Source organism: Quercus lobata, chromosome 2 (assembly GCF_001633185.2).
Source record: "Quercus lobata isolate SW786 chromosome 2, ValleyOak3.0 Primary Assembly, whole genome shotgun sequence".
Lineage (NCBI taxonomy): Eukaryota > Viridiplantae > Streptophyta > Magnoliopsida > Fagales > Fagaceae > Quercus > Quercus lobata.
The window spans coordinates 3788584-3860672 of record NC_044905.1 but is presented as its reverse complement, the minus strand read 5'-3'; the positions used below and the strand labels follow the sequence as shown (position 1 = coordinate 3860672).

General features: G+C 35.0%; 6 protein-coding genes and 1 long non-coding RNA gene across 7 annotated transcripts; 1 reads left to right on the top strand and 6 right to left on the bottom strand.

Annotated features, from left to right (window-relative positions):
- Nucleotides 1-7458: 7458 nt before the first annotated feature.
- Nucleotides 7459-8152, bottom strand: LOC115978299. The gene is made up of 2 exons (XR_004088679.1): nt 7943-8152; nt 7459-7816 (listed from the first exon to the last, which is right to left on the bottom strand). It is a non-coding gene; the product is annotated as an uncharacterized LOC115978299 (long non-coding RNA).
- A 3774-nt stretch (nt 8153-11926) lies between these two features.
- On the bottom strand, nt 11927-15718 carry LOC115974127 (D-3-phosphoglycerate dehydrogenase 3, chloroplastic-like). The gene is made up of 6 exons (XM_031094344.1): nt 15249-15718; nt 14932-15109; nt 13825-14201; nt 13495-13605; nt 13302-13397; nt 11927-12807 (listed from the first exon to the last, which is right to left on the bottom strand). Exons 1-6 carry the CDS (start codon nt 15624-15626, stop codon nt 12136-12138), a joined length of 1812 nt encoding a protein of 603 aa, XP_030950204.1. The 5' UTR covers nt 15627-15718; the 3' UTR covers nt 11927-12135.
- Nucleotides 15719-18238: 2520 nt separating this feature from the next.
- On the bottom strand, nt 18239-19839 carry LOC115957656 (probable carbohydrate esterase At4g34215). Its single transcript, XM_031075956.1, has 2 exons — nt 19237-19839; nt 18239-18436 (listed from the first exon to the last, which is right to left on the bottom strand). The coding sequence occupies exons 1-2, from the start codon at nt 19816-19818 to the stop codon at nt 18239-18241; spliced, it is 780 nt and encodes a 259-aa protein (XP_030931816.1). The 5' UTR covers nt 19819-19839.
- A 20167-nt stretch (nt 19840-40006) lies between these two features.
- Nucleotides 40007-41074, top strand: LOC115974126 (transcription factor MYB73-like). The gene has a single exon (XM_031094343.1). The coding sequence runs from the start codon at nt 40128-40130 to the stop codon at nt 41010-41012; it is 885 nt and encodes a 294-aa protein (XP_030950203.1). The 5' UTR covers nt 40007-40127; the 3' UTR covers nt 41013-41074.
- Nucleotides 41075-44091: 3017 nt separating this feature from the next.
- On the bottom strand, nt 44092-46420 carry LOC115978120 (putative receptor protein kinase ZmPK1). Its single transcript, XM_031100142.1, has one exon. It carries the CDS (start codon nt 46306-46308, stop codon nt 44131-44133), a length of 2178 nt encoding a protein of 725 aa, XP_030956002.1. The 5' UTR covers nt 46309-46420; the 3' UTR covers nt 44092-44130.
- Nucleotides 46421-51319: 4899 nt separating this feature from the next.
- On the bottom strand, nt 51320-51691 carry LOC115957645 (serine/threonine-protein kinase PCRK1-like). Its single transcript, XM_031075945.1, has one exon. It carries the CDS (start codon nt 51689-51691, stop codon nt 51320-51322), a length of 372 nt encoding a protein of 123 aa, XP_030931805.1.
- A 3416-nt stretch (nt 51692-55107) lies between these two features.
- Nucleotides 55108-57773, bottom strand: LOC115974286 (putative receptor protein kinase ZmPK1). Its single transcript, XM_031094559.1, has one exon. It carries the CDS (start codon nt 57594-57596, stop codon nt 55194-55196), a length of 2403 nt encoding a protein of 800 aa, XP_030950419.1. The 5' UTR covers nt 57597-57773; the 3' UTR covers nt 55108-55193.
- Between the last annotated feature and the right edge of the window lie 14316 nt (nt 57774-72089).

Here is a 72089-nt window from a genome sequence, read left to right as displayed (position 1 = left end):
TTATTTTTTGTTTTTTTTTTTTAATTTGCACAAAAGATGGGAGTTTTTTTTTTTTGGGTAGAATTATTAAAAAAAAAAAGTGGATGGATGGGGATTTAAAAAAAAAATTTATAGTTAAACCTATTTAATTGATGGGATAATTCATAATCTTTTTTCCTTTTTTTTTTTTTATAGGAATCTATTTTTCTATTTAAAAAAAAAAAAAAAAAACAATGAACGTATAGTTGATTTGAAGAAGTATAGTTGCTTTGAAGAAGTAGGTTAGTGGGAGAGTGTTCCTATTTTGTAGGTAATGTTTTAATGCAAGTTTGACATGTATTTTTACCAGATTATCATTTAGTTTTGTTTCTACTGTTGATTAAAGCCTCTGGTTCTCTCTTTTCCACTACTTTGGGATGTCTATGTATGATTAATTTTTTTTATCATGTTGATTAAACCTTTGATTTTCCCTTTTCCAGTACAATGGGATGTCCAATATATCATTATCTTGTTGATTTTGATTAAACATCAAATCTCATCTTTACAATAAATCCAATTCCAATTAAAAGTAAATATTGTAAAAACGGACTCTCAAATACTCTTCTATTTTTTGGGAAAAATTTAATAATTTGCATCCATTATAATTTGAGATTACTATGTTTTCCAATCACAAAAAAAATCTACGGGTGTGATGAAAAATTATTTTACCTGCTAATGCATAATACTCATTACACCCCTAGGTTTTTTTGTGATTGGAAAATATAGCAATCCCAAATTATAATGGATGCAAATTATTAACTTTTTCCCAAAAAAATAGAAGAGCCTCTGACCATGCGCATAAGTGCGTGCTCAGAGGCTCTATCAGTTTTTGTTTTTGTTTTTTTAATTTGCACAAAAGATGGGAAGTTTTTTTTTTTTTTGGTAGAATTAAAAAAAAAAAAAAAAAAAAACGGACGGATGGGGATTTTTTTTTATAGTTAAACCTATTTAATTGATGGGATAATTCATAATCTAATTTTCTTTTCTTTTTTCTTTTTTTGATAGGAATCTATTTTTCTATTTAAAAAAAACAATAAACGTATAGTTGTTTTGAAGAAGTAGGTTAGTTGAAGAAGTATAATTGCTTTGAAGAAGTAGGTTAGTGGGAGAGTATTCTTATTTTGTAGGCAATGTTTTAATGCAAGTTAGACATGTATTTTTATCGGATTATCCTTTAGTTTTATTTTTACTTGAAACGAGGGATGTAAGGGTGTTTTGAAATAAATAAAAAAAATCCGGCCCAAACATGGAAAGTCGCTTAAATAATAATATAGATAAATAATAGTTAAAAGTTAAGAATCAAAGTTGGATTGGTTGCTCGCTTCTGTGTGACTTTTCTCTCTAGGAAAGCCTCCCCAGAGTGTAGCACTGTCGTCCCTTCCCCAGAAGGTGAGTGTGTCCCTGGTGGTAACACGGTTACTATCAGGCTAGTGGTTTTGTTCTTTTAGGGACTTGGGAAACACCTTGTTAGTTCTTAGGACCCTGCTCTGGGCATGGACGACCTGACGAAACACTGGAGCTCGCTTTCTCTTTCGGAGCTAGAGGGTCAGGGTCTACATCTTAGGAGTGACCAAGCCATCACGGAGCATGGTATAGTTGCTAGATTTCTAACCAAACGCCCGTTTAATATAGAAGCCATCGCCAATACCTTCACCCCGTTATGGAGGACAAAGTCAGGCTTCAAGATCAAAATTATCGGCGACCATCTCATCCTATTCTCTTTTGATAGTAAGCACGATGTTGAAAGAATACTTTCCGCGGAGCCGTGGAGTTTTGACAAGCACATTATGGTGCTTACCCGATACGATAAGGACACCACGCTCAAAGCTTCTGAACTAAAAATGGTCCCGTTTTGGATCCAAATATATGACATCCCACTTCGTTTCAGGCACAAGGCGATTGCAGAACAAATCTGCCAGCCTCTAGGGGCGATCCTCACCGCCAATGATGCTGGACATCTCACAGCCCCTTTGCAGAGGAAGACTCATTACTCTGGAAAATGGTAAGAAACAATGGGTCTCTTTCAAATATGAGAGGCTCCCCAACCTATGCTACTGGTGTGGCTGCCTCACGCACGGCGACAGAGACTGTGCAACATGGCTTGAGAGCGAGGGAACTCTTAACTCCGACGAGCAACAATTCGGTGCTTGGCTCAGAGCTCCCCCCTTTAACTCAGTAAGGAAGAAAGTGGTCTCTGTCCCGGGTTTCTTTGCGAAGAAGAAGGTGTCCAACCCTGCCTCCCCGGGCACTGAACCACCCCCCTTCATTCAAGCGACGGTGCACACGGCCACAGTGGAACCCTTCTCTCCTCCCCCGAGAGCATTAAATGGAAATCCCGTGATTCAAGGAGTAGACTCTGACAGAGTATCAACCCCCACTCACCATGTGGGTTTTCAAAATTCTGAGGAGATCTTAGCGTCGGTTCCCCCGAAATTGGCTGACTTTGAGAAGACACTTCGTGAACTGGACAGAGACATCCACGGATTTGAAAAGGACACTGTTGGGGAGAGTGCTTCAAATGTTATTCTTCCCGCCACGGCCCATGTCCATTCGGCCCAGTCATCCTTATCTCCTAGCCCAAATGCACGAAACCCTTCAGTGCAACGGGCCGAGCCCATCCCACTAAATGATCGAACGAATATGGCTGTGGATCAAAGTGAACGCATAGCCCAGCCCGAAGGGAAATGGTTAAGGATCCAACGGCCCAGGAACTCAAGTGATACTTCGGTCTCTGATGTGGTCTTAGGTAAGCAATCCCCACTCAGGTCATTTGATTCTCCTATCCCTTCCAAACGCAGAGCCCTCAACGGCGCTGCCCTAGAAGAAAATGTTCCACCATCGACGGAGGCTGCTCTTCAGCCCCGCCGGGGACGATGAGTTGGCTGTGCTGGAACGTGCGTGGGCTTGGGAACCTGCGCACACTCCGAGAGCTCGAGGTGGTGACTCGGGCACAAGATCCCGCTGCCATGTTCCTTGCCGAAACGTGGGCAGAAGATGCTAGGCTCCGTCGATTGTGTGTTGATCTGAAGTTTGATCACTGCTGGGTTGGTCCAAGCGCAGGGAAAACAGGGTGTCTGGTTTTGCTTTGGAAGAGCTCTGTTTCGATTGATGTGATAGCGTCTTCTCCGAACCACATCGACGCTATTGTTGGAGTGAATTCGGGTGAGCAATGGAGGTTCACGGGGATCTATGGCTTCGCCGAGTCTGCTAGGAAACAGGAAACTTGGTCGCTGCTGAGAGGCCTTCATCGCCGTTCCTCTCTGCCTTGGATGTGCGCCGGTGACTTCAACGAGCTTCTCTGGTCCCATGAAAAGCTCGGTCTAGCTCCCAGACAGGAATGTAAGATGAAAGAATTTCGTGATGTTTTAGACGAGTGTGGGCTCATGGACCTTGGCTATGTTGGGGAGAAATTCACTTGGTGCGGTAAAAGAGCTGGTGGATTAGTTTTGGAAAGGCTGGACAGGGCGGTTGCATCCAACAGATGGTTCTCTCGCTTCCCGGGTTCCAAGGTCCAGCACCTCCGCACTCATTCCTCCGACCACAAAGCTATTCTTGTCAAACCGGATGGTATTCTCCCTAAACCAAACCGTCCCTTCAAGTTTGAGCAAATGTGGCTAAAGGAGGGTGGCTGTGGTGACACGGTGGTGCGGTCGTGGGGCACTACCTCCAATAGTGCAAATATGCTCCAGATTGCTGGGAAAATTCATTTATGTGGGGAGAAGCTCACTGCTTGGAGTCAGCAGTCTTTTGGCAGTGTTAAACACCAAGTGGAAAAGAAAAGCAAGCTCCTCTCCAAAGCAGAATGCGATGCGGCGTGTGGGAAAATTGGCTATGAACAAGTCAAGCTGCTTAGAACCGAGCTTAATGATCTCCTGGACAAGGAAAGTCAGATGTGGCAGCAAAGGTCCAGAGCTCTCTTCCTCAAATGTGGAGACCGGAACACAAATTATTTTCACAGTAAGGCCTCTCACAGATTCCGTAGAAATAGAATTTCTGGTTTGAGAGACTCATCCAATTTGTGGTGCACTGAGGATAGTATGATTAAAAAGATTGCTTGTGACTACTACCAATCCCTATTCACATCATCTCAGTCTTTGGATTTTTCAGGGGTCTTGGATACTGTTAAACCTTCGGTTTCTGTGGAGATGAATGCCCTGCTTCTTAGGCCTTTCCTCAGAGTAGAGGTGGAGGTGGCTATCAAGCAAATGAAACCTATCTCTGCCCCGGGTCCTGACGGTATGCCTCTCCTGTTCTATCAAACTTTCTGGTCTTTAATTGATGAGGATATTTGCTCTGCTGTGTTAGATTGCCTTAATAACTGTAAAATTCCTTTAGAGATTAACAGTACCAATATCACCCTGATCCCTAAGGTTAAATCCCCTGAGTTTATCACTGACTTTAGGCCGATTAGCCTTTGTAATGTGGTATACAAAATAGTCTCTAAGGTCCTTGCCAATAGATTTCGTGATGTACTCCCCTTGATAATTTCTGAAAACCAGAGCGCCTTTCAGGCGGGTAGGGTCATCACTGACAACATCCTAATGGCCTTTGAAACCCTTCATTTCATGAAACATCATCAGTATGGTAAATCCGGCTTCATGGCCCTTAAACTGGACATGAGTAAGGCCTATGACCGGGTTGAATGGGCTTACTTAGAAGCGATTATGAAGAAAATGGGGTTTGACGTAAAATGGGTTAACCTTATAATGGAGTGCATCACAACTGTTAGTTATTCCATCCTCATCAATGGTGAACCCTCCCCAATCATCCAGCCGTCTCGGGGCATTAGGCAGGGTGACCCACTGTCGCCCTATTTATTCCTCATATGCTCTGAGGGTCTTCACAGCCTTCTGCAGCAGGCAGCCGAGTCCAAACAGATCCGGGGTGTGTCTATTTGTAGGAAGGGCCCCCGTTTGACCCACTTATTTTTTGCCGATGATAGTGTGATCTTTTGTAGAGCCTCCCTTGTGGAATGCCATAGACTTCAAGGACTGTTGGAGTGCTATGAAAAGGCTTCGAGGCAGCAACTGAATCGTAGTAATACGGGCCTTTTTTTCAGCAAATCCACCCCCCTCCTCATAGCAGATCAAATCAAAGATGCGTTGGGTGTTCAGGAAATCAAGCAATTCGAAAAATACCTTGGGCTTCCTTCCCTAGTTGGTAGGAACAAGAAAGCGAGTTTACTTTACATTAAAGAAAGAGTCGAGGCTAAGCTCCAAGGCTGGAAAGAACAGCTTCTATCCCAAGCGGGCCGTGAAATTCTCCTCAAAGCTGTGATCCAGGCAATCCCCACTTTTGCCATGAGCTGCTTCAAGCTCCCAGCCAATCTTTGCAATGACATTGAGATGCTAATTAGGAAATTTTGGTGGGGCCAAAGAGGTAATCAAAGGAAGATTCATTGGACCAAATGGAGCTCCTTGTGCCTTCCAAAAAGCCGGGGGGGTATGGGTTTTAAAGAGCTTCAACGGTTCAACATTGCCATGCTAGCAAAGCAAGTTTGGCGGCTGCTTGATAATAAAACATCTCTCTTCCATAGATTTTTTTAAGGCGAAATTCTTCCCTAACGGGTCCATTCTTGATGCAAAAGAAGGCAATGGCTCTTTCGCATGGAAGAGTATTTTGAAGGGTAGAGATGTGAACATGAAAGGGGTTCAATGGAGAGTGGGTTCGGGGTCCTTGATTCGGATTTACCATGATAATTGGCTGCCTGACCCCTATAGCAAAAGGGTGGTGTCTCCTAGGGACTTCCTTGGCGGCGATGCAACGGTATCGGTACTAATTGATAGTGACCTCCGCTGTTGGATGGAGGAAACAATTCGTAACATTTTCTTGCCCCATGAAGCTGCTCTAATCCTATCTATTCCTCTCAGCCTTAGACCGAGTGTGGATAGGTTGTTTTGGCCGCATAACCCAGATGGTTCTTACTCTGTCAGATCTGGTTACAGGTGGCTCATGGAGGAAGCCCTAAATGGTGAGCCTTCCTCATCGGATTTGTCAAGTACCAGAAGCATTTGGAAGGGTGTGTGGAGCCTACACGTCCCCAATAGGGTCAAAACGCTGCTTTGGAGGGCTGGTTCCGATGCGCTGCCTTCCAAGTCTAATCTTTTGAGAAGGAAAGTTATCACAGATGATCTTTGCTCGGGCTGCAAGCTTAAGAGTGAGAATATTTTTCACGCTCTTTGGTCCTGCTCTGCTCTGGCCCCTGTTTGGTCTTCCAAGTTCACCTGGCTCATGAATTTAACCAAAGGCTTTTCTTCATTGCTGGAAGTATTCCAATGCTGCCAGTCCCATTGTGACTACTTTGATCTTTTTGCCATGGTCCTGTCCCAGCTCTGGATGCATAGAAACAAGATGCGGGCTGGTGAGTGCGTGGCTCCCTTGGCAAAAATTATAGGCTTGGCTACAGACTGCTTATTGGAGTTCCAATCTGCCCAACCTTCCTCTCATCCTCCACCAAAACCGGCTTCAGGTTCCAGGTGGTCTCCTCCGGAGTCGGGTTGGGTGAAAATCAACTTCGATGGAGCTACTTTTAGTGATAGGAACTTGGCTGGTTTGGCTGGTGTCATTCGCGACGACAGAGGTCTTGTCATGGCTGCTTGTACACAAACTATTCCATTGCCTACATCAGTAGAGATGGTGGAAGTGTTAGCAGCTCGTACTGCACTGGTCTTGGCTCAAGATCTAAATCTGAATCGGGTGCAACTTGAAGGCGATTCGGAAATAATTATCAACGCTCTTTCCTCAGGTGGCAGGGACTCTTCAAGCTTCGGTCACATTTTGGAAGACATTAAGGTTCTTTCCTTGGCTTTCCAGTCCCTCACATTTAGTCATACTCGTAGGATAGGGAACAAGCTGGCCCACTGTTTAGCCAGATCAGCATGTAACTTCTCCCCATTCCAAGTTTGGATGGAGGAAATCCCAATTGGGTGTGAATCGGTGTACTATTCTGAATTTCCTTAATGTTATTGACTCTTCCCCCTCTTCATGGGGTGGTTTCTCAAAAAAAAAAAAAAAAAAAAGTTAAGAATCAAAGCAACACAAAGCAAAGAGGGAGTACTAGGAATATTAGACCGTGTGATGTATTAAGCACATGAAAATGCTTATTAATTACTAATTTTATGGGATGATGAATGTGATTGGTACACATATTATATTATAAGTATTATATAAGACTTATGTAGTACTATTTATATTGTAAAATTTGTATTTTCTGTAGCATCACACTCAACTAATTAAATAAGCTATATATTACTTTGCTTTGAGGTGTGGATATTTTAATGTGTGAATTTGGGATTATGGTTAATTGCTCTCAGTCAGTCTTCTTAGGTGTTGATGTATAAGGTGTGGTTTCTTTTCTTTAATCAAAACCATTCAGGAAAAAAAGAAAAATGATAAAAAGAAGGCTTCCCAAACTAAAATTGTGTGACCTGCAACTGAGAATAACATAAATTGCTTTATTTTCAATTTCTTCTTCTTGATCTTTATCATTATTCTCGAGCTACATAGCTAGCTATCATATTTATCTATCTTCTGCAAGTCTCACTCATTTTTTGGCGTTGTCTTTTCCAGTGCCCAAAATGGCATCCATAGCGGACCTTATAGTACTTGCCACTGAAGCAACTGCACTAGCCAATTTGCCACCTCCGACACTGGAATCACGCTTATTATCACGAGTCAAATGAACCACTTGCACCGCCTCTTTAGCAGGTTCTCTGTCTTCTCCAGGATGTGACTGATAATCTACTGTCTCCACCACCTTGGTTTCTCTTGCACCTTGTTCGTTAACCTCTTCATTTCCCTACCCAAAAAAAAAAAATACAAATAGAACACAAAAATGAAAGATTCTTAAACAATCATCCATGTAATACACAGTCACTAAAAGGGTATTGAATTATTGAAGATAAAGATAGTTTGAATTCTATACTTTTGACATGTTCATCTTGGAGGACCTCAAAGAATATCCAATGGATATTCAATTTAACCCCGGAATCTTTTTGCAAATTAAACCCCAGTAGAGAATTTGTGTTAGATCCGTGGCCCAAAAAGGTATGGACTTTTATCATTTTATGTGGCTCACATAGCTAGGATTAATGGACACGTTTTGTACAAGGTGGCAACCCGTAGTTGCATCATGGCAAAGAGTGCACAGAGGGTGTGACACGCAGTAGTAAACAACCGCACATATTTATGGTGTCTTTTATGGGTTAGAGACAGCTCTACTTTATGTCTTTACCGTGGTTACTGTGTTGGTCATGGTCCAAGAGGTTTTTCATTTGGGACCATAGCTTTTAAGATAAAAAAAGGTTTCTATGGCTGGCCCATAACAAGGAATAGTTTCAATAGGATACCATGGAAGAAAAGTAAAGACAATCTCACTTTCGTTCACCCAGTCCACATTTTGACAGAAAGGGATGTTAGTGGATTGGCCGGGTTTTGTGAATTTTTCCAACCCGAATTGACGCTAATTAATAATGAGGGCTAGTGGGATCAACTAGAGCTTTAGTGCGTTTGTATTAGTGCGTTTGTATAAGCCACAGAACGAGGTTTTGAGTTTAAGCGTTTGTAGAAAAGTTATAAAGAGTGACAGTTGCAAAACAGAATTTTGAATTATTTATTTATTTATTATTTTTTTTACAAAATAGAATTTCTACTCTAATCTAATCTAAGTGTATATGTGAGTGAAACTTTCTCCTAGAGACTTGAATCCCGACTTTTGCCCCCCACACCCCACAAGTATTTATACTTGTGAAGTGACCACCACACCAAGGATGCGCAGTGGTAGAATTTTGAATTTTAAAAACACTCTTTTTAAGCTTTGAAAATCCTTAACTAAATGGACCTTTTTAATTTTTATACATTTTTGTTTTTTAAAATACTAAGTATTTTAACATACATACAAGAGAAGAGAGAAGAAAGTCTTAAAACCCAACCCTATTATATATTTAAATTACTGAAATTCATCTATTATTATTTTTCTTTACTCAAAATCTAAGATTTCTATAGTAAAAATAGGTGTATTTCTCTCTCTTTTAAAATAACTAGTAAGTTTTCCGTGTGATACATGGATAATGTTGTAATATTTTACGTAAGATAGTTTGAAATATGTTGTATATATATTATAACATAATTGTTATAGAACTTTATTAATAATAAGTTCATTATAAAAAGCAATAATTATAAATTGTATACACATATCCATTATAATTATTCAATTGAAAAAAAAAAAAAAAAAAAACTTTGGAGGAATATTATAGAATAAAAGTTGATATAGAATGTGTCTTTCTCACTCTCCTTAATTCTAAAACAAAAATACACATCCCAAACACCCACAGTCAATCACATCATTTACAAAATCTACAAATCCACAACGTCCAACATTAACATAAAAATCGTAATTGTTGTTGCCACTCAATATAAAATGCAAGCTCCCCTTCCTTGGTTCTAGCCAACTTATACGGGTTAAGATTAGATGAAATAATAATATTAGAGCTAGGTAGGTGTCGATGAAAGATTGAAGGTAAATGGCATTGTTTTTGGTCTGTGTGTATTTGATATTGGATGACATTAAGGGCTATGTGTAGGTATATATATATATATATATATATATATATATAAAGGGATAGGAGTGCAAGAGGTGAAAATAGTGAATTAAAATGTAAAGAGTTTTGTGTGTATGTGTGAGGGATAAAAGTCTTGAAACATTGAACCAAAGGATAAAAAGAATATTTATTTATTTTAATTAAAAAAGTCTTGAAACATTGAACCAAATGAAGTAAAAAATCAATATTTAATTTTTTCTTATCTCTGATGTGACACTTGACAATATTTCAATTATCTTTGTATAGAATATGCCACTTGGCAGAACCTAATGCACTCCCATATGATGTTTCTGCTTTTATATATATATATTGATTGATTGATGATAGGAGTATTTAATTTAGTGCAAAAATGTGCATAAATACTTCAAGTTTTTTTTAAAATAATATCATAAATGTTTAATTTTAGGTTAGTCCAAAATGACTCCTGATAAGTGATAAGATAAACATATGAGTTTGAGACAAATTTAAATATTTAAAATATAAGTTGGATATTTTTGGGATAAAGTTGTTAGTATTTAATAGGGTTTGGTGAGAGTAAATATTAGGTAAAATTCATCATGTGTAGTACATTAAATTTTCAATTAAATTCAAACACATAGTTGCATTGAATCTAATTGTTCTTAAAAAAAAAAAAAATACTATTTATGTTCTATTGGTCAATGTAACCATGTGTTTCAATTCAGTGGCATAGCCAAAAAAAATTATCATGGGGGCCAAGGTAAATGTATCATTGTTTTCAAGTATTCTTAACTCTCTCAAAAAGCATATGACTTTATTTTTAGAAAGAAAAAAAAAATATATATTTTGCTAAAGAGATTTAAGTATATATTTTTTATAAACCTATGCTTTAAATGCTTCTATAATTAATGACTTATAAATGACAAAAAAGTCAGTATTAAAAAGAAAATAAAGGAGACAGTCATATAACAATAAATTAAAAAGTATTTATACTTTTCTTTTTAAAGGAAGGAATGCTATTACCTAAAATTTATTCAAATTTTAAGGCCTTGTTTGGTACATGTGTTTGAACATATGTTTTTAGTTTTCAAATAACATTACACGTATTTTTACACACTTTTTCACACATATATATTTCTAAAAAAATTAAAAATTATTTTTTAAATACACATACCAAACGGGCCCTAAAATTTTTCACACCGAAAAATCCAATGCACTGCACTTAAAAGAACTGTTAGAACGTGGAAAATCCAACGCTCTATTGGGTCCCATTGCCATAGGCCCATAGCAATTGACAGAATTATCTGAAAGTTTGTAGCCGACCAAAGCTAGGCTCAACTAGGCCCACGATCACGAGTTTGAACTATGTTTTAACTCGTGCGGTATAGGATCACGGGGCCACAACTTAATAATAGCATAATGGAATTCCATTGAAGAACCTTGGCAGACTCGACTAGAACTCACATGGATTGTCTTGATGAGGAACACCTCGACAGTACTAGATGTCAGTTGGAGTATCAAGAATTATGGGATTAGGTAAACACTGCCAATTCTACACAGGCATTTTTTTTTTTTTTTTACCCTCTCATTTTAACACTTGTTTAATCATGTTCCCAGTTGATTAACTCGAAGAAGAATGTGGAATGAAGCTAAGGTTTAGGAAAGGGAATGAATTTTTATAGGGAAATTGTAGGGGGGGTTTAGTTGATTTGAAGAATGAGAATTTAGAAGAGCCTAGAGAGAGAGAGAGAGAGAATTAGAAAATTTGCATAAACTTTCACAGTGAGGCACGAGTCACAACCTCACTCTTAACTTATAAGGGGAGGAGGTGTGATGTCAATTGATTAATTAGAATTCATTGGTTACTATTTGTACTATAATTTTTCAAAGCTAACATTAAAAAAAAAGAAAAAAAAAAGAAAAAAAAAAAGAAGAAGAAGTGAAAAATGAAAAAAGAAGCAGCTAAATATGGGCTCTTTAACCAACTAAGAAATAAACATTTCTTGGTTAAACTTGCTCTAGTTTCATGATCCTAGCCTCCATGGTATGATGTTGGGCTGGTCTCAATGAGTCTTGGGCTGGGTTGCAACATTGGGCTTGTTAGTTATTAAAGAATGTGGAGCAAAAAAGGAGAGAAAGAAAACCATGTCTACTACTAGAATACATTGAAATCCTCCTTCAAATTCTAGTCATCCAGTAGTAAGTTCATAGGGAAGGTAAAGGCAAATAAATCATCTAGTACTTAGGTAGACTACAGACAAATAATGCTGTTCCAGCACTACTTACTCTTGTGTAGGCACACAACTCCTACAAAAGTAGTTATAAGACTCATAACACCAATGTGGTAGATGGAACTAACTAAACTGAAGGCTTTACTTATATATTAACATTTCTTATATTCATTGAGCTTTACAACAACACCAGAGGCACGCATGAGACTAAACTATAAATAAATAAAAAATGGTACAAAACCCAATTTATCTTAAAGAGAACCTGTCCATCTGTCTTCATAATTGGGCATCAGACTTAACTCCCAAGACTATGGTGATATTGGCTTACATTACAATTTCAGGAGAACAATCTCTTCAATGGCTGGAATACCCCCAATTTTCTTTAGAGCTACCCCGCTGGGCTCTTCATCCACACCAATAGTCATGACTGCTTGTTTTCCTGGGGCAGTCCTTCCAACACTCATGAAGCTCACATTTACATTCTCCTCAGCCAAGATTCTCCCCACCTTTCCAATTATACCTGGTTGATCAACCTGCCTGCACAGAATAAGACTGCCTTCCAGGCTCACATCCACCGGAAATGATCCAACCTTTGTCAAATGGGGTTTCCCGTCCTTCACTCTTCCGTCAATTTTAATATCACCAGAATCTGCAATTGCACTTGCGAATTTTGATTCTACATTGGCAATATGAACCTGGATGAACTCGAGTGGATTCTCAGGTGAGCCATCCAGCAGAATTAATTCTTCTGTTATCTTCAGTCCTCTTTGTTTGGCAATGAAGTCAGCATTGACTAAGTTCACAAAAACACTTGAAATAGGCTCAATTAGACCCTTGGTAACAGTAGCACGGAGCAACCGAGTGTCTAGATCATCTGGAACTCTGGCAGAAGCATATGTAACCTTCACTGATTTCACACCACTACCGCCTGCAACCAGTTGCACGGCTAGCCTTCCAAGTTTTTCTGTCAGCGCAACATATGGTGCAAGGGCTGATAAAACCTGATCAGAAAAGAGAAGTGTTTTTTTGTTCACCAAATGCAGAAAAACATGTGAGAGCATGTCTTCATGTATTATATAAGCACAACAGAGAGCTCACAGCCCATCAAATAATTGAGTCTACCTAGAATTTCATTGTTGAATTATGGGGAAAAGAAAAACCAAGTAATTGGAGGAATATTAATTCATGACTATCAAATGGGTAAAAAGTATGATTTCCAATTATATTGTTCTAAATTTTAAATGTGAAAGCCCCTAGAACAAATGTCTTCACCATATATACAGAATACATCCAATGTATCTCTCAACAAGGTCAGAAATTTTGTCTTAGAATGACATGTACATAATAATTTCATGAGAACTCTCCAGTTGGAGACAAGTCTTTTGTGATGGGATTAATAGAAGACACTAACAGTCTACCAAGAAAAAATTCATAGTCAATTATCAACCATAATTTAAGAAAATGAAATCTAGTGAAAGAAATTCAGTTTTAATACCTCAGCAGGAACCATGGGAGCATTCACAGCAGTTGCAGCAAGTTCCCCTTTCAATGCTCCAACAACAGCTTCAGCTATTTCAATGGCCACACCTTCCTGATTACAAGAACCCAGCATGGTAGAACTAGATAATTATGAAGGAAAAGAAGTTTATAAAGTAAAAGGAGTGTTCAGAGTAGATGATCAATTACACCTGAGCCTCTGTAGTGCTGGCACCAAGATGAGGAGTTAAAGTTAAACTTTCATGCTGGACCAACTTACTGTCATTTGGTGGAGGCTCTTCTATGAAAACATCTAGTGCTGCCTGCAGAAACAGATACAACAATTGATTAACTCATCTACGTGTGGTTGTGTAACGGATACAACAACAACAACAACAACAACAGCGGCCGCAACCAAGCCTTAGTCCCAAAATTTTACATACTCAATAGAAAAATCAAAGTCGGCCACATATATTCCTCTCTATGTGGTTGTATAAATAGATATAAAACAAAAAAAATACATTTGACAGCAAAATAAATACCTGAGCAACAATACCAGAATCCAGGGCTCTGAGAAGAGCCTCCTCATCAATTACACCACCACGAGCAACATTGACAATTCGAACTCCCCTTTTCATCTTAGAGAAAGTATCATCATTGAACATCTGTGAGGTCGCAGAAGTAAGAGGCATGTGCATGGAGATAAAATCTGCACTTGATAAGGCTTCATCAAAGGTCACCAACTCTACACCAATTGCCTGGGCACGGTCTGCTAAGGCGTATGGATCATGTGCAATCACATGCATTCCAAGTCCCTTGGCACGCCGAGCAACTTCTGATCCTACCTTTCCGAACCCCATTACAGCCAGAGTTTTCCCCACCAGTGACACCCCAACATATTTATTTCTCTGCCACTTCCCTAGACACACCAAATCACATTACCAAATAAGAATTCCAGCATTTTATAAACAACATGAAGTGATTAAACCAAGGATAAGAGACTTAGTTGAGTTCAGAACACGTTATTGTTAGATTTATAGTCTAGATTACATACATATTCTGAACCATACTGTCTTCAACTAAATATTTTTTTTATTTAACTATGATCACAAGATTGGTCATAACCACCAATTCTACATATTTTATAATTTCATCTATACAGCTTGTTCAAGTAATTATGAAGAAAAAAGACTTTGTAATGCAGATTTCTGCTAAAAATAATCATATCCTCACACAATTCTCTTTAAACTAATCAATATTTATTTTTATCCCTTTTTAAACATTCAAAATTTAATGGGTGGGAATAGGTTCTAACTTCTAATTAGCTCATTCTAAGTGTCGCCTATACCAAAAAGGAACCTTTTGTTACCATGGGGTAATGGTAAAGAGCATCTATCATAAATGGACATGATAGGTTCAAGTCATATATGGATATATAAAACTAATATCTCCTAGTGAATTGACTCTATATCTTAACAGCAATACTAGCTTCAACTAAACAACAAAAACCGTTTTCAAAATTTCAATACAGTCCACCGAAAAGCCAAATTAAATTAGTTAACACAAAGCACACAAACCGCTCGAGGAAATGACTAAATGAGAATTTTTTTTTGCAAGAACTCCAAATAAAGAATCAACACAGCACAAACCGGCTTTGAGTGAAGCACTGGCTTGAGCAATATTACGAGACATGGCAGTAAGCAAAGCAATCCCATGCTCAGCAGCCGCAATGGTATTAGCCGTGGGAGCATTAATAACAAGACAACCATGTTCAGTAGCAGCCGAGACATCAACATTATCGATTCCAACACCCGCACGACCCACTACCTGTTGAGATGTTCATATGAAAGTAGTGTGGTTAGTTATGTGACGAAGTCATATATTGGATAGTAATAACAAGAGTTAATGGTTAATATAACATTATCAGAGCGAAACCCCTTAAATACTCAATTGGAGTTTGTACAACCTTGAGTCGCCCTCCAGAGAACTCAAACACCTCGCGTGTGACCTTTGTGCCACTGCGAACAATCAAGGCGTCACAAAGAGAGATCTTGGTGCATAGCTCTTCGGGGCTGAGGTTGTAAGAGCAGTCAACGTTGGCAAAACTCTTTAAAAGATCAATACCCGCCTCGCCTAGCTTCTCGGCGACGAGGATAGTGGGCTTGGAGTTCAGGAGGGACACTGTAATGAAGGATTTGGGCTTTCTGGGAGGAGAGGAAAAGGTGAAGGAAGAGGGAAGAGAGATTTTCCATGAGAGAAAGGAAGATGATAGTGGTGTTGTTGTGGTAGTGATGTTGTTTTGAGGTTTTGTGAAATTGAGGTGGAACGAGGTTGTAACTGCCATTTTAGTTAGCTGTATCTGTGTTCTGTACTTCCGTTTCTATTTTCGTTTCTGACTGGATATTTTGGGATTTAGATTACGAGTTGTTTGGAGACACGTTGACTCTTGTTTTCAAACCTGGCAGCTCGTGTGGGATTTAAAAAAAAAAAAAAAAAAAAGAAGAAGAAGAAGAAGAAGAAGAAGAAGAAGAAGAAGAAGAGTTTCAATCTATGACATCTACTTCTTATGATAATTCTTTAATATTAAATTAAGACATTAATCAGTTTTTGGTGTACACGGAGATTGAATTCCAAATATCTTATTCAACTATTAGAGATTTTCTTAGTCGAGTTAACTGGAACCCACAACTCGTGAGACCTATATGGTGGTTTCAACCCAATAATTTTGTGAAAAATTAAAAATAAAGGAAAAACTAGTTAATGGATATCCTAAAAATATTGATTTAGAAAATATTTTAAATTTTTTTAGATAAAAAAAAGTAATTAATTTTTTAACGTTTTTTATACGGAAAATGTTAGAGGTATAAATTTTTTTACAAAATTTTTTGCAAAAGGCTGATATTGTAAATAATTATTGGTAAATAAAAAAAGTGATTTTATTGGTGGGCCTAGATGAGAACCAGTAAGAAGTTGGCTACAACAACAGTTTATAAAAATGTTATAAAATAGTTTATAACTGTAATATTACTCTTTTTATATTTCCCATGAAAATAGTGTCAAAATTTGCCTAAAATGATTTAGAAGTATTAACAATTGTCCAAAAAGTATCTGTTCACAAGACCCTCAATCAAAATATATAAATATATTTTTTAATTAAGAAAAAAAAATTGAGACGAAAACTAATTGTTTATAGAACAAAATTTAGTTACAAAATTGATTGTGGTTTAAGGCTACAACTTTACTCAATATCATTAAAATTACTACAACCCCGTTTGGATACCGTTTTGCTCCTCACGTCTGGCATTTTTGCCTTTTTTTCTTCTTTTTTTTTTTACCAGCGTCTCTTGTACTATTCATGGAACATGAATAGTGCATTAAGGCAAATATACAGTAATTCAGCCGTGAATAGTAACGAGGAAGTTATTATTTTTTATTATTTTTAGAAATAAGTTTTCAGTAAAATAAGCAGTATCCAAACACACACCACATATCTTGAAAATCTAATCATTGGATTGCATGTTATTTACACTCTTAATACACATGTCAAATTTTGTGCTAATTGAATATTATTTACTCTATAATAATCTATAAGATTATATTTTATGAATAATTTTAAATTATAAAAATTTGCAATTTGAACAATTTATTGATGACATAGTTACTAATCTTTAATTTTCTAAAAAATTTACAACCATGGAAGATATAAAAAGAAAATGTAATCCAATGGTGGATTTATCAAAATTTACATCCAATAAAAAGATATTGAGTAAGATTGTAGTCTCAACTTACAATTAATTTTGTAACTAAACTTTGTTCTTACTTATATTAAGAAAATTATCCAATCAACTTGAAATACACGGATGAATTGTGGTGGGACATCCTAGGAGAATATTATCCTAATAGCAACATGATAAATAACTTACTTTTATTTATTTTTGTTATGAGATTAAAGTTCACATATTAATTTGTAAAATTTATATAATAAAACATGTAACATTCTAAATAGAGGTTCTAAAAAATTCGTTTGCTTTTCATTAATGCTATGCTTATGCCAATAGCGGAAATAAAAATACAAGTAAAGGAATATTTCTTCTTCTTCTTCTTCTTCTTCCATTTTTTTTTTTTTTTTGGTAATAGCTTTTTTTCTCAACCTTTGCTCATGGGTTTAGACCTACATTGCTGGAACATTTGCACCTTGTTTTTGCTTTGTGTTGGACACAATTCCACACGCACAAGCACAATATCTAACACAAGAGAACTATGTGATAAAATTAGGACGAGTTGTAATATAGATAAGGCCCAAGTTCAAATTAAGTCTCATATATTAAGAAGTTTACAATGGTTTATAAAGAGCTCGTTCCAATCCAATGTAGGGTTGTACATAAGAATCAAAGTGCTTAACACATCCACACCAACACAAAAAACTTGCATTTGTTCGAAAACAAGGCACATATCAGGGAACTAGAATTTCTTCTTGAAAGGGCCAAAGTTAACTAAGTTATATTTAAAAACGAGATGCGAAACAAACACTCAATTTGTCCCGGGCCACGATTGCTTATTTGTCTGGTGCCAATTAGAATAGAAAAAAGAAAAAAAGAAAAAAAATACTGATGGCAGGTGATAGATCGAGGCATTAATACTTTGTTTTCGTTTACTGAATTCTTTTCAATGAAGAGTTGTAAAATAAACATAAATTCAAAGCTAAGCATGTAAACTGAACAGATATAAAGGTTTCTGGGAAAGCCCCTATTTTGTTTGGATGGCATTATGGCCACTCTTTAGCAACGAAGAACCAGCATGTTTAGAGGGTATCTGAATTACTTATAATCAAACCAAAGCAAGCATTCATGGACATCATAAAAATAGAAGATTTGTTAATTATATTAATAATAATAGAAGAATACATCCATGTTGTTCATTGTGAGATACATTTTGGTCATTTGGTCATATATACGACTAATGACTAAAAGAAGATAGGAAGGTATCAGCCAACTTCTGACCCAATAGAACCTGAGACGCAGTATCCAAGTGCAGATTGTCTTTGTTAAGGTGGGATCCCTTAGCATCAATGCACTTGACATTGTTCAGATTTATGCTCAGCTGAGCTTCTCTTACAGTTTCCATTAAGGGGCCTTCTGCTGATGCAATCGCAACCTGCACACAGAAATACCAGGCACAAACAGACACTTTTCTTAAGAATTTTTCTAAACATTATTTAGTACTATTAAAGTAGCCATAAAAGAAAATTAACTAACAATGAGTATAAAGGAAACAAAAAAAATTTAAACTTGTTTCACAATTGCTAATATATCTTGTGAATGGGACATTATAGTAATGAATTTATATAAAAGTGATGTTACTCTATTAATAATTTATCATCTTTACTAGTATGTTGTGAAAAAAGTTATGGAATAAGGTTATGAAAAAAATTGTATCCCTAACATTGCTTTTGACGAATAATATTGGTTTTTTATTTCTCTTATGTGTCACTTTAAAATTGCAGAAACAAAGATTTTGTCCAATAAGTAAATATTTTTCATCACATGACTCAAAGGTCTACTCATAACAAAGTAAATCGTAACTTGCAAACAAAACACAATAGACCCTTCTAAAATGACTCTTGAGAACAAAACATTTGAATAAAATACTACCTAGAGGTGTATTTCAAATGAATTCCTTTTATGGTTTATATTAAATATTAATAAGCAATATATCAAACGTTACATGACGAAAATTACATTATTAGATATAAAAAATAAAAATATGAATCATGAAATTGTGAGAGTTCTTGTTCCCGAACTACGAAACACAACTAATTAATTGAATGCGTAATAAGAACTTTCGAACCTGAGTTGAAGTAAGAGGAATGAAAAACAAAACATTCTGAATTTTCAAAAGAATATAGTGTGTCTGAATATTGAATTAAGCTAAATTCAATTAAAGAAAAACCATACCATGATTATGGGGAGGTCAGGAGCGTTCAGATCACGTCGAAAATCTTGGAACAATTTCTCCAATCTGCTCTTGTATGACTCTGCATCCGCTTTCTCATTTGTATCGCTCTCACCTTGATACCAAATAAGTGCTTGAATTTTCCCTCCACTTTGCAACGAGGCCTTTGCCCTATCCACTAACCTTGTGTACAATTTAGTCCCCAAAGCCCATTGCTTGATCTTAGTTGCTCCTTTTGCACAAGGAACCAGACCAATCACCCCAAAGCTAGGGTCCTTGGCCAAGATTGCATTAGCAAAAGGCAATCCAGGTCCAATGCCTACAGTCTTACCATAGTCAATTCCCGCATGAAGGGGCTCATGAGCTTGCACCCAACTCTTGTCTAAAGCTAGTTGGAGAATGTTTGGATTGGGATTGCTTTCATAAGGGATTTTACCATCCCATTTCGGCGTGTTTAGACCTCCACGTCCAGCCATGTTGCTTTGCCCCGCTAAGATAAATATGTTCTTAGGTTTAACTTCTTCGGGGCAAACAGACCCGGCAAGAGCGACGAAGAAGAAGAAGAGAAGCATCCCTTTGCTCATCCTGGAGGCAAAGTGTTGCAATGGGGAAATATCCTTTGGATTCTATTTCTCTTGGGATGTCTCTTGAGCCATGTTGCAAGCAAGATAGTTTCTATTTATATGGCACCAAATTTGTTTTTAGTTGCAATTTACAGACTAGAGAATTTGTTTTGAGCCAAACCTCTCTAACCATCTAAACAAACTACTTTTCAATCAGGCATTTTAAATGTCCCTTCCCTTTATTTCTGGGTAATAAAACATGTTTAAAAAGGAAAATACTAATTAAAGCCACTGTGTCAATGTATTACTAAGATAAATATGATTGGTGACACATTAATTATTAAATTTATTTAATAAAAAATATAATTTTTTTTTTCCATAACATCAATATTTTAAAGAACGAAAATACAGCTTAATTAGTATTCATTTTGAGGCTCATGTTGGAAACCAACAAACAAACTAGATAGCTATCAGTTGTCAATCAAGAATTTTGCACAAAATTTTCTGTTGAGGAGATAGCTATCAGTTATCAATCAAGAATTTTGCAAAAACTTTTCTGTTGATATCCTCCTCAACTATTATACAACAAAATAATTGTTATAAAGAAGAGGTTAAGAATACTAAGATCTTCATGCTTGCCTGTTAAAATGACTTATTTGTATTTACTATTTAGATGTGATTTATTGTAGCATTCTTTTCGAAACCTCAACTTTGTAACTAATGGAACAAACTAGTTTTCAATTAAGAATTTTGGTGGAATACAGCATATATTAACTAAAATACGAAATGTATGGTTTTGAAAAATGATCTATGAAGAAATTTGTAATTACTAATTACCTCTTGGTCACATTTCTGCCCATTCATCACATTTTTTTCCCAATTGTGCGTAGATGCATTTTATTGAAGAGACTCGTGACTTTGGGTATTAATATTTTATTTTTGGTAAGAAAATTAAAATACTATTATGATTAAAACTTAATTACCAAATGTTCTAAAAAAATCATAACGACTTTCATTAATTATTTTAATTGTCTATTATAAAATTTTGGTCTTGATAAAAAATTATAAAAAAAAAAAAAAAAAAACTTTTCTTACACTATGCACTTTGGTATGTAACTTAAAAATAATTTTTCTTTTCATCTTTACTATTTATTTTATAGTTAAATTTCAATTATATTATTAGAGTATCTTTTATGGTTTATATCATGTATAGTTATCATAACTGACCAGACTAAAAACCTGGTTCACTGGTTCATTGATTTAATCTATATATGATTCATTAGCTGAACTTGTAGATCCAATAATTAATTAATTAATTAATATTTTTTTATATATAGTTATAAAAATATTTAGAAGACAAAGAAGAAAAAAAAAAGAAAAAAAAAAAACGATTTGAACTTGAATACTATAGCTGAATGGATAGATTAGACTTGAGGGGAAAAAAGTGAACATTTTTTTTTAAAATTCTTTATTGACTTAAAAGCTCTTATAAAGACATGATAAATCCTTTAAAAAAATGTATTTCTTTCTATTATAATTAGTGTAACTACTGACTATCAAATTATTTTAAAAAAATGACTATAATTAATAATAATAAAATATTTTAAGGAAAAAAAAAAAAAACTAAAAAGTCTAGAGTCACTGAAAATTTCATATAAAAATAGCACTGTCCTTATTTCTCACCCTTGTGCATTTGACTGTTTTTTGATTACATAGTAAACATTTCAAAATTTTAACAACTTAATTTTTCTGTATATCTCAATCAAATGTGCTGGAAATTCCGGCAGTTTAATTTATAAGGGCCTTGAGAGCTTGGGTGTAAAAATAAGTTAATAAACTTTTATGGGCTTAGACTAAATAAGGCCCAATACTTCCTTCTACTTCTTCTTCTTTTTTGTATAGAGGCCCAATTCTTTCTTATGTTCGTAAGATGTTCAATAATAGTTGGATTCTAATATAGATATCCAGAAATCCTGTGATGGGGGTTGAGGCCGATCGAATGACCAATTTTCTATACGATGCGTGCGTTATGCATTAGAGTTGGGCCTATCTATATTGTCTGTTGCAATGTAATTTCTAGGGCTACTTAAGCAGAAATATACATTTAAAAAAGAAAAAGAAAAGGCAGAAACGTACATTTTCGAGTTTAGATCTGTTCATGGGAAAAGTGCGACAGAGTAGAATTGTATGACTAATTGTATTTAGAGCTTTTATTATTATTGACGATAGAGTATCGTTCTTTCTTAAGTAGACCACCTCCTTGCCAAAGTTAATTTGCAATTAAAAAAAAAATACAGCAACATTTACTGAAAATTATTATGTGCTCCGGAGTATGGTGATGTAGTACCATGTTATTGTACTCTGAAAATAACTAATAATTACTTAATTTTTACTGTTTTTTATTATTTTAATTTAGTTTATTACAAGGGAGTTTTCCACTAGTGGCGAAACATTTTTTTTTTTTTTTGGCCATATCGGCTTTAAAGGGGGAAAAAATGTATGGCAGGTGCATTATTAGTTGTTTTGTAAAAAAATGGTATTAAGGATATTAGAAATTTTACTACATTAATTTTACAAATTAAGATGTCATCAATTATTAAAAAAATAATTTATATATTTATTTATTATGTTGTTGAAATGACATAAATCATATTTATTAATTATCATATCAATTTGTAGATATAACTTGTAGTAAAATTTGTATTAATTGGTCAATTTCAAGCAACTACTTTAATTTGTGGTCTCGGTTGGTTACAGTGGTAAGGCTACGGCGGCATTGCTTGGACAATCCATCTTTTAGTTTTTTAATTTTTTAATTTTTTTTTTTGGCTTCATATTTTTCAGTTTTTTTGCTGGTTTTCTCCCCAAGTTCCCATCTATATAAGTAACAAAGCTTTTGATTTTTAATTTTATATTTTAAAAAAACAAATTGCTTTAGTTGTTTGTGACAAAAAATGTGCTTGTAAGATACTGTACAAATAAAATCAGGATCCCAAAATCTACTCTTTTATGATAGAGAAGAAGTTCCATAATGGTTTTGGGACCTCATATACGGTATCCACTTGTTTAAACTTACACTAGAGGGCATTTTGAAACTGGGATCAGACCGTATTGTCTGACCGCATTAATTGGAAAACCATCCACCAAAACGGTTTTTTTAACCTCAAAAACCGGCATATAAGAAAAACTCAATGAACCGTGCGAACCGTGGTTGAACCACCCAATTTTAAAAATCGTGGATGGTTATCACGATTTCGCAGGTTTAGTTGATTCAAAGTTTTTTTTTTTTTTTTTTACTGGCTCAACCATTGTTGAAACTTCGTTAGACTTTGAGATCGCACCAACATTTATTCTTATTCTTCTACTCAATCTTGCTCGCCCCTTCTCTCTCTACCGACTGCTGTTTCTACTTTTTCTCTTTCTCTGCGTTGTTTTTGTTTGTTGTTTCTGCATTTTCCTCTCATTCTGCGTTTTTTCCTTTGCAATCTAGAGTCTTCTGGTCTACTTTGAAGATGATTGACAACTTGCTTTCTATCACACACTAAATACATGCTGTCAACCACTTTATTTTAAATTTTGAGTAGGTTTAGAACCACAAATTATTCCACAACTTTTTTACCACAATTCTGATGTGGCAAATTGTGAGTAATTAATCTATCACTTATACATGGATCCACAATTTTTTATTTACCAATCACACTCTGCCATGTCACAGTTGTGGTAAGAAGTTGTGAAAAATTATGTGGTCCTAGACTTTTTCTAAAATTTTATTGGGTTTAATCAATTTTTTAATGGTTTATCCGGTTACTCTTCTAGCTGTTGTTTATTTTTTATTGAGAAATGCTAAGGATACTAATTTTAGCATGTGTCATAACTCGCCATATGGTGAGCTATGATTGGTAAGGGTGTGTTAGTGGGTTATGTAGAGACATACTCTTATTAATCACAACTTATTATGTGGCTAATAATGGGACAAAATTGTGCCCAAATTTACATCTTCAGCATTTTTCTTTTTATTTTTAAAATTTAACTAAATGCAAGCTCTCAAGTGTCATTCACTCCTTTCAAAATTTTATTGGGCTTTGTTCTTTATTTAATCAATTTTTTAATGCTTTGTACGGTCACTCTTCTAGCTTTTATTTATTTTTTATGTTTAAAATTTTCATAAATGGTTGAATACTCAAATGGGCTTTAGCATAAAACAATTTACTGGTGGTAGTCAAATAGGTTTGAGCATGACTTAAATTTCGTTTGGATTGCATTGAAAATAGGGGATGTCTGCATTTAGCCTTTTTTTTTTTTTGGGTGCATTGTTCATAAGACCCATAAGTACAGAATTTAGCAAATTTTACTACAAAATTGGGTTTCACAATACTATTTACACATTTAAAAATTATTTTACTATAGTATTTTCAACAATAAATTTTCAGTTTTCAATAATAAATGGTATCCAAACAAACCTTTAAGATAATTTAAACATAAGCTCTCATAAAAATTTTAAAAGAGTAAAATATTGAGCTTTAACAAAAAATGATTTAAGTTTGCTGAAAATTTAATATTTCTTATTTGTCTTATGAAAGTTATTATATAAAAAAGACATTTCAAAAATAGATCTTTATATTTATTTAGACTATTTTAATTCATTTTTCAAATTTTATTAATTTAACATATTTATTTATATTTTAAATAATTATTAAATTAATTATGTCATCTTCCCTATTCTAATATCATTAAACTGTCTGAGTTTAAAACCATGTAATAGATGCGGCTTAACTTTTTTTTTTTTTTTTTGGGAGAAAAGATGCGGCTTAACTGTCATGCATTGCATGGTATCAATCTTTTTACGGCCAGGGTTAGCAAAGATATTTTGTCAAAATGTATAACGTAGTCTGATTCTGACCTTTCATTTTTATTTTATTTTTGGTGATAGAATGAGAGACCGTAAGAGAAAGATTTGGTTTTTGTTGTCAAATCAAACTTTAATAGGTTGTTGAACTGTTGAAAAGCCTGAACCTTCAGTGGTTGTTATTTATATGGGTCTCTTTGGTTTGACTAGGACACCGTCTCCTTTATCAAAAGTTAGCCGTTGTCAAATTCTCTTTCGCTGCAAACAAAAGCTTAATTGGGTCTCTTTTACTATTGATGAGTTACAAATTAGTCTGGAAACAACTGTTTGGATCTTGCAAAATGAAAAATAACTTGTGCAAAAAGATTATCTTTCATAATTTGACTTACTGTGTTATGAAACATCCATTAATGGACTCACCCCTTGGTCTGATATTGAACCATACTTATTACCTTTTTGTGGATGGACACCCGAAGTAAATTGTAGTTTTTGGGTCCAGCTCAAAAGGCCGAGGATGGTTTGGGATTAGACTCTAGACTATATCTTAGTTTTAACTTTCAACTATTTTCAAGAGGAAAAAAATAAGAATCTTTTTCTTCATCAATATCAAATGATACTCATATCAATTTTGATTCATTACTAATTTTTTCCCTCGCCTTAATCTCAGTAGCTTCTCCCTTATGTCATGAGTAGAACGAGAGAAACACTTCATATATCTGTATATCTTCCTTTTTATAATATTTGAATGTTATATCATTGTAAGGTTTACATACTGTAAAAAAGAAAATACATATATATTAAATCGAATATATTAAATAATTATTGATTACAACATATTAGAGTGGCCTAACTATTGCCTTTATTCATGTGTGAATAAAGTAACAAAACGAATTTGTGAAACCCCACTATGCTCCACTACTCCTCCTAACTTCTTGTTTTCTACTTATCTATAGGACCTTGAATATGGTAACATGCCTAATCCAAGGAATGCATAGGACTAAAAGATACAAACAAACAAGAAAAGAAGGCCCCCCCGAAGGTTGAGAAAATCGTAAGATTGGATCTCAAATGGAAGACATATAGGGATTGCTTCTATCTTGAATAAGGGGTCATGCTGAATACAAAAAACCAACTAAGCATCAACCAATTATCGACTTGAAAAGTCAAATATGGCTGCATATGAAGCTACCCCAGAATCTTAGATGATTGGTTGTTTTTTTGGTTAAGTAGATAACATTACACGTTCACTGGTTGCAAATAAAATCCACAAAGATTTTGAAGGTAGTTCTTCACTTATTATGTTCGTCAAATAAAGGTGAATTGCCAAACTGTGTATATATAGTTTTAGTGAATCTATACAAGTTTTTATAGTTGTTGACATATGAAGTCACCCACATGTTTTATATGGCTAATTAATTAAACAAAACAAGATTATAATAAGAGAGACTTGCTCATGGATGCAAAGTTTTGCAAACTGGCAATGGCGTCCTAGATGGGCGTGTTGGCAAGAAAATGATTGTCTTCTTTTTTCTTTGAAATGAAACGGAGAATTGAAAATTGAGTAGTTCTTTAAATTTTAAAGCTAGATTTGTGTCTGGTCAACTAAATGTTAAAACTTAAAGTGTTACCAGTTGTCCAATTGTATAGACAAAAATTTTATAAACTGGGCTGAACTTATTTGATTGGTTCCACACCACCTAATGATATATATGGTATTTTTTTTTTCTTTTCTTGGGATCTTCGTTACTAAGAATTTGGCTAGTCTATAGAGCCATACTCTCTTTAGCATAGGCTTAGTTGGACTCCACTAGGTAGTTTCATATCATCAGGTGTTTGTTTCTTTTGTGTTAGGTAACTTTGATTAAACTTATTTGTTGTTATGTTATTTACTTGAAAGAGAAAAGAAAAAAAAAATATATTTAAGCAAATAAATTGATTTGTTTGAAGAAAAATGCAAGCTTATTTGCTTGAAGTCACTTTTTTTTGTCCCACTTTTAAATAAATAAATTAATAAAAATAAGTCATTTAAAGACACATAATTCGCATGTGATTACTTAACTTTTCCCTTCTTACGATAAATCTACAATCCTTTTATGGTTTATTTAGGTGGGCAAAGCACAACTTTTGACTAATCTAAATCATGCGGTGATTCAGTCTAATTTTACTTAAATAATTACAACCTGAAAATAATTCTAAATAAATCTCACTCAAACCACATGCAAATTTGTCAAAATTAGCAAGCTTGCATGAGTTGGCGTTAGAGTTGTTGGTCTTAATCGTGGATTTAAGCAAACCTCTCGGCTAGTGTAATCATTAGGTTTTTTTTTTTAAATTATTTTTTTTAATGTTGGACAAAAAAATACTTGTATTAAAAAATAAACTTTATAAAGTTGTATATATATAAACCCAATAAGTTTAAGAAGTGAAAAATAAACTCTCCTAAATTAACTTGAAATTGCCTAAAATTAAGCATGTATTGCTAGTGTACATGTTGATCTAAATTTTTTGACTTGCCGTAGAAAAGTTGGGTAATATTTCATTATTTCTGTCATTATGTGTGAAATGTTGAGTGCTTGTTTAATTGGATGGAATTGGACAAACTCATTGGTTAATGTCTAAAGCTGAGCTCAGCCATGCCCATATAGCCGCCTAAAGCCAATGGCACCATTAATTGAATTCTTCCACACAAGCTGCCAATAACTACGTTTACTTGCTATGTTTGTTTTTTCTATAGTGAGTCAACCTATCATTTTGATGCCAACCAAATTGACTACTGTCTTTTTTTTTTGATAAACAAATTGACTACTGTCTTAACCATTAAGGGAGCAAGTGGTTCAAGTAAGAATGACCCACAATTCATTTCTTTGCATTTCCAGGACGTAAACCAAAAATTCTAGAACTCACGGTTCCAAAAATTGATTAAATTAAAAGATGTAGATCTATAATTATAAACAATTGTTGTTTCCGCAGACCATATATTCACTTCTTTAAACACAATTTTAATATTAGTAATAAAATCTAACGCGAAAAAACTTTGTTAGTTGTAATCCACTTCCCAATTAATATAAGTGTGTGCAGACAAAGATGTTTCTTTTAGAAATTAAAAAAAAAAAATGTCTTAACAACTATTAGTGGAGACACAAATGCAATTATAAAAATCAACAATTTGGGTTATTAAAAAAAGTGAGACCCAAAGCTTTCAAATGGCCAATTGTTCTTCCTCTCCATCCCTAGCCAATTCTGACTTGTCGAATAGTCAATTACTGGATGGGCCCTTTGATGTTTTTGCATATGAATGAAAAATGTAGCACGAGAACCACGATATTCTTCTAATCATTCTTGCTTTTCTTTTTTGTTTTTTTTGTTTTTCTTTTCTGTTGGGTTTTTAGGTGAGTGACCATTCCATGAAAGTTACTGACTGATCTTATTCTTATCATCATCATCATCATCATCAAAACCTACTTATAAAAGATAGCTACGACCTTGTGGCCCACTGGCTCCTGCTCCAGATAATGCATTCGTAGCTTCATTTATTTAATTTTTATAAGGAGCCAATGAATGAAAGCAACTTCAAACTAAACCATAACTTTAAATAATCATTGACCTGGGAGGGAAGCTGAAATTATGATAATGAATACGAGTGGGAGTAATGTTAGGAATATTATAAATTTTATTATATACTAACTTTTAGAAAATAATGTGCTGTTAAAAAAAAGTAATTTTAACATTTATTTGTTATGTTATTAACATTCATTAATCATATTTATTGACACATCAACTTTTAAAAGTTATAATATTATAAAATTTGTAATAATTTCAGTATATTCTAATAAGTATATAGTGAATTTCAATTATCTATGCATTCTCTCTCTCTCTCTCTCTCTCTCTCTCTCTCTCTCTCTCTCTCTCTCTCTCTCTCTCTCTCTCTCTCTCTCTCCACAAAATTAAAGAATCTATTACATACTAGCCCATTACATGTCAACTGAAAATAAGCGAAAATAGCACTCTATGCTTTATAGAACTAGTTTATATTATCTAAAAATTTTAAGTTGGTAACATATATTTAATACTCTAATAAGAATAATTAATGTATTTTTGTCAATTTTTTTCCTCCCAAAAAAATATTCTCAATTACTTGTTTAATTGTCCTTTTTCCCTTACCACTCTACTAATGAATAATTTTTTCTATGATTTCTCGTACCTTTTCTAGTTCCTTGAATTAAATAAAATAGACTATTCAAGTGGATGTCCAGAGGCCTTTTTTGTGTGGATAATCTGAACTTTCATTATAGGAACAAAAACTAAGGAACAATAGAAGAACAATCAGTTCTACAAATATTAGCAATAATAGCAGGGAGGTTAAACTTATTACAAGAAAAAGACTTTGCAAGACTACTAACCAACTTAGTAAAAACATAAGATGTCAAGAGAGAGAAATTATTAGATCCACCAGGAGGATTGTTGATGTGGTCCTCCTTGACCTCTCAACCAATAAAATGTTATTATTTATGTAAATGTGACATCACTTGGTAATTTTTATTTTTTATTTCTTATGCTGATTAAGAAGCACATTCATGCATTTGCATAAATGGCATTGTCTCATTGTTTGAGAGGACCATGTCAACAGTTCTTCTGGTGGACCTAATAATTTCTCGTCAAGAGGCTTATAATCCAATACCATACATTACTTTCATTTATTATTAAGAGAATAAGGTTCAAATCTCCATTAACTCCTAATGTACTATCTAATAATAATAATAATAATAATAACTAAAATAGATTGAATGATATGTAAAAGCTAAATAGTGATAGTAGCATAGAGGCATGATCAAACGATATATAAAATGTCTTATGAAATGTCGGTAATCTTATCATTTCCATTGTTACAAATCAACAAGCATTGAGTGAGTAACTATCATTATTTTAGAAAGGAAAAAGAAAAAGGGCAGACAAACTAAACAAACAACAAGTTCCCAATCTATGGCTCAATGTCAAATCAAATGGCCCTTTTATCTAAATCAACAAACCTTTTTTTAAAGAGTCCCCATCCCATGGAATAATGGAACTGTTACGTATTTCAGTAAAAGCGAACCATCAATATTATATCTAAATATTTCACAAATAAAAAGTGGGAGAAGAATAAAACAAAAAATTATATAATTTTATTATTTGGACATATTAACTTTTATTTTTAAATTGAACACTTTAAAGTTTAAACTCCATACTTTTATAATGTATCTACAAAAAACCTCACCACATTTATTAAAGTCTGACATTTAAAATAACCAAGGAAAAAATTGTTGCTTTTATTTTCTGGTACCTTCAGCTAAAAAAATTATTTTATATATATATTTTTTATTTTTGATAAAAAAAAGTTTAGATGAAGAAATGCTACCTCATACCATAGTCAAGGCAAACCACATGCCTCAGGAGATTTACATTGGATTTATAGATCGCTTGTCAAGGAGGACTACTAGTAGCAGGACTCGAACCTAAACATTTTGAGCGAAGTCGACCTTACCAACTGAACCAATCCCCATCAGCAAAAAAAAAAAAAATATATATATATATATATATAGATATTATTTCTCTATTTCTAAGAGCGTTCACAATTGGCCAACCATATGTCAAATGTAACCAAAATTTAGCATTCAGGCCCAATAACTCTCAACAACTGGAAGGTTAAATAGGGGAAAGTGTAATTTTTTTTGGCATAGTGCTACAGTACTATCGTAAATGTATGATGGTACTGTAGCATAATCCCAAATCTCAAATACTATTTTTTATTCCAAATGCTCTTTCTCTCTCTTTGGTGTCTCTTCTCAAAGTTCTGCTCTCCTTGTCCACAAAAATCCAAACTCCTCTCTTTCATCACATCTCTCTTTTAGCTCACGATGGTGGGTATTTTCTGGCATGGGCTCCAACGTGGGTCAGGTGACGGTGTAGGTCGTGGGTATGGCAGCATGAGTTGGGTTATGCGGTCTGGCGGCATGGAGGTGGGTCGTGGCGAGGTCGTGTGTGGCAAGATGGGTCATGGCAAGGCGGGTCATGGCGAGCTGGGTCGCAACGAGGTGAGTCATGGACTCATGGCATGGATTTCGACGAGGTGGGTCACAAATTCACGGCAGAGGTGAGTTGTGTGAGTTTTTCTGGCAGTGGTGGGTTTGTGACTGATGTGAGCGTGGGTCAGATGGTGCAGCAGCGGCAAGGGCAAGGGATTGTGGTGGCGTGGGCCTAGTTTTGATTTTGGATTTGGATTTTGGATTTTGTTATAGATTTTGGCAGGATTTTGCTATGGATTTTAGATTTTGATTTTGGGTGGATTTTGTTATGGATTTTGCTCCGCGGAGGTGGGTGGTGTGACTGAGAAGCTAGACGGTGGTGGTGGTGGTGGGTGGTTGAGAGAGTAAGAGAAATAGAAATCAGAGAGAGAAATGAGAAATATTTCTATATTATTTTAATGTTTAGTATGATAAAATAAAAGTTTAAATGCTAAGTATATTGTAAAATGATATTGTATAAATGATAAAATAATTTTTTAAAATGGTAAAATAAGATAAGATGGCATTTTCATATGGGAATGCTATGCCGACCCAAATTTTTTCTGAAAAATCTAAATAATGACAATACAGGATACAACCATTTTAAATCTATATGTGTCATACCCTCAGGTAGTCATATCGTACAGTAGATGCATGTTACTGAGAAGCTAAACGGTGGTGGGTGGTCGAGAGAGTAAAAGAAATAGAAATTAGAGAGAAAAGTGAGAAATATTTTTATATTATTTTAATATTTAGTATGATAAAATAAAAATTAAAATGTTGGATATATTATAAAATGATATTATATAATTAATAAAGTAATTTTTTAAAATGGTAAAATAAGATAAGATTGCATTTCCGAATGAATATGCTATGCCGACCCAATTTTATTCTGAAAAATCTAAATAACGACAATACAAGATACAACAGTTTTAAATCTATATGTGTCATACCCTCAGGTAGTCACATCGTACGGTAGATGCATGTAGCGGAAAATCATGCTAAGGAGGGCCCCACATGTGGCGCGAATCCCTATATTTATGATTCTTTTTGGGAACTCACGAAGTGGGTTATAGCTGGCACCAACTGACGTGGCGCTAGATTTTCAAATGCTTCGGTTACGTCGGTTAACGGTTCGATATGCAATGGCCACCGGCCACGTCACTCATTAACGGACAAATCAAGCTTTGGTCCCCACCTTGCAACCCAATTTTCACACGTGTCTGCAGGTTAATAGTATCTAACCGTTAATTTGATAGTTGGTACAAAACATATATAAAGCTTAAAATAATTATAAAAATGTAGAGAATAAATGTTAATTAGATTTTTGAAAATGACCCTAGCAAGGAAAAAAAAACAAAAAGGAAATTTAAGTGGGAAACAATAAGTAAATAAAGGTCGATTATTATGGATCTTGGTTCTTTATTGAAAACCAACTTGTAAATCTGCTATATTTAATCAAATACCTTTGCCATCTTCTTCACCTTTTGCTTTGCATGTTCATGTAGAAATTATCTTTGACATTTCTTGATGTTGTTGTTGTCTCTTCTCTTGGTTCTCCACCTCACTATTCAATCGCACCAAACTCCTTTTGAAAGTGAAAAGTATGATGGAGAAATGTTAAATCCCATTCTTCTAGTCATGTCTTCGTAGAGTTTATCCTATAAGTCCAAAGAGAGCTTTGGTTGTTTCCTAGGCGTGAAAAAGTGAAAGAAATGACACAATAATGAACGGATGAAATGCATTTTACTCACTATGACTTTCCAAAATCATAAATCCAAATTTTTATTCCTATCGAGTCATGCTTAAATGAATGTAGACCACTATCCATAACTTATTCGGAAAGAAAAAGTTGTAAATGTTGTTAAGAGCTTTATAATGATCTAATTGACATTTTTTTAGTGTTCTTAATAGAAATATTCTTAATTTAAATGTAATTTTTCTAACAATCAAAGTATATAAAAAAGAAAAAAAAATGTAAACTTTTAAATTAGACTAATTTCCCTTACAATAGATAAAATAAAAAAAATTAAGAAAAAATGGACCACTTAAATATATTCATAGCTTTCAAAATTTAAGGCCCACGAGTCTAAGATTTTACTTGCTGTTAAAATTCTTTTCCGTCAAAGTCCTTGGATTTGAAAAGCTAGTGCATTGAAACCTAATCCTGTCTAATCATGTCTATTGGTTCAACATCATTCATTCATTCATAAGTACTACTGTTTTGATACTTCTGAATATTGGGGCCTATGGTATGAATGAAACCCAATGCCCCCAGTCCTTTTATGACGTGGTTCCGGTATAAGGTGTACTTGTTCATTCCTTAATTCAATATAAACTAAGGTTTTCGATTCCGTACTGTATCGGTCGTTACGGTCGGAATATATCGTACCGGTCAGTAATCTGGTACGCTCGACCCTCCCAATTTCGTACAGGAAAAAATACCGGCCGTGCCGGCCAATTTCGGGCAATATCAGCCAGTATCCGAAATATATCACACCAATGGCCAAATCGGTACGGCCTTCTATACAGTATTGACATCCTTGATATAAACAAATAAATAATATCATTTATCATATATTCATATAATTTTTAACAAGAAATGGGTACACTGTGTGAGAAAATCTATGCATATTATTACTTGGTTATAGGCTCTTATAGCTAATTTATGATTAGCAGTTACAGAACCAACAAAAAAAAGTTTTTAATCTCAAAATTTTGGAATTTGGTTATGAATTTTCAATATATTATCAAAGTTTGGGCACATATTCTTATCCGTATTCTATTTCCAACATGATTTATTTTACACAAATGCAATTCAGCTTTTTTGCTTATAAATGTGTGTATGTCTGTGAATTAGTGATGAGTATGCTGGCACCTTCTTTTTGTGTTTTGGTACTTATATGTTGTAGTTTTTGTTTAATTCTTAAATATATTAATCTCTTTCATATTATTCTGTAATCAAAGACTCTATTGCTAGGAAACATCCTTTCACTTTCTATCCCATGTGACATGCTCAGCTTAACCTAACAAGGATCACAGTCCTTAATCAATATTTAATTGCAGAAGTTATCCGAATCTTAAAAGTACTTTTAAAGATAGTACTTTCAGAAGGACTAAAAATAAACACTACCTTCCGTTGTCCCATAAAAAAACACCAGCTGCATAGTACATAATTGCGAGGATCCAAGGCATAAAATGGTTGCATAAGGCCATGCAAAACTGCAGAATACACAACCTTCGGGACCATTCTATGCTTTGTAAAACTCTCTTCCATGGACCAAAAACATTGCTAGGTGTGATGATTGAGAGTAGAGGACCTGACTGCTAATACTACCCAACACGCAAAAGATTTCAGATTTATTTTTTTAAATTATTATTATTATTTTTTTTGTAAACAAAAAATAGGAAGAGGGGAGCAACTGGTGTGGCTTCCCTACCTAAAGGTGATCAAAGTAATGCTTTACTAGCTCCCGGGCGAGACCCCATACTCCCGGTCTATGTGAGTAACTCACTTATTTTTTAGGTCGACCATTAGGAATGGAAATGAGATATAAAGAGCACCAATACATAGCTAATTGTTTGAGCTTCAAACTCAAGTCCTGAAACTTGTTAATCCGATAGCTTAACAACTAGGTCATCTGAATGATGATGATTTTAGATTAAGTTAATTTTTAAAGTTCTACATAAAAGTGAAGGGTATGATGATTGATTTCGTAAATTGTGCAATAATTCAATAACCTGGCTGGGCTACATAATGTCAATCTAACCACTCTACACCTCTTTGCAATTCGTAACAATGTTGATCTTGGGATTCTTCAATGTGTAACACTGGCAAGTCTAGCCCCACCAATAGATGAGAAAAATTAAGTATTGATTACTTTAAAACTAATATAATTTTATGTTTTTAACGGAGATATCTAAGACTTAAATCTCTCGTCCCTGTTATAACTATCAAATTATAAAAAACTAAAAATAATGCCCTTCCATCGAGTTGACATCCCCATTGAACTCCCATTGATGTCAACATCCATGACAAGCACCACCTATGAAGTTTTATCATTCTAGCATCATTAACAATTTCTTCTTACTTGATTTTATTTGTTTTATTTTGGGCTTGTCAAGTGATTGGTGTGGATGAATACGTGAGTTAAAGGTGAGAATTTGAAAGAGGTGAATAATATGATACTATGGTTGATTTTGACTGAGATTCAAAAGATTAATTGAAACTAAAGCACAATCGATTTTGATTATTGCATCGATTGATAATGAGTCTATGGGTTTTCTCGCCCGACGTCTTTAGCTTAGACAATAGGTTTATAAGTAACCTGCTGTGTTAGCGAGTTGTGTTTGTGTTGTGTCAAGGCATGAGACAATCCTAACCTGATACATGTAATGATCAAGTCAAAACCCCATAACCCTAACACAACATATTTATTAAGCGAGTTGATACAACATGACCCAAGTAACTCGCTTAATATACAAGTTGTGTTGGTCTATTTCAAATCGTTTAATAAACATGTATTCTGTTAACATGGACATGATCTATTTCAATTCATTTAAAAAGTGGCCTAAGATGAAAATTTATCAACATAACCATTAAAGTTATTAATTACTCAATTATATATTCTAAATTCAAATTCATGTTGGAGAAAAAATGAAATTTATTTATATGAAGATGGTCTTTTTGTTGATTTTGAGTTAAATAGATTAACAAGGAATCAACTTACTTATTAATTGTGTCAAAGAAGACTATATCATATTCGCGGGTCTTGTAAAAAATTATTACTCTTATGGTAACATGAGCCCGATTTACATGTGATCACCTCTTAATTCTCAAGCAAATTCAATCAAAACCACAAAAAGGCCCAATTGACATGTGATCAGTGATCACCTTTTAATCCTAAAAAAAATTTCAACAAAACCACAAAAGGGCATTTTAGTACATTATATTTTTTTTTTACAAATCCATGGCATGTGGAGCTCACGTGAGATGCACTCGTGAGTTGGGCTAGGTCACGTGACGAGTCTTCCAAAAAAAATGATAGTACGGGTAAAGGACGGTGTTAGGTAAGGGATAGGTGCGCGTGGCACGTGAGAGTGGGTATGTATGGCAGGAAAGAGTTCCATACAGCTGTTTCCCCGTAACCACTGCATGTTGTTGAAAGATAGAGACTGCTTTCTGTTTTTGTTGCTTTTTCTCTCCCCCTTTTCCGTTTTTTCTGTTTTCTCTTCCCAATTGCATTGCCACTCACCACTTGTTTACACTTTTTTTTTTTTAATTTTTAATTTTTTTTATTGATAGGATTGATCAGTACTTGTTTAGTTGTTTTCACCTAATATTACTAGAAATAGGTGTATATGGTATTGGCAATTCTCTTGTTTATCATTTATGCTTTTTCTAGTGTATCATCAAATTATTGCAAGAAATGTCTTGCGCATAAAAAATTTTGAAAACCATTGAGTTAGTAAACTTTTATCAATTTTTTTAGTCCACAATTAATATTAATTTTTTTACTTATTACTAACAATTTATCACATTAATAATTATATACATTTTTGTCAAATTTTTTGTGTCTATAAAAGTAAGTTTATAAAGTGAAGTTTGGCCATTAGACTGTTATCCACTTTTACTGCATTTTCATTTTCAATATATGCATTTATTTATATGAGGGCCTATGAAGAAAAAGGGTTTTTTTTTTTTTGAGTAAGAAGAAAAAGGGGCTATGGTTGTTGAAAAATGAGGACCCAAATGTGTACACTCATCTATATTGTTATGTGGGCCTCCTCAAGCTAAAAAAAAAAAAATCAAGATTCAGTCGTTGGGAACTAATCAAGAGAACCATACATGGTAGAATGTGCTGTACAAAACTGTCAGAAACCATTTTTTTTTTTAAAAAAAAATATATAAACTTCAATGTCATTCAAAGCAGAGAAGAAATCAAATTGTGTCTAAATTAATCACCGATGGGTTATGTTCTTACTAAATAGTTATTATACTAAGCATGAACTCTCCTTTTTACCATTTGTTACTAAATCATCAAACATTTCATTTTCAAAGTAGAAAACATTATTGTTTGACTTCGAGATCTTAGGAATTAAGATTTGTCACTGACATATTGGACAAAAATACAATTCTATAACATAATTTATTTAAATCACTAGAATAATTATGGGCATTACACTTGTTAAAACGTAAATAAATTTTGAGGATGAAGTAATTAGGAAGGTCCATAGAGGCATATAACTAATAAATAAATTTATTTCCAGATCAGTTTGGAAGAATTTCTTAAAATCTATTACATCATGATTTAATGTGTACTTTATAGCACCTCTAATATTTTTGTGTATAAATGCTAAGATTATAATTGTTAAACTTTTGGTATTAACATTTAGTAACATATTGCGAATTGTGTTGATTTCTAAGCTCATGCAGTGAATGAGAAGCTAGTTACATATTGAAAAATTGAAAGCATATATAACATAAACAACATTACAACAATTCTAGAGATAAAAATCATCAAAATCTACTTCACAACTTAAGGTGAAATTGTGTTGCAAAAGAGAATAAGAAGTCCATTGTTTAGTTAGAAGAATGTCTATCATTTATCGTTTGTGATTTTGTATAAATAAAGTCTACTAATTTTTCTACTAAAAAAACAAAAATAAAAGTTTTGATTGATATTAACATTATTTTCATACGAATTTATCTCTCACCGCACATATGGTAAATTAAAAAAGAAAAGAAAAGAAAAGAAAAGAAAAGAAACATGAATGGTCAATTGACTTGAACAAGTGGGTTCTAGTTAATTCAATTGGTAAAATTTCTGATAGTTGAATAAGAGATCATTTTTCATTTTTGATTTTGTATAAATAAAGTCTACTAATTTTTCTACTAAATAAATAAAAATATAAATAAAAGTTTTGATTGATATTAACATTATTTTTACACGAATTTATCTCTCATCACACATATGGTAAATACAAAAAAAATGAAAAGAAAAAAAAGAATGGTCAATTGACTTGAACAAGTGGGTTCTAATTAGCTCAATTAGTAAAATTTATAATAGTTGAATAAGAGATATGAAATTCAATCTCTATTTACATAAAAAATCAATTGGTGTTATGGTCTGATAATAAAGAACTATAATAAGAAGTAGACTTCATAAGCTAAAAATTTCTTTAAAAAAAATTGATTTGAACAGATAAGGTGTATGTTTGGATTTGACTGAAAAGGAAAAAAAACTTGCATTTGATGTTTTTTCTATGGATTTTGTGTATTGTTTACGAGATCCGTAAATATAGAAAAACGCAAATATAACTTTAAAAATTGAGTCTCACTGTACTATTTACACATTTAAAAATTATTTTATTATAATATTTTTAGTTTTTAATTTTCAATTTTTCAACAATAAACCGTATTTAAACAGTCAAAAAAAAAATTCCGAGAGAGAGTGAGGGAGTTTATTAATGTAAGCAGGTAAAGACGGTGGAGTCGGTTTTGGCGGTTCAAGAAGAACAAGTGCGTGACGGACACGTGTCCGTTAGTGGGAGTAGTAGGCCGTTAAGGGCAGTAGTCCGAGTGAGTCGAGTATGTGTGTGGGACTGGGTTAAGAGTAAGTAATGACAGGCTGGACTGACAGGATTGCAGTTCCGTTCGTCCCCCGATTCTGCTACTCTATTTTGTCGTTTTATGCTCCAGCTCACCACTTCCGTGCGTCCTTTTCTCCCCCTCTACTATACAACAAATTAATAAATTATATTGTATGTTTATATAACCAAAAAAAAAAAAAAAATCCCCTTCCTCGAAATTGCTCTCCAGCCTGGCTTGGTCAAAGTCATCCCCAAAACTGTATCTTTTACAATTTCGTCTGTTCGTCATTAGATTAACCTTTTCCTTAAACACACGTTTGTTTTTTTCTCTCTTTTTTAAAACTTTTTTTTTTTAACCTCCGTTTTAACTTCCAAAACGGTCGGTTAAATATCTAAAATCTAATAAATCCCGAAATCATAGAGATATCAGGTTGCCACTTTCAACTCTTTTTTTGGGCTCTCTTTTACTTTTTAACAGTTATATTTGTACTTACTGTTCATGTATGTTCTGTCAACGATTACTAAAAGGCAATTAATTCTAATTTCAAGACCACTAGATAGATAGATGCCTTTACTTTCTTTTTGGGAAAAAGTTCCCATCTTAAATAGAGCACTATCGAATTTATGTGATCCTATTAAAATTTTTCTGTTTTCTAGATTGGATCGAATTGATATTTTTTTGTGAATTATTATTACTCACTGAAAAAAGTAAAAATCTTTTGGTACCTTTGATTGGGCATTGGGGGCCACTAGATCATGGATGATGGATCTAAGATTGTATTCTTTGTTTTTGTGTTTTTCTTTTAGTTTAGGAAAATTTACAAAAAAAGCCCAAAATTCATTCTTCAAATTAGGTACTGACTTTTTAATTTTGTATTTTTTTTTTATAAAAATAATTCCATATTTACAATAATGAGTAAGACAATTTGAGTTTTGCTTTGTCTCATGAAAAAGATTTGTCATTATCATTAAACTACAAGATTCTTGATATATTTTGTAAATTAAAGTGACAAAAAGCCATAAAATTGCTTTAATATTGAAAATTATCAATTTCCATTATTTCTTTACCTTATTTTTCACAATAAATAGAAAAGAAAAAAAAAAACTGTTAGAAAACTTTATATTGTACCAAGTGAATCAATTTCACTTTTTTGACAATCACTTTATCACACAAAATAATTATTTTTTCTCTTTATTCAATAGTTGTCAAATTGAGGAATGAACAATACTTAAGTGAACGCAAAGTTTAATCAATGATTTTTCACTTTTATCTACTTTATTTATTTTTATTTAAGAACAAAGTCTTTAAATTGAAACAATTTCATAAATTTAAGATTTTTAATTACACCGTTGGTTGTAATATTAAACAAGTTATAAAATTTGGCTGTTTTTGTAATATATATATATATATATATATATTTTTTTTTTATAACGGAGGAAATAGATTTGGCGAGGAATTTGACGACGTGTGTAGTTGGAACAGTACGTAGTAACGTAGCTCCACTCCATTAGAAGGGACTGAAGGGGAGTGATTATATATATATATACATACGTGTAAGTTGGAAAGGCAACGACGAGACGCGTGTCAGTTTGACAGCTGTATACTAGTAACTGCCTTGCCTGGAAGAATCCCCCAACTCTCAACGCCTATGACCGGTCACTCCCACCGGTTCAACCAGTCATCCTTATCCTCTCTTATATATTCCCCTCTCACTCTCGTTCCTCTCAATTCTCTCTTCTTTCACCAAAGAGGCTCTGCCTCTCAACACAAATATAAATATCAACAACCCCCCCCAAAAAAAAAAAAAAAAACATTTTTATTTTTATTTATTTTTAATTTAAATATTTCCATGGCTTCTACAAAGAAAGATATGGATCGGATAAAAGGTCCATGGAGCCCCGAAGAAGACGAAGCGTTACAGAGACTGGTCCAAAGCTACGGCCCGAGAAACTGGTCGTTGATTAGCAAATCGATCCCGGGTCGATCCGGGAAATCGTGTCGTTTACGCTGGTGTAACCAGCTCTCGCCCGAGGTTGAGCACCGACCTTTCACTCCCGACGAGGACGACACGATTATTCGAGCTCACGCTCGGTTCGGTAACAAGTGGGCCACCATAGCTCGCCTCCTCAACGGTCGAACCGATAACGCCATTAAAAACCACTGGAACTCGACGCTCAAGCGGAAATGCTCGTCCATGGGCGACGACTTTAACGACGACGTTTCGAACCCGCAGCCGCTAAAGAGATCGGCTAGCGTCGGGGCGGGTACCGTTACGGGTACGGGTCTGTACTTGAATCCGAGCAGTCCGTCAGGATCCGATTTGAGTGACTCGAGCTTGCCCGCCACGTCACCTTCTCACGTGTTCAGACCCGTGGCGCGAGCTGTCCCTCTGGTACCGGCTCATCCGGTTGAGACTTCGTGTTCAAACACAACGGATCCACCGACTTCACTGAGTCTGTCTTTACCCGGATCCGACCCGTTTGAGTTAATCAGCCCGGCTCAGATGGTACCACCACTGCCACCTCAGCAGCAACCACCACCACCGGAGCAACCGGTTGCAGGTTACGAGAAGCAGTTCTTCAGCAACGAGTTCTTGGCAGTGATGCAAGAGATGATAAGAAAGGAAGTGAGGAATTACATGTCGGGGATTGAGCAAAACGGGTTTTGTAATTTGCAGACTGATGCTATTAGGAACGCTGTTATTAAGCGGATTGGGATTAGCAAAATCGAGTAGCCAAACAGAGAGAGAGAGAGAGACTAGTCTTTTAGTCCTAAGAGAGAGAAAAAAAAAAGACTGAGCGAAGCAAAGGCAAAGCAAGCCTAGTTTTTTTTTTTTTTGTTTTTTTGTTTTTTTTGGGTTTATCTTTTTTTTTTTTTTTTTTTTTTTTTTTTTTTTTTTTTTTTTTTAAGTTCGGTTGCATTAGAATACCAATGAAAATAATTTTGGTAGTGTACAGTGGGACAAAATGGGGGTTAAAATCTGAAGAAAAAAAAAAAAACGTTGTCGTTTTATCTTCAACTGTGACTATTTCTTTTTTCTTTTTGGCCTTTTCTTTTATGGAACAAATTAAAGAAAAAAAAGAGAGGAAAAGATAATGTCATAATGAATTTAATGAGAGAGACTTAATTCATGGGCAAGTTGATTAATACTGTTGGACAGAGAGGACAACCATTTTTTGTTTGTTTCGATGAAAGAAAATTGAAAGATGAAAAATCAAACAATGTGGTTTTTGTTTGGGAGCGAGACAAAAGGTTCGAAATAATTTTGTTTGGTAGTTACTTGGGGATGTGATTGTGTGATATTGAGTGATGAGATATTGGGAAAAAAAGAAAAATATTTTTGAGGCATGTGAAAAATTTGGGTTAAGAGAGTGGAACCAAAAATCCACAGCTGCTTTGGAATTTAAATTTGGAATATTCAAATCCCACTTGTGCTCCATAAATCCTGGTCCATTATTTTGATAGATATCTTGTTTATGACGGGTACGGCTGTGGGCTATGATGAAGTGTGATTAGAAAAAAAAAAAACAAGAATTGCTTTCATGATTGTTGGGTCCACTGATCGTTTTGGTATCTGCTTGGTTTTAAAGATTATGCAGAGAGCGTTTAGGAAAATATAAAGTGACAAATTCATAAGAAGAATAGATGTTATAGACTTATGTAGGTGGTGATGCTCCCCATAATTGATACTTGTACTTGGCTTGGGTTCAAATTAGCTTGTGTTTATTTGGCTATAAAAATGGCTAGAGCAGGAGCTTCAAAATCCTTTGGGAATTGTAGTTCCACACGGCAACATAGTTGAGAAAGCAGGGAAGGATTGGGACTTCAGGATATAGACTAGTCACCATGAAACAATCTTTGCTAATAAATCTTTTCTTTACTAAAATTATTTATTTAAATCCATATTTTAATCTATTAAACAGGTCGTGTACTTTAAAAAACTGTAGATTTACAGGTACTTCTATTTTGTTGGTTAACACTTAACACAGAGCTTGTTGATGGGTATGGCCTTAGCTTTTATAATTTAACAAAGGGTCCAGAATCTAGACTCTAGCCTAGAATAATCTTTTTAATGGACTGGGCTGCTTGAACAAATTATTCACACGGCTAGACATGGTTTGAAAATCAAAGGTAAAGCCTGCCTCCTCTGGGCTTGCAAAGGAAAGATAAAAATTTAAAAATCTTATACAGGCCTGGGCTGCTTGAACAAATCATTCATTGGGCTAAGCATTGTTTGAAAATCTAAGGTAAAGCCTGCCTCCTCTGGGCTTGCAATGGAAAGAGATAAATTTAAAAATCTTATACAGGCCTGGGCTGCTTAGACAATTTATATTGTAACAAGCTCACTGCTTATCTGGTCACTCCAGTGAGTTCAGATGTGAGAAAACTCCCTTTCCGCACCTTGATGGACAAAAGAACATTTTGGAGAACGGATTCAAATTTGATGGATCAAAATAAAAAATCTTTTTTTTTTGAGAAAAAAAAAAAAAAAAACCTAAACTATAATGATTAACAGTAAAATTTAGCGTAAAAACCCTCTTATTTATGTTTGGTGGTACCAAATAATTTATTTTCTATCACATACATACAAACTTTAAAACATTATTCCATATTGAAGTTACAAACTTACATTTACTTCCAAAGTGTGGCTGCTGAGTTGTGGGCTGTTAGGGATGGAATTAGTCTTTGCATTACTTAATTTGCTGGCAGAGGAAATTGAGCTAGATGCTAAGGTTATTGTTGGTCTTTTTAAAGGCCCTGATTTTGCTAACAATTCTAATGCTATTATTGTGGCTGATTACAGGGAAAGTCTTAAGGAAAATTCCTCAAGTTTGGATCTTCCACTACTATAGAAAGGCTAACAAGTGTGTTGATGCACTTGTTTGGCAGGATGTCCACTAAGCTCAGGATTTTGTTTTGCTTTATGAGCCTCCTTTTGATGATTGATGTGTATTTGTTAGTTGTTACTTAATTTGAACCATGTTGGTATAGTGTATGAATGTTGGGTTCCTTTTTAATGAGGGCTAGTTGCCCTCCTTAATAATATTATCCTTTTTACCCAAAATAAAGAAAAAAAATTACATAACTAAGTAATACTATTTAGGATTAAATATATTGTTGGTCTTCAAAATTTAACATATTAGTGAATCTAGCCCCTAAAGTTTGTTAGCATATATTACTGTCTAGCCTAACAGGTTTAGGCTAAATGTCTTATTACTTGTACTATAAGTTACTTGCCTACCCTCCTTTTACTTGTGCTACACATATATGCTTCTATAAAAAGGTAGTTTCTTGACAATTCTTGACACAAAAATATTATTCTCTCTCTACTTTATTTTATTAACAAAATTTAAAATGATCACATTTAATCCCTAATATGACGTAGTCAAATTAGAAGTTGACACATTATCATTCCACAATACAACAAGCAATTACTTAGAATTTGTTAGAGACCAAGATTGACCTCTTTAAACTTTTTAAGGACTAAAAGCGACTATTTTAAGTTTGTTAAGGATTAAAAGTGATCACTTTAATTTTTAAGGACTAAAACTGTCAATATAATAAAATTTAGAGATCAATAGTATATTTTAACCAAATTTTTTATCTTATTATTGAAATTTTAATCTGAGAATTAAGTCATAGATTTTATTGAATCACGTTGTTGTAGGTACATGATTAGTTTAAAGGGAAGATGCAAGCTAATGAAAAGGTTAAATAAGTTCAAAAAAAAAAAAAAAACACACACACACACTTGTTTCACATGAAAGTGCATGCTAAACTATAGGAGAGAACAAGTTCACAACTATGATTGCTTTATGAATGAAATTTGGTAGTCACTTGACATATCATATTCAGTAGGCCATGAGACTACACTCATCACTACACTCATCAAATATAACAACATTACTGACTTTTTCTTGGCGTAAGAGCATTTCTACTACTTGGCTCATGGTAGGTCTTTCATCTTTGTCTTCTTCTACGCATTGTAGAGCAACCTGAACCAAAGCTTCCATCTCAAATATGTCATATTTACCTACCAACATTGGATCAATGATTTCTTCAAGTAAGGAAGTATTTGCAGCCACTTTCTTCATTTTTTCCCTCACCCATGTAACCAGCCTTTTGTGCTCTGCCTCCCCACCATCATCTATTGCATGGACACTCCTTGATGGACCTTTTCCTGTTACCATTTCCAGCACAACAATCCCATAGCTATAAACATCCACTTTGGAGGTGATAGGTAGATTGAAAATCCATTCTGGAGCCATATAACCTCGTGTTCCTCTTATATTTGAGAAGCTTGAATTCTTAAGGACACCTCTATTTTGTAACTTTGACAGGCCAAAATCTGCCACTTTTGGTTGATAAGTTGAGTCCAAAAGTATATTTTGAGGCTTTATATCACAATGCAAAATCCAATCCAAGCAATCTTCATGCAAATAGGCTAGGCCTTTTGCAGTGCCCACAACAATTTTGAACCTTTTTTCCCAATCAAGTACATTGGCTGAAAGGTTATCTGCTAAAGAACCATGCTCCATATACTCATACACTAAAAGCCGATACTTTCCCTCTGCACAATAACCCCACATCTCTATTAAGTTCATGTGGTTAATCCTTCCAATGATGGTTACTTCAGCTAGAAATTCACCTTCTCCTTGGCTGGCTTCTTTGAGAAGTTTGATTGCGGCAACTCGTTTGTCAGACAACACCCCTTTGTAGACAATTCCTCCCGCACCTCTTCCAATCTCTTCACTAAAATTCTTTGTGGCCTTTTTTAGTTCTGTATATGTAAATTTTCTGAATCCGATGGCAGCACGATCATAGGCTTGCTTGTCAACACCTAAACTTTTCTCGATTTTGATGAAAAGACACCACACCAGAAAGAGAGAGATGATTTCAAGTCCACCCACTCCACAAGCAAACCAGAGCATGAATTTCTCTGTGCTGTTTTTACCGCTTTGTAGTGTACCATCACCTGAGCAATTTAAATTGAATTTTTCTAGAGGATTGTGGTGGGACAAGATATAGCTTTTTGGTAGTTTCAGATAGACGTCTCCATTTAATTCTGGCGAACGATACCCATTTAGCAATCGTGTCTTAGGATAACATTTTGAATAACCAGCCTCCTTGTTGAAGTTGTATTCGAACGCTATGCAATCACATGCTGCCAAACATAGATCCCTACATTGATCAAATGTGTAATTGAGGAAGTTCCCAAAATCATTCCCGTAATACGAGTAAAAGTCAACATGGGATAACATCAGAAACCCCGACTCATTTTCCTTGCAAGAGAGTTCAACTACGAGTTCACAGCCATCAGCCCAATCGCTACGATTTTTCATCTTGTATCCTGATGGGCAGGAACATTTCCTGCCATAACCAGTAACGTAACTGCAAAAACTGTTAGCCCCACAAGCACCAGCAATGATGCAAGGTCTCTGAATGGCTTGCCATGAAACAACCCAACTCTGCCTCTCCTCTTCCCAACTGTACAATCGAATATTACCATCGTAATCAAGTGTCAATCTTCTATGAAGCATTGCTCCATAGTCGGCTGACAAAATGGTAAAATCATCGGATGGACTTAAATTCCCTAAGGAATTAAAGACAAGTGTGCTAATATTGTAATCTTCATGCCCTGAATAAAACCAATAACTATCAGAAACATCTAAGCCATTATAAACAAAGCGAAGAAGGTTGTCGTTGTTGAAGGAAAGCTCATAGAAACCAGAGGAAAACTTGGTCTGGCTTCTTGAAGAGACAAGCTTTGTTTTTCTAGTGAGTAGTTGTTGAGGAAGAAGGGTATCTGTAGGGAAGTCAAAGCTTTGCCACAAAACAATACCTTCCTTGTCACATAGAACAAGATTACCGGTGTCGTTGAGAAATAATTGGACTGAGGAGAGTGAGACAGTGTTTGTGGCCCAAACGGTGACATTTACCTTAGTGGCATCAGTTAAGATGAGATTGCCTGTATCGAAGAGAGAGAGCTTTGAGTGCTTTCCATTAACTGGGTTGTCACGGTTTGCCATCCAAACTACGGTGCGTGAGTCGCTAAACCAAATGGCAAAGCAATGGGCATTATCACCCACGGAATAAAAGCCAGCAGAGAAGTCGCCATTTGGTGATATTAGAATATCTGGTTTCTCTACAAATAGGGATGTACCTGTACTGAATCTGCTGATAACGACTATTGGTGAAGCTGAAAGTGGGAAAGAAAATACGAAAGAGAGTAGAAGGAAGAAGGGTGGCGAACCCATGAGAGGTATTGGGCAAGGCAAAGCAAGAACGTAATTAATTTCAATTTAAAACTGACAAAGACTATTCCTACCGACAAAATTTCTTCAAAAATTATGATGTAGAGGGTAGACTTGGAGCACAATGGTACAACATTATCGGACTTCAAACCATTATTGCTTTTTTGGGTCAATGAGATGTACTGTTTCAATTTTGAATCTAAATTCATAGTCAGCAGAATTAGAACGCGTTTTAGAGGCAAGAGCACTCACATTGTCTTGTCTATATTAGGCTAGCTAATCACTCTCTAAAACCCGGATCTCTATTTTATTTAAATATGAAAAATGTTAAAAATATTACAAATTTTAGATGATGTGCAAGAAATATGACATGTGGGTGTTTTTTTTTTTTCTTCTAAGGGTGGGCTGTAGAATTAAAAATTCTTCTAATTCTAAATAGACCAGAGTCAACTTGTCTTGATCTGGTAGTGGGGAGCAAAATAAGTTGAGGGATGCCTCCCAAGATTCATTATATCTGCTTGATTGAAGGGTGGAAAAGATACGATCAAAGATAAAATCTTTTTTTTCGTCTAATTTAATCATTTCTGCTGAAAGTTCTAAACTATTGCTGCTGTGACTTTGCACTTTTGTTCAACCAAGAGTACTGAACTTGTTTTACGTTTCAACGTCCTAATGAGGATTAATTATTTGACACGTTAATTAGACATAAAGATGGTTATGGATATTGAAGAGTGGGATTTTGAGTTCTCTCTCTCTTCATGTAACTCTTTCTCTCATTTAGAGTCTGTTTGGATATCGTTTATTACTGAAAACTAAAAACACTGTAACAAAATAATTTTTAAATGTGTAAATAGTGCCGTGAGACCTATTTTTAATGAAAGTTTTGCTGAAAAAAGAGGTTTGTAGATTCCATTAATAGTGCATGGGACTCACGCGCAAAACGCTAGACGTGCAAATGCTGGAAGCTTGTTGCTATCGAGACGTTCATTTAAGGTCCGTTTGAATACAACTTATTTTTCCTGAAAACTGAAAACACTGTAGTAAAATAATTTTTAAATGTGTGAATAGTGCCGTGAGACCTATTTTTAATAAAAAAGTTATTGAAAAGTGAAGTTTGTGGGTCCTGCAAACAGTGCACGGGACCCACGAGTGTGATGAAAAGGGGCTGAAAAGTCAAATATATACGGCTACTGTTCATGAACAGTGAAATTTGTCCCCCTGAAACGCGTGCTGCAGTAAAAAAAAAAAACAAAAAACGCAAACGCAACAAACGCCGAGTCCAAACAGATACTTAGTCTCTCGCCATCTTTTTTCTCTTTTAATGTAAAAAATTCTATTACGAAGAGCATCCACAGCAGTTGTGGCATAATTTATGCCACTTTGCCACAATAAAGGCCTACTTTATTATTTTACCATATCATTTTACGACATCCCATTTATCAGATGTTTTATCATTTAATTCTATACATTAAAATAATATTTACTACACATTAAAATAATATTTACTACACATTAAAATAATATTTACTGCACATTAAAATAATATTTACAACTAATCAAACACAATCAACAGACATCACACTGCTGCCAACAACCAACAGCCACCACCACATAACCACCACATCCTCCACAACCCAAAACACAATTCAAAACAAACCTATAGCCCACCAACACCAAATCGGAAGCCCCAACACCACCACCACCACCACCGCCACCACCACCTCAACCACAAACCTCGACAAACCCACCGCCTCCACACTTTCACCCATACCCACTTCCAAACCCAAAACCTTCATAATCCAAGTCAACCTAGACTCCAAACCCACCATCTTCATCACCGTCATCGTCATTACTGACCCACACAACAGACCCACACCGATATTATTCCCACACCGACATCGCCGACCCATACCGACATTACTCCCAACCAAACCCACCCACCTCCATTGGAACCGAACCCAGATAATAAGCTCAAAGGAAAGATACCCACTTCGGTTACACTAAATGCATACTTCGAGTATTTAAATCTTTCATCTAATGCGCTTGATGGTGAAATACCCACTTCGTTTAGGGACTTGATTTCGTTGAAGAACGTGTCTTTAGCATCCAACTCGTTGTCAGGTTCGATCCCAGACTCGATTGTCAGCGTCGGCGTCGGCATTGGCGTGGAAGAGCAATGAGGGTTGGGGTTTGAGAGGAGAGGATTGGGGTGAGAGAGAGGAGAGGATTGGGGTCTGAGGGTGAGACTGACGGAGAGATGAGAGAGAAAGAGGAATAAAAAAATAATAAATCCATATGCCACACCCGTCCGTACTGTGGCAAATTTGTGACTCTACTATAGTATGTTGCAAAAAATATGAGATATGACACATCTAATAAATGGGGTCAAATGGTGTTTGGTGTGTCAAATATTTAGCATTTGGCATATATGGCACATCTACTGTGGGTGCTCTAATGTAGTTTTTTTAATTTTTTTTTTTTATCATTAAAGTTGAGTTTTTTTTTTTTTTTTTAAATTTTTTATTTTATACAAAATAGAAATTATACTTTAGCCTAATTTAAATGTAAATGTGTGTGAAACTCTATTTTAGAGATTTGAATTTCAACCCTTATGTAATGACCATCACACTAAAAGACAAGAGTGCGTGGTGGTGTTTGTTTAATTTTTATTGTTAGTTGGGGCATTATTCTATATCTTGCACAATGATGGGCTAATATATATCTCTATTAATGCTAGTTTGTATTGTCTAGTGCTATCTTTAGCTGGAGTTGGTGTTAGCTTTTTTTTAATGGGTTTTCATGTGTCTTTGTAGACTTGAGTGTATTCTCTTTCTGCTAGTGTCTTGAGTCTTCTTAGGCTGTTTGTTCTGTATTATGCTTTTAATCATCAGTAATATTATTTTGTTTCATTAAAAAAAAAAAAAAAAAAAAAACCTGAGAACATAATAACATGATTCTACGTAATTTTATACAACATCTCTAGATTTCTCGAGATGCCACAACCGTCTGCGCTTTACAGGTACTTCTATTTTGTTGGTTGGGTATGGCCTTGGCGTTGTTTATGGCACTCGCAATTTACCTTGTCGATGTTTAGCTTTTATAATTTAACAAATGAATGTCCAGAGAATAGAGTCTAGAGTCTAGACTGGAATAACCTTTTTAATGGACTGCGCTGCTTGAACAAATGATTCATCTGGCTAGTCATGGTTAGAAAATCTAAGGTAAAGCCAGCCTCTTCTGGGCTTGCAAAGGAGAGAGAAAAATTTAAAATCCTAGAAAATTCATATTCACTCCAGTGAGTTCAGATGATGACAAATAAAACCTCCCCTTCGGCACCTTGATGGACAAAAGGAGCATTTTGCCATTTTTGGAGAACGGATTCAAATTTTGATGGACCAATATAAAAAATCTCAGACTTAATGGAGCAAGATGAAAAAAAAATCTAGATTGGCTGCTGAGTTGTGGGCTGTTAGGTATGGAATTGGTCTTTCCATTTCCCTTAATTTGCAGGCAGTAGAAATTGAGCTAGATGTTAAGATTATTGTTGATCTTCTTAAAGACCATAATCTTGCTAATAATTCTAATGCTACTATTGGAATTAGTCTTTCCATTTCCCTTAATTTGCATGCAGTAGAAATTGAGCTCGATGTTAAGATTATTGTTGATTTTCTTAAAGACCCTAATCTTGCTAACAATTCTAATGCTATTATTGTGATTGATTGCAGGGAAATTCCAAGGAGATTTCCTCAAGTTAGGATATCCCACTACTATACAAAGGCTAACAAGTGTATTGATCCACTTGCCTAGCGGATTGTCCACTGAGCTCAAGATTTTGTTTTGTTTTATGAGCCTCATTCTAATGTGTATTTGTTACTTTAAATTTGGACCATGTTGGTACAGTGTATGAACGTTTGGTTCCTTTTGATGGGGGTTAGCTATCCTCCTTAATAATATTATCCTTTAAATAAAAAAAACTTACATAATTAATTAATATCTTTTAGGCTTAAAAATATTGTTGGTCTTCAAAATTTAAAATACTAGCGAATTTAGTCCCTAAAATTTGTTAGTATATATTATGGTCTAGCCCAATGGACTTAGGCCTACTGTTTTATTGCTTGTGCTATAAATTACTTGCCTTACGCACCTTTTATTTGAGCTACACACATATATACTTATATAAAAAGGTAGTCCCTGACGCAATTCTTGACACAAAAATATTAATAAATTACTCTCTCTCTCTCTCTCTCTTAATTAACAAAGTTTAAAGTGATCGCACAAGCTATTACTTAGAGTTTCTTAGGGACTAAGATTGATCTTTTAAATTATTTAGGGACTAAAAGCAATTTTTTTAAGTTTGTTAAGAATTAAAAGTGATAACTTTAAATTTCAGGAACTAAAACTGCTAAACTTTAGAGATCAACAATATGTCTTAACCAAAATTTTTATCAAATTATTGAATTTTTAATCTTTGGAAAAGGATGGAGAAGAATTATCTAACAAATGAGGAATTCTATTTTTATTTTTTGGGAATTAAGTCATAGATTTTATTGACTCATGTTGTTGTAGGTACATGACTAGTTTAAAGGGAAGATGCAAGCTAATGAAAAGGTTAAATAAATTTAAAAAAACACACACACTCACCTATTTCACATCAAAGTGGATGCTAAATGCCTACCCAACGTATAGGACTATAGGAGAGACTCCAATTTATTGGGTAATGCGTTCACAACTATGCTTGCTTTATGAATGGAATTTGGTAGTCACTAGACATATCATATTTAGTAGGTCATGGGACTAAATCTTTTTCTTGGTATGAGAGCATCTCAACTACTTGGCTCATGGTAGGTCTTGCATCTTTATCTTCTTCTACGCATTGTAGAGCAACTTGAAGCAAAGCTTCCATCTCGCCCATATCATATTTACCTTCCAACATTGGATCAATGATGTTTTCAAGTGAGGAAATATTTGTAGCCTCTTTCTTCATATTTTCTCTCCCCCACGTAACTAGCCTTTTGTGCTCTGCCTCCCCACCATCATCTATAGCATGGACACTCCTTGACGGCCCCTTTTTGGTCACCATTTCTACCACAACAATCCCATAGCCATAAACATCCACTTTGGAGGTGATAGGTAGATTGAAAACCCACTCTGGAGCCATATAACCATGAGTTCCTCTTATCTTTGAGAAGCTTGAATGCTTAAGAATACCTCTAGCCAAAATCTGCCACTTTTGGTTGATAAGTCAAGTCCAAAAGTATATTATGAAGCTTTACATTGCAATGTAAAATCCATTCCAAGCAATCCTCATGCAAATAGGTTAGGCCTTTTGCAGTGCCCATGGCAATTTTGAACCTTTTCTCCTAATTAAGTGTCTTAATTGAGAGGTTTTTTGCTAAAGAACCATACTCCATGTACTCGTACACCAAAAGCCTGTGAAATTCACCTTCTCCTTGGTTGGCTTCATTGAGGCGCTTGATTGCTGCAACTCGACTGTCAGGCAACACCCCTTTGTATACAATTCCCCCTGCACCTCTTCCAATCTCTTTAGTATGTTAGGACATATGTGATTCATTTGTTAGGAACATATGTCACTATTTTATGTAATTGGCAAATTCTTTGACAAAACGTATTTTACTTGTATTTGGGTAGATTTAGGATGTGTTTAATACTTCAAGAAACTGTGTTTTAAGATCAAGTGTTAAAACCATGCAAGTATATCCAAGATTCAAGCTAAAAAGTGCAAGTTCATTAAAGCTTGACAGCTAGTTATCTATCGAGCTTGAAGAGTTGTTCCAGCCCTGTGGCTCGACAGCAGCTCGACAAACAAGCATATGTCGAGATTTATGAAAAACATAATTTTAATTCTATTTTGACTTTAATCCGTGATTATGTGTTTGAGCTTTCTTTTCTCACAACCCTAAACATATAAAAAGATTATTTTAAGGGCCGTCAAAGGTGACACAAGTTGCACAAGTGTTGAGTAAAGTTTGTTCAAGCAAATTGTGACCAGGGACAGAATTTGTCCTAGTTCATCATTCTTGTAAAGAAGTTGCTGTGTTTGTGCACCGTAGTGTTTTGTGACCAAACATCTTCTTGATTTTCATCATTGGGATGAACTGAAAAACTTTGCAGCCAACAACCTTCTCTAGTTGGTGATTGAAGTCGCATACTGGGATCCGCGCAATTGGTTAATCACATACTGGGAGACGTGCATCAAAAAGAGAGATTGTCACTACAGAACAAGTCCAATTGGGTATTGGGGTAAGAGTTCAACTGTAGGTTGGTATAAGGTATTGAGATTCCTTTACTTGTAACCGCTTGTTATGATAATAGTGGATTTTTAGGAGTGGTGACCTTAAAATCACCCGGTGGGGTTTTTGCCGTGTTGGTTTTCCCTATTCGTAAACAAATCATCGTGTCAATTTATTTTTCCCTGCACTTAGTTTAATTGGTGATTTGTTTGTGCTACCACGCGTTTGTATGTTAATTTGATTAATTAATAAACTTGACTAATTAATCAATTAATTCATCACAAATGGTCAATTCATTTTTGGCCTATCACAGTAAAACCCTTTGTGGCCTTTTTTAGCTCAGCATAGGTAAAATATCTAAATCCGGTGGTAGCAAGAACATAACCTTCCTTGTTTGCACTTGAATTTTTTCGGGTTTTGATCAAGAGAAACCATACCACAAAGATACAGATGATTTCAAGTCCTCCTACTCCACAGGCAAACCAAAGCATGAATTTCACTATCCCGTTTTCATTGTATTTACTACTTTGTAGTGTACTTTTACTTGAGCAATTTAAACTGAATTCTTCAAGAGTTGTTGGACAAGAGTTTGTTTTTTGGCAATTTCAAATAGATGTTTCCATTTAAATTTGGATAATGAGATCCATTCAGCAATAACATCTTAGGATGACAAATTGTATAACCATGGCGAAGGGTGTATTGGAATGCTTTGCAATCACATGATTTCAAGCATATATCCTTATAATGGTTGAGGGTGTAATTGAGGAAGACCCCAAAATCATTCCCGTAAAAGTCAACATGGGACAACAACTGAAATTTCGACTCATTTTTGTTACAAGAGAGATGAAATTGGGGTTCACAACCGTAAGCCCAATCACTATGATTTTTCATCTTGTTGCCTAGAAGGCAGGAACATTTCCAGCCAGAACCAATAACATAACTCCACAAACTGTTGGCCCCACAAGCACCAGGAATGTTACAAGGTGTTTGAATGGCTTGCCATGAAACAACCCAGGTCTTTCCCTCCTCTTCCCAACTATACAATCAAATATTACCATCATAATCAAGTGTCAATCTTCTATGAAGCACTGCTCCATAGTCAAATGACATAAAAGTAAAACCATCATACAAACTTTAAAGCATTCTTTCATATTGAAGCTACAAACTTACATTTACTTCAAGTGTGGCTGCTGAGTTGTGGGCTGTTAGGGATGGAATTAGTCTTTGCATTACTTAATTTGCTGGCAGAGGAAATTGAGCTAGATGCTAAGATTATTGTTGGTCTTCTTGAAAACCCTGATCTTGCTAACAATTCTAATGCAATTATTGTGGCTGATTACAGGGAAAGTCTTAAGGAAAATTCCTCAAGTTTGGATCTTCCACTACTATAGGAAGGCTATCAAGTGTGTTGATGGACTTGCTTGGCAGGATGTCCACTAAGCACAGGATTTTGTTTTGCTTTATGAGCCTCCTTTTGATGACCGATGTGTATTTGTTACTTAATTTGAACCATGTTGGTATAGTGTATGAATGTTGGGTTCCTTTTTAATGAGGGCTAGCTGCCCTCCATAATAATATTATCCTTTTTACCCAAAATAAAGGAAAAAAAAAAATTACATACTTAAGTAATACTATTTAGGATTAAATATATTGTTGGTCTTCAAAATTTAACAAATTAGTGAATCTAGCCCTCGAAGTTTGTTAGCATATATTACTGTCTAGCCCAATGGGTTTAGGCTCAATATCTTATTACTTGTACCATAAATTACTTGCCTACACTCCTTTTACTTGTGCTACACATATATGCTTCTATAAAAACTATAAAAATGTAGTTTCTTGCACAATTCTTGACACAAAAATATTATTCTCTCTCTACTTTATTTTATTAACAAATTTTAAAATGATCACATTTAATCCCTAATATGACGTAGTCAAATTAGAAGTTGACACATTAGCATTCCACAATACAACAAGCAATTACTTAGAATTTGTTAGAGACCAAGATTGACCTCTTTAAATTTTTAAGGACTAAAAGTGACTATTTTAAGTTTGTTAAGGATTAAAAGTGATCACTTTAATTTTTAAGGACTAAAATTGCCAATATAATAAAATTTAGAGATCAATAGTATATTTTAACCAAAATTTCTATCTTATTATTGAAATTTTAATCTAAGAGAATTAAGTCATAGATTTTATTGAATCACGTTGTTGCAGGTACATGATTAGTTTAAAGGGCAGATGCAAGCTAATGAAAAGGATAAGTAAGTTAAAAAAAACACACACATACACACTTGTTTCACATGAAAGTGCATGCTAAACTATAGGAGAGAACAGGTTCACAATTATGATTGCTTTATGAATGAAATTTGGTAGTCACTTGAGATATCATATTTAGTAGGCCTTGAGGCTTCACTCATCACTACACTCGTCAAATATAACAACATCACTGACTTTTTCTTGGCGTAAGAGCATCTCTACTACTTGGCTCATAGTAGGTCTTTCATCTTTGTCTTCTTCTACGCATTGTAGAGCAACATGAACCAAAGCTTCCATCTCAAATATGTCATATTTACCCACCAACATTGGATCAATGATTTCTTCAAGTAAGGAAGTATCTGTAGCCACTTTCTTCATTTTTTCCCTCACCCATGTAACCAGCCTTTTGTGCTCTGCCTCCCTACCATCATCTATTGCATGGACACTCCTTGATGGACCTTTTCCTGTCACCATTTCTAGCACAACAATCCCATAGCTATAAACATCCACTTTGGAGGTGATAGGTAGATTGAAAATCCATTCTGGAGCCATATAACCTCGTGTTCCTCTTATATTTGAGAAGCTTGAATTCTTAAGGACACCTCTATTTTGTAACTTTGACAGGCCAAAATCTGCCACTTTTGGTTGATAAGTTGAGTCCAAAAGTATATTTTGAGGCTTTATATCGCAATGCAAAATCCAATCCAAGCAATCTTCATGCAAATAGGCTAGGCCTTTCGCAGTGCCCACAACAATTTTGAACCTTTTTTCCCAATCAAGTACATTAGCTGAAAGGTTATCTGCTAAAGAACCATGCTCCATATACTCATATACTAAAAGCCGATACTTTCCCTCTGCACAATAACCCCACATCTCTATTAAGTTCATGTGGTTAATCCTTCCAATGATGGTTACTTCAGCTAGAAATTCACCATCTCCTTGGCTGGCTTCTTTGAGAAGTTTGATTGCGGCAACTCGTTTGTCAGACAACACCCCTTTGTAGACAATTCCTCCCGCACCTCTTCCGATCTCTTCACTAAAATTCTTTGTGGCCTTTTTTAGTTCTGTGTATGTAAAATTTCTGAATCCGATGGCAGCACGATCATAGGCTTGCTTGTCAACACCTAAACTTTTCTCGATTTTGATGAAAAGACACCACACCAGAAAGAAAGAGATGATTTCAAGTCCACCCACTCCACAAGCAAACCAAAGCATGAATTTTTGTGTCCTGTTTCTACCACTTTGTATTGTACCATCGCCTGGGCAAGTTAAATTGAATTCTTCTAGAGGATTGAGGAGGGACGAGATTTTGCTTTTCGGTAGTTTCAAAAAGAGGTCTCCATTTGAATTCGGTGTACGATACCCATTTAGCAATCGTGTCTTAGGAGAACATTTTGAATAACCGTAATACTCGTTAAAGCTGTATTCGAACGCTTCGCAATCACAAGAGGCCAAACATAGATCCCTACATTGATCAAAGCTGTAATTGTTGAACAGCCCAAAATCATTCCCATAATACGAGTAAAAGTCAACCTGGGATAACTGCAGAAACCCCGACTCATTTTGCTCGCAAGAGAGATCAACTTCGAGTTCACAGCCATCAGCCCAATCAATACGATTTTTCATCTTGTATCCTGGTGGGCAGGAACATTTTCTGCCGGAACCAATAACATAACTGCACAAACCGTTTGCCCCACAAGCACCAGGAATCATCTCGCAAGGTTTCTGAATGGCTTGCCATGAAACAACCCAACTCTGCCCCTCCTCTTCCCAACTGTACAATCGAATGTTACCATCGTAATCAAGTGTCAATCTTCTATGAAGTACTGCTCCATAGTCAGCTGACACAAAAGTTAAATTATCGGATGAACTAAAGTTCCCCAAGGAATTAAGGACAGCTGTTTTGCTATTGTTGTAGGAGATCCTTCCAGTATCCCAGAGTGTAAGCCATGGGTTAGGCCAATAATCAGTACTGGAAATCCCAGAATCATTATAAAAAAGGCGGAGAATGTTTTTGTTGTTGAAGAAAAACTCATAGAAACCAGTGGAATAATTGCTCTGGCTTCTTGAGGAGACAAGCTTGATGTTTCTAGTGAGTAGTTGTTGAGGAAGAAGGGTATCTGTAGGGAAATCAAAGCTTTGCCACAAAATAACACCGTCCACATTGCATAGAACAAGGTTACCGGTGTTGTAGAGAGATAATTGGACAAAGGAGAGTGAGACAGTGTTTGTGATCCAAACATTTAATTTATTGGCATCAGTTAAGATCAGATTGCCATTTTTGAGAAGAGAGAGCTTTGAGTGCTTACCATTAACTGGCCGGTCACGGTTTGCCATCCAAACTACGGTGCGTGAGTTGCAAAACCAAATGGCAAAGCAATAGGCATTATCACCCACAGAATAAAAGCCAGCAGAGAAGTCGCCATTTGGTGATATCAGACTATCTGGTTTCTCTACTGATATGGATGTGCCGTTACTAATAGCAATCAATGCTGAAGATGATAGTGGGAATGAAAATGCCAAAGAGAGTAGAAGGAAGAAGATTGGCGAACCCATGAGAGCTATTGGGCAAGGCTAGGCAATACCATAATTGATTTCTATTTAATTAAAACTGACAAAGACTATTCCTACCGACAACATTTCTTCAAAATTTATGATGCAGGTGGTATCTAATCACTCTCTCACATTGTCTTGTCTAGATTAGAATGCGTTTTACAGGCAAGAGCACTCTCCCAAGATTCAAGGGCGGAAAAGATACGATCAAAGATAATATCTATTTTTTTTTTTTTTAAATCATTAAAGTTGAGGATTGTTATTATTTCAAAAAAAAAAAAAAAAAAAGCTGAGGATCTTATCATCTGTTAAAAACAAGCCTCACTTGGATTGCCAATCCTAGTTTTTTTTAAAATTTTTTAAGTTCGGTTGCATTAGAATACCAATGAAAACAATTTGGTAGTGCACAGTGGGACAAAATGGGGGTTAAAATCTGAAAAAAAAAAAAAAAGTTGTCTCCTTTTTTTTTTTTTGGGTAAACCAAGATTTAACATTAAACTAGGAATTTACAAGTCTATTATAATACATACTAAACTTATCAAAAGCTAACAAAGTCTCCACCACAAACGGTAGGTTACAAAAAACAACAAAATGAGTGAAGGATTGTGCTCCTAGCTTGGCCAAAGCATCTGCACATTGATTGGCTTCACGGTAGAAATGAATCACGTGCTTGTTTGGGATTTGCTTCAAGAGGTTCCTGTAATCAGATAACAATGATTCCATCATGATATTTTCAACCTCATTATTCATAAGCATAACAATACTCAGCAACATTTACTGAAAATTATTATGTGCTCCGGAGTACGATAATGTAGTATCATGTTATTGTACTCTGAAAATAACTAATAATTACTTAATTTTTATTGTTTTTTATTATTTTAATTTAGTTTATTGCAAGGGAGTTTTCCACTAGTGGCGAAACTTTTTTTTTTTTTTGGCCATATCAGCTTTAAAGGGGGGAAAAATGTATGGCAGGTGCATTATTAGTTGTTTTGTAAACAAATGGTATTAGGGATATTAGAAATTTTACTACATTAATTTTACAAATTAAGATGTCATCGGTTAGTAAAAAAATAATTTATATATTTATTTATTATGTTATTGAAGTGACATAAATCATATTTATTAATTATCATATCAATTTGTAGATATACCTTGTAGTAAAATTTGTAGTAATTGGTCAATTTCAAGCAACTACTTTAATTTGTGGTCTCGGTTGATTACAATGGTAAGGCTACGGCGGCATTGCTTGGGCAATCCATCTTTTAGTTTTTTAATTTTTTAATTTTAAAATTTTTTTCTTTTGGCTTCATATTTTTCAGTTTTTTTGCTGGTTTTCTCCCCAATTTCCCATCTATATAAGTAACAAAGCTTTTGATTTTTAATTTTATATTTTAAAAAAACAAATTGCTTTAGTTGTTTGTGACAAAAAATGTGCTTGTAAGATACTGTACAAATAAAATCATGATCCCAAAATCTACTCTTTTATGATAGAGAAGAAGTACCATAATGGTTTTGGGACCTCATGTACGGTATCCACTTGTTTAAACTTACATTGGAGGGCATTTTGAAACTTGGGTCGGATCGTACTGTCCGACCGCGTTAACTGGAAAACCATCCACCAAAACGGTTTTTTTAACCTCAAAAACCGACATATAAGAAAAACTCAATGAACCGTGCGAACCGTGGTTGAACCACCCGATTTTAAAAATCGTGGACGGTTACTGTCTTAACCATTAAGGGAGCAAGTGGTTCAAGTAAGAATGACCCACAATTCATTTCTTTGCATTTCCAGGACGTAAACCAAAAATTCTAGAACTCACGGTTCCAAAAATTGATTAAATTAAAAGATGTAGATCTATAATTATAAACAATTGTTGTTTCCGCAGACCATATATTCACTTCTTTAAACACAATTTTAATATTAGTAATAAAATCTAACGTGAAAAAGTTCAAAAAACTTTGTTAGTTGTAATCCACTTCCCAATTAATATAAGTGTGTGCAGACAAAGATGTTTCTTTTAGAAATTAAAAAAAAAAAAAAAAGTTTTAACAACTATTAGTGGAGACACAAATGCAATTATAAAAATCAACAATTTGGGTTATTAAAAAAAGTGAGACCCAAAGCTTTCAAATGGCCAATTTTTCTTCTTCTCCATCCCTAGCCAATTCTGACTTGTCGAATAGTCAATTACTGGATGGGCCCTTTGATGTTTTTGTATATGAATGAAAAATGTAGCACGAGAACCACGATATTCTTCTAATCATTCTTGCTTTTCTTTTTTGTTTTTTTTTGTTTTTCTTTTCTGTTGGGTTTTTAGGTGAGTGACCATTCCATGAAAGTTACTGACTCATCTTATTCTTATCATCATCATCATCATCATCATCAAAACCTACTTATAAAAGATAGCTACGACCTTGTGGCCCACTGGCTCCTGCTCCAGATAATGCATTCGTAGCTTCATTTATTTAATTTTTATAAGGAGCCAATGAATGAAAGCAACTTCAAACTAAACCATAACTTTAAATAATCATTGACGTGGGAGGGAAGCTGAAATTATGATAATGAATACGACTGGGTGTGATGTTAGAAATACTATAAATTTTATTATATACTAACTTTTAGAAAATAATGTGCTGATAAAAAAAAGTAATTTTAACATTTATTTGTTATGTTAATAACATTCATTAATCATATTTATTGTCACATCAATTTTTAAAAGTTATAATATTATAAAATTTGTAATAATTTCAGTATATTCTAATAAGTATATAGTAAATTTCAATTATCTATGCATACATAATTGCAGCTCTCTCTCTCTCTCTCTCTCTCTCTCCACAAAATTAAAGAATCTATTACATACTAACCCATTACATGTCAACTGAAAATAAGCGAAAATAGCACTCTATGCTTTATAGAACTAGCTTATATTATCTAAAAATTTTAAGTTGGTAACATATATTTAATAGTCTAATAAGAATAATTAATGTATTTTTGTCAATTTTTTTCCTCCCAAAAAAATATTCTCAATTACTTGTTTAATTGTCTTTTTTTCCCTTACCACTCTACTAATGAATAATTTTTTCTATGATTTCTCGTACCTCTTCTAGTTCCTTGAATTAAATAAAATAGACTATTCAAGTGGATGTCAAGAGGCCTTTTTTGTGTGGATAATCTGAACTTTCATTATAGGAACAAAAACTAAGGAACAATAGAAGAATAATCAGTTCTGCAAATATTAGCAATAATATCAGGGAGGTTAAACTTATTACAAGAAAAAGACTTTGCAAGACTGCTAACCAGCTTAGTAAAAACATAATATGTCAAGAGAGAGAAATTATTAGGTCCACTAGGAGGATTGTTGATGTGGTCCTCCTTGACCTCTCAACCAATAAAATGTCATTATTTATGTAAATGTGACATCACTTAGTAATTTTTATTTTTTATTCCTTATGTTGATTAGGAAGCTCATTCATGCATTTGCATAAATGGCACTGTCTCATTGTTTGAGAGGACCAAGTCAACAGTTCTTCTGGTGGATCTAATAATTTCTCGTCAGAGGCTTATAATCCAATACCATACATTACTTTCATTTATTATTAAGAGAATAAGGTTCAAATCTCCATTAACTCCTAATGTACTATCTAATAATAATAATAACTAAAATAGATTGAATCATATGTAAAAGCTAAATAGTGATAGTAGCATAGAGGCATGATCAAACTATATATTTGACCAAAAAAAAATAAAAATGATCAAACTATATATAAAATGTCTTATGAAATGTCGGTAATCTTATCATTTCCATTGTTACAAATCAACAAGCATTGAGTGAGTAACTATCATTATTTTGGAAAGGAAAAAGAAAAAGGGCAGACAAACTAAACAAACAACAAGTTCCCAATCTATGGCTCAATGTCAAATCAAATGGCCCTTTTATCTAAATCAACAAACCTTTTTTTAAAGAGTCCCCATCCCATGGAATAATGGAACTGTTACGTATTTCAGTAAAAGCGAACCATCAATATTATATCTAAATATTTCACAAATAAAAAGTGGGAGAAGAATAAAACAAAAAATTATATAATTTTATTGTTTGGACATATTAACTTTAATTTTTAAATTGAACACTTTAAAGTTTAAACTCCATACTTTTATAATGTATCTACAAAAAACCTCACCACATTTATTAAAGTCTGACATTTAAAATAACCAAGGAAAAAATTGTGGCTTTTATTCTCTGATACTTTCAGCAAAAAAAATTATTTTATATATATATATATATATTTTATTTTTGATAAAAAAAAAACTTTAGATGAAGGAAGACTACCTCATACCATAGTCAAGGCAAACCACATGCCTCAGGAGATTTATATTGGATTTATAGATCGTCTGTCAAGGAGGACTACTGGCAGCTGGACTCGAACTTAAACATTTTGAGCGAAGTCGACCTTACCAACTGAACCAATCCCCATCAGCAAAAGAAAAAAAAAAAAAAAAAATATATATATATATATATATATATAAAATTTCTCTATTTCTAAGAGCATTCACAATTGGCCAACTATATGTCAAATGTAACCAAAATTTAGCATTCAGGCCCAATAACTCTCAACAACCGGAAGGCTAAACAGGGGAAAGTGTAAATTTTTTTGGCATAGTGCTACAGTACTATCGTAAATGTATGATGGTATTGTAGCATAATCCCAAATCTCAAATACTATTTTTTATTCCAAATGCTCTTTCTCTCTCTTTGGTGTCTCTTCTTAAAGTTCTGCTCTCCCTCTGTCCACAACAGTCCACAACAATCCAAACTCCTCTCTTTCATCACATCTCTCATTTAGCTCACGATGGTGGGTATTTTCTGGTGTGTGCTCTAATGTGGGTCAAGTGACAGTGTTGGTCGTGGGTATGGCAGCATGAGTTGGGTTGTGCGGTCTGGCGGCGTGGAGGTGGGTCGTGGCGAGGTCGTGTGTGGCAAGGTGGGTCATGGCAAGGCAGGTCATGGCGAGCTGGGTTGCGACGAGGTGAGTCATGGACTCATGGCGTGGATTTCGACGAGGTGGGTCACGAATTCACGGCAGAGGTGAGTTGTGTGGGTTTTCTTGGCAGTGGTGGGTTTGTGACTGATGTGGGCGTGGGTCAGGTGGTGCAGCAGTGGCAAGGGCAAGGGATTGTGGCGGCGTGGGCCTAGTTTTGATTTTGGATTTGTATTTTGGATTTTGTTATGGATTTTGGTAGGGTTTTGCTATGGATTTTAGATTTTTATTTTGGATGGATTTCGTTATGGATTTTGCTCAGTGGAGGTGGGTGGTGTGACTGAGAAGCTAGAGGGTGGTGGTGGTGGTGGGTGGTTGAGAGAGTAAGAGAAATAGAAATCAGAGAGAGAAATGAGAAATATTTCTATATTATTTTAATGTTTAGTATGGCAAAATAAAAGTTTAGATGCTAAGTATATTGTAAAATGATATTGTATAATTGATAAAGTAATTTTTTAAGATGATAAAATAAGATAAGATGGCATTTTCAAATGAGAATGCTATGCCGACCCAAATTTTTTCTAAAAAATCTAAATAACGATAATACAAGATACAACTGTTTTAAATCTATATATGTCATACCCTCAGGTAGTCACATCGTACGGTAGATGCATGTTATTGAGAAGCTAATCGGTGGTGGGTGGTTGAGAGAGTAAGAGAAATAGAAATCAGAGAGAAAAGTGAGAAATATTTTTATATTATTTTAATGTTTAATATGGTAAAATAAAAATTGAAATGCTGGGTATATTATAAAATAATATTATATAATTGTTAAAATAATTTTTTAAAATGATAAAATAGGATAAAATAACATTTCGGAATTTGCCGACCCAAATTTTTCCTAAAAAATCTAAATAACGACAATACAATCTGCTATATTTAATCAAATACCTTTGCCATCTTCTTCACCTTTTGCTTTGCATGTTTATGTAGAAATTATCTTTGACATTTCTTGATGCTGTTGTTGTCTCTTCTCTTGGTTCTCCACCTCACTATTCAATCGCACCAAACTCCTTTTGAAAGTGAAAAGTATGATGGAGAAATGTTAAATCCTATTCTTCTAGTCATGTCTTCGTAGAGTTTATAGTATAAATCCAAAGAGAGCTTTGGTTGTTTCCTAGGCGTGAAAAAGTGAAAGAAATGACACAATAATGAACGGATGAAATGCATTTTACTCACTATGACTTTCCAAAATCATAAATCCAAATTTTTATTCCTATCGAGTCATGCTTAAATGAATGCAGACCACTATCCATAACTTCGGAAAGAAAAAGTTGTAAATGTTGTTAAGAGCTTTATAACGATCTAATTGATATTTTTTTAGTGTTCTTAATAGAAATATTCTTAATTTAAGTGCACTTTTTCTAACAATCGAAGTATATAAAAGAGAAAAAAGAAAAAAAAAAGATGTAAACTTTTAAATTAGACTAATTTCCCTTACGATAGATAAAATAAAAAAAATTAAGAAAAAATGGACCACTTAAATATATTCATAGCTTTCAAAATTTAAGGCCCATGAGTCTAAGATTTTACTTGCTGTTAAAATTCTTTTCCGTCAAAGTCCTTGGATTTGAAAAGCTAGTGCATTGAAACCTAATCCTGTCTAATCATGTCTATTGGTTCAACATCATTCATTCATAAGTACTACTGTTTTGATACTTCTGAATATTGGGGCCTATGGTATGAATGAATCCCAATGCCCCCAGTCCTTTTGTGACATGGTGCCGGTATAAGGTGTACTTGTTCATTCCTTGATTCAATATAAACAAATTAATAATATCATTTATCATATATTCATATAATTTTTAACAAGGAATGGGTACGCTGTGTGAGAAAATCCATGCATATTATTACTTGGTTATAGGCTCTTATAGCTAATTTATGATTATCAGTTACAGAACCAACAAAAAAAAGTTTTTAATCTCAAAATTTTGGAATTTGGTTATGAATTTTCAATATATTATCAAAGTTTGAGCACATATTCTTATCCGTATTCTATTTCCAACATGATTTATTTTACACAAATGCAATTCAGCTTTTTTGCTTATAAATGTGTGTATGTCTGTGAATTAGTGATGAGTATGATGGCACCTTCTTTTTGTGTTTTGGTACTTATATGTTGTAGTTTTTGTTTAATTCTTAAATATATTAATCTCTTTCATATTATTCTGTAATCAAAGACTTTATTGCTCTTTCTCAAAAAAAAAAAAAAAAAAAAGACTTTATTGCTAGGAAACATCCTTTCACTTTCTATCCCATGTGACATGCTCAGCTTAGCCTAACAAGGATCACAGTCCTCAATCAATATTTAATTGCGGAAGTTATCCGAATCTTAAAAGTACTTTTAAAGATAGTACTTTCAGAAGGACTAAAAATAAACACTACCTTCCGTTGTCCCATAAAAAAACACCAGCTGCACAGTACATAATTGCAAGGATCCAAGGCATAAAATGGTTGCATAAGGCCATGCAAAACTGCAGAATACACAACCTTAGGGACCATTCTATGCTTTGTAAAACTCTCTTCCATGGACCAAAAACATTGCTAGGTGTGATGATTGAGAGTAGAGGACCTGACTGCTAATACTACCCAACACGCAAAAGATTTCAGATTTATTTTTTTTAAATTATTATTATTAATTTTTTGTAAACAAAAAATAGGAAGAGGGGAGCAATTGGTGTGGCTTCCCTACCTAGAGGTGATCAAAGTAACGCTTGACTATCTCTCGGATGAGACCCCATACTCCCGGTTTATGTGAGTAACTCACTTATTTTTTAGGTCAACCATTAAGAATGGAAATGAGATATAAAGAGTATTAATACATAGCTAGTTGTTTGAGGTTCGAATTCAAGTCCTGAAACTTGTTAACTCGATAGCTTAACAACTAGGCCATCTAAATGATGGTGATTTTAGATTAAGTTAATTCTTAAAGTTCTACATAAAAGTGAAGGGTATGATGATTGATTTCGTAAATTGTGCAATAATTCAATAACCTGGCCGGGCTACATAATGTCAATCTAACCACTCTACACCTCTTTGCAATTCGTAACAATGTTGATCTTGGGATTCTTCAATGTGTAACACTGGCAAGTCAAGCCCCACCAATAGATGAGAAAAATTGAGGATTGATTAGTTTAAAACTAATATAATTTTATGTTTTTAACAGAGATATCTAAGACTTAAATCCTTCATCCCTGTTATAACTATTAAATTATTAAAAAATAAAAATAATGACCTTCCATCGAGTTGACATCCCCATTGAACTCCCATTGATGTCAACATCCATGACAAGCACCACCTATGAAGTTTTATCATTCTAGCATCATTAACAATTTCTTCTTACTTGATTTTGGGTCTGTTTGGATAGAACTTATTTTACTGAAACTGAAAACTGAAAACTGAAAACACTGTAGCAAAATAATTTTTAAATGTGTGAATAGTACCGTGAGACCCATTTTTAATGAAAAAGTTGCTAAAAAGTGTAATTTGTGGGTTTGTGAACAGTGCACGTATACACTGTTCACTGTGGAAAGTCAACATTTGTGGTTACTGTTCAATGAACAGTGCATGAACAGTAACTGCATTACTCCAAAACTCGTGAAAAAAAAAAAAAAAAAGGAACGAAAATGCAGCTTTAGTGGAATCCAAACACACACTTTATTTGTTTTATTTTGGGCTTGTCAAGTGATTGGTGTGGATGAATACATGAGTTAAAGGTGAGAATTTGAAAGAGGTGAATAATATGATACTATGGTTGATTTTACAGAGATTCAAAAGATTAATTGAAACTAAAGCACAATTGATTTTGATTATTGCATCGATTGATAATGAGTCTTGGGGTTTTCTCGCCCAACGTCTTTAGCTTAGACAATAGGTTTATAAGTAACCTACTGTGTTAGCGAGTTGTGTTTGTGTTGTGTCAAGGCATGAGACAATCCTAACTTGATACATGTAATGATCAAGTCAAAACCCCACAACCCTAACACAACATATTTATTAAGCGAGTTGATACAACATGACCCAAGTAACTCGCTTAATATACAAGTTGTGTTGGTCTATTTCAAATCGTTTAATAAACATGTATTATGTTAACATGGACACGATCCATTTCAATTCATTTAAAAAGTGGCCTAAGATGGAAAATTTATCAACATAACCATTAAAATTATTAATTACTCAATTATATATATTCTAAATTCAAATTCATGTAGGAGAAAAAATGAAATTTATTTATATGAAGATGGTCTTTTTGTTGATTTTGAGTTAAATAGATTAACAAGGAATCAACTTACTTATTAATTGTGTCAAAGAAGACTATATCATATTCGCGGGTCTTGTAAAAAATTATTACTCTTATGGTAACATGTGAACACCTCTTAATTCTCAAGCAAATTCAATCAAAGCCACAAAAAGGCCCAATTGACATGTGATCAGTGATCACCTCTTAATCCTAAAAAAAACACTGGAGCAAAATAATTTTTAAATGTGTAAATAGTACTGTGAGACCCATTTTTAATGAAAGTTTTGCTGAAAAAAAAGGTTTGTGAGTTCCATAAACAATGCATGGGACCCACGCGCAAAACGCTAGATGCGCAAACACTGGACACTTGCCGCTATCGAGACGTTCATTTAAGGTCCGTTTGAATACAACTTGTTTTTTCTGAAAACTGAAAACACTGTAGCAAAATAATTTTTAAATATGTGAATAGTACCGTGGGACTCACTTTTAATAAAAAAGTTGTTGAAAAGTGAAGTTTGTGGGTCCTGTAAACAGTGCACGGGACCCACGAGTGTGATTAAAAGGGCCTGAAAAGTCAAATATATACAGCTACTGTTCATGAATAGTGAAATTTGTCCCCCTGAAACGCGTGCTGCAGCAAAAAAAAAAAAAAAAAAAAACGCAAACGCAACAAACATCGGATCCAAACAGATACTTAGTCTCTCGCCATCTTTTTTCTCTTTTAATGTAAAAAATTCTATTACTAAGAGCATCCACAGCGGCTGTGGCATAATTTATGCCATTTTGCCACAATAAAGGCTTACTTTATTATTTTACCACATCATTTTACAATATCCTATTTATCAGATATTTTATCATTTAATTTTATACATTAAAATAATATTTACTACACATTAAAATAATATTTACAACTAATCAAACACAATCAACAGACATCACACTGTTGCCAACAACTAACAGCCACCACCACATCCTCCACAACCCAAAACACAATTCAAAACAAACTCATAGCCCACCAACACCAAATCGGAAGCCCCACCACCACTACCACCACCACCACCACCACCACAACCACAAACCTCGACAATCCCACTGCCTCCACACCCTCACCCACACCCACTTCCAAACCCAAAACCTTCATAATCCAAGTCAACCCAGACTCCAAACCCACCATCTTCATCGCCGTCATCGTCATCGCTGACCCACACAACAGACCCACATCGACATTATTCCACACCGACATTGCCGACCCATATCGACATTACTCCCAACCAAACCAACCCACCTCCGTTGGAACCGAACCCAGCTAATAAGCTCAAAGGAAAGATACCCACTTTGGTTACACTAAATGCATACCTCGAGTCTTTAAATCTTTCATCTAATGCGCTTGATGGTGAAATACCCACTTCGTTTGTGGACTTGATTTCGCTGAAGAACGTGTCTTTAGCATCCAACTCGTTGTCAGGTTCGATCCCAGACTCGATCGTCAGCATCGGCGTCGGCATCGGCGTGGAAGAGCAGTCAGGGTTGGGGTTTGAGAGGAGAGGATTGGGGTCTGAGGGTGAGACTGACGGAGAGATGAGAGAGAAAGAGGAATAAAAAAATAATAGATCCATATGCCACACTCGTTCGTACCGTGGCAAATTTGTGACTCTACTGTAGCATGTTGCAAAAAATATGAGATATGACACATTTGATAATGGGGTCAAATGGTGTTTTGTGTGCCAAATGTGCCAAATATTTAGCATTTGGCACATATGGCACATCTACTGTGGGTGCTCTAATGTAGTTTTTAATTTTTTTTTTTATCATTAAAGTTGAGTTTTTTTATTTTTTATTTTATACAAAATAAAAATTATACTTTAACCTAATTTAAATGTAAATGTGTATGAAACTCTATTTTAGAGATTTGAATTTTAGCCCTTATGTAATGGCCATCAAGCATAAAATAAGATCACGAGATATGAACAAAGAAATGGAACGCTCTCTCTCTCTCGAGGAACAAGCGGAACTTGCCCGCAGCAATAAAAAAGTTAAAAATGTGACTCATGCGGGTTTTTGTGAAGGCCAAAGCTTGGGGTTTGCATCTCCTAGTTTCGCTGGGGGACATGGCACCCAAAATGCTTCATTCAGAGATAAACTTATGGGTGAAATACCAGGTGCATACACGCAGGCTTTTTGTTTTGAGGAGTTCATGGATGACGATGCCGAGTCGGATGACGAAGTGGAAACTCTTAGGCAAGGTATGGTAGCTGTGAAGTTCTCGAAGGAGCTTAAAAAAGAGATTCGAAGACCTTGGGCGAGAGCTTTGATTGTGAAAGTATATGGTAGAGCTATTGGATTAAATTTTCTCCAAGCTAGATTATTATCTTTGTGGAAGCCAGCAGGGCGTATGGATGTTGTTGACCTTGAACATGGTTTCTTTCTCATAAGGTTGTCATTGAAAGAGGATGTGGAGACTGTGTTGAAGAAAGGTCCTTGGTTTTCAGGAGAACATTTCCTTTCGGTTAGACCATGGGAACCAGATTTCAAGCTCGGATCAGCCAAGGTGTCTTCTATTGCAGTTTGGGTTAGACTCAGTGGGTTACCTATTGAATACTACAATGCTAAGGCTCTCCAACACATCGGGAAGGCTATTGGCAATGTGTTAAGGATTGATACTTTTACAGCGACTGAATCAAGAGGTAAGTTTGCAAGGTTGTGTATCCAAGTCGATGTGGACAAGCCGCTTATCACTATGGTGATGATAGGTAAACTCCAGCAAACTGTTACTTATGAGGGTATCCATAATTTATGCTTTGAGTGTGGAAGAATGGGCCATAAAAGAGAGGCTTGTCCATTTGTTATTAGGCCGGTGCCGCCGTGTGAGGAAGAGGAGAAGGGAGGTGCAGGTGATAGAGGGGCAAGCACACACGTTGTGCATGATGCTGACAGTGATGAGATAAATTTGGGACCACATGGAAAGGACAATGCCGTGCAAGAGGACGTGCATGAGGGATCGTATGGACCTTGGGTGGTCGTGGCACGTAGAAAGAAAGAGACAAAATTTCAGAGGAGTGGTGGGTCTTTACCTGGCCACAGTTTTGCTGTGGAGCAGAGGAGTAACGGTCATAGGAAGAACTGGGTTGGTGTGGAGATGACGGAGGACTCCAATGGGCTTAGCAGGGAGGCAAAAAGAAAGCTGGCCCCTTTAAGGATTCTGGAGAAAGCCCAAGTTGAACAAGTCCTCCAAAAAATTGGGAAAGAAGCCCAAGAGGGTCCGGCCCATAATGCAGAAATGAAAGCCCTTATTCCTAAAGGTGTTAAAGGCCGTAAGTCTGGTTCAGTCAAAGGGATGAAGGCGGAGGCTCGTGCAAGGGGTGGATTCAAGTTTGAGATCGGTGCTGCTGGGGAAGATAGCTTAAGGGACCGATTGCCGGCACACAGGATAAGCCAAGCCGGTGCCATTGCCGGATGGAGAATTCCATTTCACTGCTATTGACGACTTCGAGACGGGACAGGTTCGAAGAGGTGGCTCTGGAGAAAAATATGGTGTTCGAAGTGGCTGTGAGGCGAGCACTATGAGCTGGGAACGTGGGTTTGGTCCTCTTGAAGATCAAGGCATGGACGGAGGGCTGGCTGGCTATGACGACGACATGCTGGGCTGTCCTGGTGCTGGTTCCGGCGATGGAGAGGTTTTTTAGGTAGATCGTACTGACCATGGCTCCTTAAGTGCTGAGAGTAGGGGCTGTGTAGCTCCTGGTGCAGATTTGATGGTTTTGGAAGGAAGAGGTGATGGTGGGTCTGCCCATTGAGTGTTGTTAAGTCCCAGTCTTTATTGTCCTTATGAATAGCATTATTTGCAATTGTAGAGGTGCTTCTAAGCCCTCTTTTCAGAAGCGTGTTAGGGAGATGGTGCAAAAATATAATCTGGATATTTTGGTAGTTATGGAAACTCGTGTTGGGGTTAACAGAGCAAGGGAAATCACTGAGAGACTCCCTTTTGATGGAGCTATTCGCTCTGATGCAGTTGGTTTTGTTGGTGGAATATGGGTGCTGTGGAATTCTGAAAGAGTTGACGTTGTCCATTTAGCCAGTACAGAACAAGAAATTCATTTTATGGTTAAGGTACGTAATTCAAATGTTGTTTGGCTTTTTTCTGCTGTGTATGCTAGTTCTAGATGTGCTGAAAGACACATTTTGTGGAATAACCTTATGAAAGTAGCAAACCTTCACAATATGCCTTGGGTTATAGCAGGGGATTTAATGAACCTTTGGTTAATGATGATAAATTTGGTGGTAGAGCGGTTAGTGTTAACAGCTCTCTTTTGTTCAAGGAGTGTTTAGATAAATGTAATATGATAGACATTGGCTTTGTGGGTCCTCGTTACACTTGGACTAATAGAAGGGAAATTCAAGCTTTGATTCAGGAGAGAATAGACAGATTCTTTGTGAACCCTCAGTGGTGTTTGCTCTACCCGGATGCTAAAGTTACCCATCTTCCTAGGTACCACTTTGATCACTGCCCTGTTCTGTTAGAGATGTAACCAAGTGTAAGCAGGGGGAAGAAGAGGCCGTTTAGATTCCAAACGTGCTGGTTGCTTGACCCTACCTTCCCTGATATTGTTTCTCAAGCTTGGGGAGGTGCAAATAATCTGGTTGAGGCTGTTGATAGCTTCACTAGGAATGTTGTGGATTGGAATAAAAATCAATTCGGGAATATTTTTACAAGGAAGAAAATTCTGATGGCTAGGATCAATGGTATTCAGAAGGCTATTACTTTTAAACCTTCTAGTTTTCTTCTAAAGTTGGAAGTGGATCTCCTTAGGGATCTTGATCTTGTTCTCAATCAAGAAGAGGAGTTATGGGCTCTGAAGTCTCGGGTTAATTGGTTGGTTCAAGGGGATCGTAATACAGCTTTTTTCCATGTTTCAACCTTGGTTAGGAGGAAAAGGAATCAAATCATGGCTATTAAAAATTCATTGGGGGAGTGGATCCTTGAGGAGAATGATATCAAAGAGTTTATTAGAAGCGGTTTTAATGGGATATACGCAACATCTCATGAGGTTGTTTCAAGGGATGATCCTAGTTTTGTCCAGTGCCAGGCTAGCCTTTCGGATGGGGAGAGGGAGAGCATCGGTGGAGAGGTTTCTGAAGCAGAAATCAAGGCTGCCTTGTGGTCCTTAAAACCTTTTAAAGCCCTGGGTCCGGATGGACTTCATGCAGGCTTCTTCCAA

Bases quoted from the DNA above. Each gene is read 5' to 3' on its own strand.
- LOC115974126 (XM_031094343.1), top strand. From the start codon at position 40,128: ATGGCTTCTACAAAGAAAGATATGGATCGGATAAAAGGTCCATGGAGC.
- LOC115974127 (XM_031094344.1), bottom strand. From the start codon at position 15,626: ATGGCAGTTACAACCTCGTTCCACCTCAATTTCACAAAACCTCAAAAC. The intron at 15,110-15,248 runs GTTGTACAAACT...ACATCTCAACAG, and splicing joins TCTCTGGAGGGCGACTCAAG to GTAGTGGGTCGTGCGGGTGT. The intron at 13,606-13,824 runs GTATTTATTTTG...CTGTTTCTGCAG, and splicing joins ATTCTGGTATTGTTGCTCAG to GCAGCACTAGATGTTTTCAT.
- LOC115957645 (XM_031075945.1), bottom strand. From the start codon at position 51,691: ATGGCTCCAGAGTGGGTTTTCAATCTACCTATCACCTCCAAAGTGGAT.
- LOC115957656 (XM_031075956.1), bottom strand. From the start codon at position 19,818: ATGAGCAAAGGGATGCTTCTCTTCTTCTTCTTCGTCGCTCTTGCCGGG. The intron at 18,437-19,236 runs GTATGGTTTTTC...TTCTGTGTGCAG, and splicing joins CTGACCTCCCCATAATCATG to GTTGCGATTGCATCAGCAGA.
- LOC115978120 (XM_031100142.1), bottom strand. From the start codon at position 46,308: ATGGCAAACCGTGACAACCCAGTTAATGGAAAGCACTCAAAGCTCTCT.
- LOC115974286 (XM_031094559.1), bottom strand. From the start codon at position 57,596: ATGGGTTCGCCAATCTTCTTCCTTCTACTCTCTTTGGCATTTTCATTC.